Source organism: Amphiura filiformis, chromosome 2, assembly GCF_039555335.1.
Source record: "Amphiura filiformis chromosome 2, Afil_fr2py, whole genome shotgun sequence".
Classification (NCBI taxonomy): Eukaryota; Metazoa; Echinodermata; class Ophiuroidea; order Amphilepidida; family Amphiuridae; genus Amphiura; species Amphiura filiformis.
Window position 1 is genome coordinate 25,990,650 of NC_092629.1, and position 72,089 is coordinate 26,062,738.

At 36.1% G+C, this 72,089-nt stretch overlaps 1 protein-coding gene across 1 annotated transcript; it reads left to right on the plus strand.

Moving 5' to 3' along the window:
• Positions 1-10,125: 10,125 nt before the first annotated feature.
• On the plus strand, positions 10,126-24,154 carry LOC140146033 (uncharacterized). Its single transcript, XM_072167774.1, has 6 exons — positions 10,126-10,282; positions 15,602-15,670; positions 17,159-17,209; positions 18,555-18,624; positions 20,232-20,308; positions 21,820-24,154. Exons 2-6 carry the CDS (start codon positions 15,607-15,609, stop codon positions 21,957-21,959), a joined length of 402 nt encoding a protein of 133 aa, XP_072023875.1. The 5' UTR covers positions 10,126-10,282; positions 15,602-15,606; the 3' UTR covers positions 21,960-24,154.
• Positions 24,155-72,089: the final 47,935 nt, after the last annotated feature.

Here is a 72,089-nt window from a genome sequence, read left to right on the forward strand (position 1 = left end):
TTTTGCCATTTTTTTGCATTTTGAAACCAAAGACCAATTTTTTCTTCATTTTTTAAAGTCCCCAATTAATCTCGATGCAATTACCTATCATGTGAGACATGTTAATGGCTTGGCTTCGATTTAGTTTTCTTCTTCTGACAATTTTAACTTTACGACCACCATCTTGGATTTTGAGCTGAATTTTCATAAATTTTCAAGTTTTACCGGATTTTTTAAGCCGAAGGCGATTTTTTCTTCAAATTTGGCAGTCGCCAAGTAATCCTTGTACAATTATCGTCCATATAGTACATGCAAATTGGTTGGCTTCGACTTAGGGACGCACCATTTGATACTCAGGGGGGGGGGGGTAGGAAGTTGGGGTCGGGGAAAGAATTTTTTTTTTTTGCTCATGTAGTGGGTGAAGTTTTTTTTTTTAAACTTCCTACCCCCACCCTGAGAATCTAATGGTGCGTCATATCTTTTTTGAACTTTTTTGAACAAGTGATCGAGCGGTCTATGTACATCAACCCCTGTGATCCTACAAACAATTTTAATTTTTTTACACTTGCGCTGGGATCACTGAATGGGTCTTTAATATGCAATCATTATGAAAGTTCCCAATACATTTGGAAGCGAAAAACATTGGAAATTTGCACACAAAAAAACAGCATCATAAACTTCACCTCTATCACTCGAAATATCACGCCATCAGGCATGGTATGCCGATGAGTGTGTATCCCATACACAATCCTATTCATTCATTCATTCATTCATATTTATTCGGCAAAATCGACAAGAACAATAAATATAATCAATCACAAATTATCACAAATTAGCATAGGCCTATATGAAATACATGGATACAAGCAAAGACACCAAAAAGCCGAAATGCTAGGATAACCCATAAAGTCTAGCTGCAAATGGGGGGACAATCCATTGGAATTAAATCACTATAGGCCTACCACAAAAAATTTATTCGCTACCTGAAGTTGCTAATAGAGAATGACAGATTAGAATATTTGCTTATATTTGTTTTCAATTTTCAAATATTTTTGTTTTCAATACGTTTCATAATAGTACATTTTATTTTTGCTATCTGTCAAAAGTAGCCGATACCAATTACGATACCACTGGTATCGTAATTGTAGCAAGTGCCGCCCAACACCGCAATGCAAAATTCAGTTAAAATGGCGACGCTTATTTATGGAAATATCATACACTGGCAGCGGTTGTTTCAAGTGAGAATGGACTGGATTGAGGTGTCCGATGTAAGTACAAATGGTGGCATATTAATTATACTCCAACATACACTAGTTATGTTCCCATTTTAGTTGATTTTGTGCAATAAGTTGCGAGAAATTAACTAATTGTCCCAAACACATACTTGCCGTACATCGTTTCACGTTATATTCAATGTTCGTGTTTTACTTAGTCTGACGGCCCTAAAATCATTTAATACTTAAAACCAAGACATTGACTGTTCTTTAATTTCAACCTTATCAAACCTGACACAAATATGCTGCCTTGCGAACACAAATTTTGCATATCATTGTCAACTGGAAGGGGAAAAAATAAGTTTAATTTCATTGATAACATGAAATTGATGCATACTAATGTTTTCAAAGCTGTGCATAATTAATTAATTTCCCCCAAAAAATAACTTTTATAGTTTTAACGTCTGTCATAAATGCTTAACATGTGTGTGTAATTGGATTTACGATAGCAATTCTGAAATTCTCAAGAAACTCGATTTCATGAATGCATGCCTATGTACCTCTTCCGGGCTTCTACCTTTAAAAGCATGTAAGCTACATTGATACCGATGTCACCAATAGAATAAGAAGATTTGCCCCTTCATTTTGCATACCACTTTGACCAATTTTTTTTCTGATTTCTTCACAAAATGCAAAAAAACCGCAAAAAATCCAATGGGTGTAGTACCCCCTTAAAGGGCAGGTCTATAGCAAAAACAACATCATATCATCAGTCCAAGAGAACGCCAAATATGGATCAGGAGTATTACATAATAATACCCTGCTATGACAATAAGCTGCACTAGGTTAATCGTATAATCTCCTTATGTGGTTAGCATGGCTGGGCCAGGAAATCCACAAGGTCAGCCAATGTATGTACGTACATGTATCCGGGACATGTATTCGGTACATGTGCCATATCTTTACAATGGGTGATAAATTTCTGGTTTGTTTTATTTCAAAACGCAACAGTCGATATTCTAAAGCTTGGTCCAAATCCAAGAGAAGAACCAACTCTAGTAATTTATGTGGTTTCAAATTATATCGGCCGTTGCCTTTTTGATAGAAATGGTGTTTGTTGATGTGCACAGTTTCCCATTAGATCATAACATGCTGTTGTACATCCAAGGTCAAAGGTCTTTTAATCCATATTTGGCGTTGTTCTGGGACTGATCATTGGCAAGCTAATATTATGAGGACAATGAAAATGACTCCTTTTTTGTTAAAATAAGACGTTTAAAATTGATATTCCGCAAAAACCAACTTAAGCGGTGAGTTCCTTCGAACGAGACAGATTTGGCCTAGAAAACCGGTGACGTCATGAAATGAGATGTGCCCGCTGTGAGAAAAGGGGCTATAAACGCTCTCAATGGACAGAACGTATACTGTTGCTGTTCACAGAAAAAATTCAAATTAAGTATTACAAATTTCATGGTTTTTAAACATATGGATAAAATCAGCCGCTTCTTTTTGATATATTAGACAATCGTGATATTACAATTCATATGTATATCAATATCATGAGAAATATTAGGCCTAAAAAATAAATACATAATTTGAGCTTAGAATTTCATCTGAGACTACATGTAGCATATAAACCGTGTTAGTCCACAAACTCATGTATCTGAATTCCCTGTATATTGCAATGCTATATATAGTTTCAGTTGGATGAAATATAACAAAGCAAACGCATAGCAACAATTACTGTGTGGGCTTTGTTCCCAAAAAGAACAATAGCGTGCATATTGTTATGCAGCATTGTTATGGTAAGTGCTAGTACAACTCATTGTTGCTAAATGTCAAACTTGTCAAAGTGATTGTGATTGTATGATGAGAGCACGATAAAGTGTCCGCTTCATTTACCTACGTCATCAGTCAAACGGGGAGAACACGTACGCTTCAAACGGGGGAAGAACACGTACGAGGCGGAACTTTACCCACACAATTTCTCCTTTTTCAGGAGAAATACGCACACTAAAAATTGCAACAAGTGTCAACTTGTAATGTAATAATTATTCTCTTCGAATAGAGATAAATTTGTTTTTGCTATAGACCTGCCCTTTAATTTCGGCTGCGGTGCATGTAAAGCTGAATTTATACTCAATCGCCGAGCGATTGTGATTAACGTTTTTGAAAACGATGGGCAATCGCCGAATTTTGCGATGCATCGCCCGTCGCTTTTGCATTTATTTTTATCACGGCGATAGCGATTGCGGACGACAATTAAAATATCCTAAATGCCAAAAAATACATTTTTAAAACATCAGTTGCTGTCAATAATTATTGCTTTGAATTAATTCATCACCAAAAGTTAATAATCGAGAAAGATAAATTAATTAGCAAAATAATAGATCCAGTTGGTTGCATAGGCCTATGATTGATTGATGCATTCACGTGTCAAGCGATATCGCAAGTTGAGATTTCTTCAACTTGCAAAAGCGACGTCGTTTTTGCCTCCGACGTCCGCGATTTGAATCGATTGATCGGCTTGAAGCTCTGGAAATGTAATATAAGTAAACATTGAGCATGCGTGAAAATCGCTTTTCTGCAAAAGCGATCGAGTATAAATTCAGCTTAATGCACAGATTAAAGGCACAAACCGTTCAAACCCAAGGGAACGCCCTTTATTATTATAATACTAGTTCTTTGTTAAGCGCGCTTCAGACTCCGTATTGTACGTACAATATTGTATGTACAATATTTTTCGTGACGTCAAAAAGTATTGCACGTCCAATAAATATAGGCCTACGTGCCACGACGAGTTGAATCAGATTAAATAACGCGCTATAACCCTGACGGTTCATTGTTTGCTAAATCCAAGCGAGGTCACCCGAAAATCTATGCAAGAGAAATTTCTACTGCTGCTGATGAAAAATCCTAGAGTGCGTTTGGAGGTTTTCCTGCACTTTACCAGTAGGCCTAATAAATTCATTAAAAATAAAAATAAAATAAACATTTAGAGGGAATGTTTTTACTCACCGCTCATCTGATCCACTTTCCCAGGAAACTAAATACCGATACTCCTTAGTTTTTTCCCTGACTTTCCAGACATAATTATGAGTAAACATCAAATTTAATGTTTACAAAACAATCAAATATATATACATTCGTTTGCATTTTGTACATTAATATTAATATTAATAATGTACAAACATTAAAAAAGGGGCCTAAGAGTATGTCTATTTTTAATCATATACTAATTCCGCCATGCCCAAACATATTTTATATATGAAATCGTGTAAAAACAGACCACTTGTAAATCTATGGAACCCCAAATTCCAATCCAAAATAAAAACAACTTTGTTATCAAATACACTAGGCCTATACATTGTATTACAGGAATTTAATAGATGGTGCATTTTAATAAATAAATAGATTAACACGGGTAACGGACGAGAAATATTTGGCAATACCGGATTTACCACAGAGCCAGTGGATAAAGAAATTAATTAAAATTAAAACAAATTTGGTGAAGTATTGTTTTAGAATGCGAAGGAGTCCTAAATGTTATCCTGGCCCAGGACACTGATTAATGTAAATTCGACCCATAGTTATTTTGTCTACTTTTGCCAGCATTCAACCTGTTCAATGTAATGTATGCCTATTTTTAATAAAATTCCGAAATCTGACGTACGGTAGGCCTATCAACGTTGTATCGTGCACAAATTATGACACGGTTGTATGGATTTCAAAAGATATCGAATAGAGAATTACAGCAGGAGGCTTTGAGGATGCCGTAATCCTCTTGACAATCAACCAATCAGAGAGACATATTTCAGAAATATGTTCGTATAGTTGAAACTCTTTCAACTCTGAAATATATATTTCAAGTAATCTCGTTTCACATTTAGCAGCACTTTGGCTTGCAATAAAGCCACGAAGGGACGGTAATGCTAATATACGATTTCAGTCAAATATTGGTGCAAATATACGATTTCGGTCAACTATTTGGCTATTCTTTGCCCAAAATTATGAAATGTTTATTAGTAACAACTCTTAGGAGGGTTTTCGAGTAATTTTAACGAAATAATGAGGTAAAATAAAAGAAAGCCCACTTACAATTTTGGACGCTTAAGGGGGTACTATACCCCTAGCCAATTTGTTGCTTATTTTTGGGTTTTTCTCAAACATTATAGCGCATTGGTGACAAGTAAGATATGTATATTATAGGGGCAAGGACTACAACTACTGCACTGAAAATTCAGCAACTCAAGGCAAGTAGTTTTTTGATTTATTGATCAAATATTGGTTTTCCCTCATTTTTTACTGTAACTCCACAACTGTTGTCTGTACTGAAATAAAATTTCCAGTGTAGCAGTTGTAGTCATTGCCCCTATAATATACATATCTTACTTGTCACCAATACTCTATAATTTTTGAGAAAAAAAAAAAAAAATAGGCACAAAATTGGCCAGGGGTGTAGTAACCCCTTAACTGTGGTGTTCTAGGGGAATTAAAATATCACAATTAACATGTTTAATTCAAAATCGTTGTCCTACAAGCACGATTCACATTAGGTATAAGTTGGGACATTGTCAGATTGTGTGAACATTACAAATACAAACAATAAGGTTGAAAAAAAAAGCGATTTAAAAATGATTTTAAAAGATCGTCTATTTTGTAGCTTACACTGATTAGACCAAATATCTGCCTCTGACGAAAAAAAATGTTTTCCATGCTGATTTGATTTTGTAACGAGTATATCATTTCAAAAAGAAAGAAATAAAGACGGATAATTACTTTTAAAAATCTCAACGCATTACTATTAATAGGTCTATAATTAATGAAAAAAGTATAGAAGGCGTTGCATCCGGGTCTGATGAGGGGGAGGGGCACAAGCCGTTTTTGGCAGTTTTCCTATGGATTTTCTAAAATTCAGATCAATTGGGGGGGGTGCTCCCGGGCCCCTATAAAGCTACGGTTACTGCATTAACACGTTTATGGATGTATTGTGATGATCATAGGTAGGCCTATAACATTCACCATCATAACATGCCTCACCGATATCAACATGTAAAAAGGTGTTGCAAATTCATAACACAACGTGTTATAATGTAACACATGCTATGCCAAAACTTAAAAAAATAACAAAAATATCAATATCAATAAAATCAAAACCAGAATAAATACATACCGGTAGGCCTACAAATAATACTTAAGAAACTGACTAAATCAATATATGACTAAATATAAATGAATCTCTAAATCATTTAATCAATCAGTAATCAATCAATCAATCAATCAATCAATCAATCAATCAATCAATCAATAAATAAATAAATAAATAAATAAATTAACAAATAGGCCTAAATAAATAAATCTATAAATAAATAAATAAATAAATAAGAACTGAATGTGCCATTTATATTATTATTACAATTTTAATATTTTTTTATATTAATATCAATATTAATATTATTAACTTGAAAGGTGCCCATTGATTATATAATAATTCAAGTACAGTTGAATACAAGAAGACATAAAAAGATGTTCATCATTCCGTGCACGAACACTGCACTAAATTTACCACTCTTAGAAATTTGGCACCTCCGTATCAATTAAGCAACCAATGATTGTGGCAAAATATAAATTTTTCCGGTACATACTTTTTATTGTACGTGCAATACTTCCTGACGTCACAAAAATATTGTACATACAATATTGTACGTACAATACGGAGTCTGAAGCGCGCTTTATTATATACCTAATCCTTTTACGCCGTCTCGGTAATGCCTGGATATCTCTGGAGTGATGGGTTCTGATCGATTGGCTGTTTAGTTATTTTATAATTTCCAGTGGAGAAATAAGTTTGATATGCCTAGGCCTAAATGAATGAGATGAATATTTCTATAATGTATTATTATTATCATGTATTATTATTATTATTTATATTATTATTATTAATTTAGTTCATTGATTGAGGTCAGTGACCATTGCCCGGGGACCATTGCATTGAAAATACATATAGAATTTCGCGCCTAGTTTTTTTCCTGGCAGTGCGTTGTTGTGTAGCCATCTATCTAAATAACAATGGGGCCTTTGTAGTACACAAGGACAGGGTGATGAATGCATTTTGCTGACAGGAAACCATTCAATCGAGACCGGTCTTGAGACCAGCTAAGCCTGGTCTTGATCTCGGCCTGCTGGTCGGTCTTGGTCTCAGTCTCGCCCCCAGGTCTCGGTCCTGGTCTGGAGGTCTCAGTGAGACCGGATTCAAGACCAATGAGTAAAAAAGCACCATTCTGGTCAGTTTGGCAGGTTTTCTGCTCAAACAGTTTTCATAAATTGAATCATTAAAGATTAAATAAATCTCCAATTAACATCCTCATTCTTACCTCAAGACCTACTCAATTATTTATAATTTTATTTTATCATTTATTAATTGTTCAAAATATTGTATAAATTCATCATAAATTCTATATATCTCAATGTCCAGAATCCTTTGCATTTGCCCGGTATATATCATTCAAAAAGTAGCAACATTACAGTTAATATCCCTGCAAACATAGAAACCCTCCTTGGTTTTCTTCATAGCATTTTAAAAGACTTGCAAAGGTTACCAGATAATGTTCTATATGGTAGGAAAGGTTAATATGAAACATTTTCTTATTTTTTGACAAAAAGGTTTCAGAATTTGTTGTACATATAGGCCTAATGTTATTATAATTAAATAAGTTGGCAAAACATTTATTTAATAACAATTATCAGAAAACATTTAACAAACATATAACATTTTTGATAAAAGTTATTTTAAATTCCTAAAGTCCACATTGTAGACCTTAACTACTATCAATGAATTGTGATGTAGTGTCAATTTTAAGATGCTCATAAATGGAATGAAAACCTGTCATAAATGGCTATAATTACAAAATTGGGATGGCACATTCGAGATTTTGAGGTTTATTTGGACGCTTCCTTGAAAAAGCAGCGTTAATTTAAGTATCACAGGTTAAATACCTATCTTTCCTGACTTCGTTAAAGAAAACAAAATTGAAAAATCTATCATTGAATAATTATAATAAATTAACCAAATATACTATTTTAGCAATTTCGGCCAATCTGCAGACAAATTAAAGCTAAAAAATGACTAAGTTCAGCTAATTAATATGCAAAATTGATGTCATTAGAAAACCGTACATGATATCAGGGTGCGGTTTGTTTTTGCACACATGTATACAAAGTTTTTCCAATTGATACAAAAAATACACAAAAAGTGCAAATTAGCTAATTACATCTAATTATGTATTCATGATATTATTATGTAAATAGGCATGAGTATATAGGGTCAGGTCATAAATTTGTCAAGTATGAGCCTGTTATGATGTTGAATAAAGAAACTGCGGTTAATTACTTAAATATAATACAATAACATACGAATTTGGACATTTCGACGGTGTCTGGAATAGAATTTTCATTTTTCTGTAAACATGGTATGAGTATGTGACACCATCCGAAAAGTAAAAATAAAAATTAATTTGTAATGAGACTTTAAATTAACATTTTGTTATCTGGATTAACATGAGAGGACAAATGGTTAAAGGAACCGGCATTCCACTGTACCGAGTATATAAAATACCGGTAGTGTGGCCTTGGACACACACAATGGCTTCGAGCTATTGTGGTTTGAAAAACTACTCCCTACAAAATCTCTTTGATACTGTTATGTTTCAACTAGTTTATCTCAAGTGTGCCATTCGTTGTCGAAGGAAACAATTTACATGATAAGAAATACTAGAATTTCTGCTGAATGGTGGAAGGTCGACTTTCTCAACAGGCAGTCCTCTACAATCCGGTAAACAGGCAGTAATTCTTGAACAAAGCTCTATTGAATTTTGTCGGACTCGATGGTAGCCTCGGAAAAACACCATTATAATTATTAAAACTGTTAAAAAATCTTAATAAAATTGGACCACTAGAATACGCTGGCGAAGTTACGTAATAATCGGATTAACTACCATAGCAATAGGTGAAAACAATTTTTTTGAATATACCGCGCTGCACTGATATGTTCACGCAATACCTCTTCATTGAACCATATCATGCTGATTACTTGCACCTGTAAGATTAGTATCTTTGAAAAGACCAGTATTGTATTCAATCTATGATTGCAGACATACACAGGTGATGAGTGTAACCTGCTTGTAGTGCAGCGCGATATGTTCAAAATTGTTTTCACCTATTGCTATGGTAATTAATCCGATTAATTACGCAACTTCGCCAGCGTATAGTTATAACAATTTTTTGTTTATCTTTAAAAAAATAATTGCAAATCTCATTAACCTCCCAAGTGCTTAGAAGAAAATAATAAATATTTTTGTTCCAAAAGGAGCTAAATCCAATGGCAGTCAGTTTAAAACTTTGCCTATTTAGGGGACAAAATGATGTTGAAAATAGTTAGAAAATAAGCTAGAGTTACAAACATATCTATCCCAACCGTTAAAATGTCATTTAAACTTTAAAATGTTAAAATATACCAGCAAAATGTGACACAAGGCAGCTATTGGATTTAGCGCCTTTTGGAAACAAACTCTTCTTATGGCGGACTACTCAAATGCATTCAACAAAGGCGCATGATTGCAATCTACTGCGATAGATCGTCTCACACACATAACAAATGCACTACGATCAAACAGGTTGATGACAACATTTGATTGAATGGACTGCATTGCGCCATGATTACGATGTCCTTCACCGGTTCAAATCCTTTGTTTGGAGCCAATCGATAAAAGCATGCAGGTCCTCTATTGATACATGCAGGTCATTCACATTATAACTACAATGCCATTCATGGAATTCACAAAGCCTAGAAACCGATTGCGAGGGTAAAATAGTATCCCTGAGCAAGAATAATGAGGGAGCACCTGGATTGAAATAAAGCAGGTGAAACCTATTATGGGATGGCACGCATGGACGGCTAACAGAATGGATTGTGGACAGGAACCTCTCTGGTGAAACACTTTCACACAGGACATCAAGCAAGAAGCAAGTGGACGTGTTACTCTCGTTGTGCTCATCAGATACGTAGCCTTTAGTCAGTGATAGATAGTTGGGTAAGTCTACAAACTCGTCTTGTCTAATGAACATTTTTGATTGGTTAATGTTTATTTCTTATTCACATATAATTATTATTCATTAAATGAGTATTTTGTGACTCTAGTATATCCCGGGAGTATATCATGGACTTTGATATCAAAAAAGCTTATTTCCGAAATTTCAGTTGATTCCGAGTTTGCGTTTGCGAGAAGCATGGTTAGACTTTAGTAGTCCTGCCATGCCAGCAAGAACGACAAAAAAAAAAAAAATTTTTGTACTTGCTCAAAAGGACGTTGGCTCTTATCAAAGTTCCTTGTTATGTAAATGAGACGGCCTACTTTCCGTAGCTTTTACACGCGGACTTTGTATATCATAGGGAAAGTCGAGCCGACCAGTGTTGTGCATGGATGATGGAAGGGGGGTGGGCACGGGAGATTAAAATATTGCTTTGTATCTCACAAGATGATTTGTGTATTTTGGACAAATTAATAATTCAAAGAAATCTTTGTAATAACTCAAAAATATCAGAAAGACAATTGCAATCAGTTATCTTTACGCTGCTTTATTAATGTTACCAGACCCAGATAAGCTAAGTGTAGGGCAACCCCCGGAAAGTCGCTTCGATAGCGATAGTAAAAAGTTCGTTTAAACGTATCGTCCTGCAATTTTCTGTGAATTTCTAGAACACATGTCTCGATCTAAATCTGAAATCTGGAGGTGTGCAATTAAGAAAAAGCGAGTTTCAATGTTTTTGTTTGCCACGGTTAAGGGATCTGGAATGAGCGTTTTGAGCATTTCGACAGTATTTTTTGTGGGACATGAGAGCACATCGAATTGCATTCTGAATACAAAGAATGTCTTTCTGATATCAAATAATTTTCATTTTTTGAAATTCACGATATAATACAAATTTTATGACAAATTATAAAAAAAAATCACATTTTTTATATAACAGTCCTGGGTGTAAATCTTATAAATCTAATGATATATTCTTGAAGTGTATGTAGCTGGGAGGAAAAGCCGACGATCAATTGAAAATTGTTACCTTTCATATTGAAGATATGGATTTTTTTCCCAAAAGGACCTAATTTTTTTGGTGTTTGGGGGAAAAAATTCATATCTTCAATACGAAAGGTCAAAATTTTCAATTGATCGTCGGCTTTTCATCCCACCTACATACACGCTAAGTATAAATCATCAGATTTATGCCATACAATGTGTATTACATTGCGAATTTCAAAAATCAAAATTATTTGATATCAGAAGGACATTCTTCGTATTCAGAATGCAATTCGATATGTCTGATGTGCTCTAATGTCCCACAATAAATACTGTCCAAACGTTCATACCCCAGCCCTTAACAGGTTTGTGTACAAAACGTATGCGCATGCATCTCAGTCGTTTTGTGGCCGATTGACATGATTGAGAGCTTGAAGTTCATTAAGACTGTATAAAATCTATTTAAACTCGATTTAAACTCGATTTAAACTTGATTTAAACTTGATTTAAAAGCATTCACAATTTAATACTACGGAACAGTTACACACTTAAAACGACGGGGTCAAAATATCAACCCTTTTACGGGGTCAGTTTTATTTAACCCTATTCGTGGTTGAAACCAACTACGGTCGGGGTCATTTTCTGTTTGGCATCATTTTTAATTGACAACGTCATATTTAAATGACCCCAAATATAATCATTTTTCAACCCACGTTCCGGGGTCATTTTCTAATCGGGACCCCTGAATGAAGTTATTTCAACCACGTTAGGGGTCATTTTCTAATTGTGACCCCTGAATATAGTCATCTTTTGACACTAATAGGATTATTTTCCAACTGATTATGTTAGGGGTCAAATCATTTTTAACCTTAAATATAGTCATTTTAACCACAATTTGGGTCAAATTTTTCACCAGATCACCGGAGTCAAATTTGACCCTTTTTAGTCGAAGCATAGTTGACTTGGAGAGCGGGGTCAAAAATGACCCTTTCGGGGTCAAATTTTGACCCCGTAGTTTTTTGTGTGTACGAACATCTCCTTGGCACATTATTGTCTTGCAAAATAGCGCGAACAGCGCACCTCCGATCAACCTACCTTAAGTACTAATGGAAAAATAGCATAATCCCGTGAATAGCGCCGGCTTCAGTGGTAAGGCATTTTCTGATCAGAATGGACCAAAGTTCAAAAACGCAAAATAGCGCGAATAGGGCCACCCCCGGTCTTTCATCATAAGGCCGAAAAACAGTGTTGCCCTCAAGTGTGACAAATGGGAAGGTTGGGTCGGTCGGTTTTTAAAAATCCCCACAAATATTAACCTAGAAGTATATACGGAGCCATATTTTGTAACACGGACTACGAAGGGGGTTGTGGCAACCCCCCTAATTTTCAATTATAAACATACCGTTATAATTGGTACCAGTGTATAGCTATAAGTACAAATATGCCTCACATGATGTCGCTATGATGTCATAATGCGAGTGCGCCCATGCAAATTTGGGAAATTCTGACTATGTACAACAGTATAGGCAAAATTGATTTTCAGCAAAAAACTCTACGAACATGCGATTTTCACCGACGTTTCTCGTATAAAAGGAAATGAAAGGTCAGTAGCTCTTGGGAGTAATTTTACAAGAGCGAAATGAAACACATTGATTCTACGATAGACGAATCCAAATACACGCATTCCTACACCTGACTAGCAGCCTTTAGTTGGGTCCCCGTCGGCTACAATGCATCCAAAATGTGAAATGATTCGACCTTGGCGGAAATTTTAAACTGCATTCCATCACCCGTTTTACACCTTCCGCGAAAACACAGGTAGACAAAAGAAGTTTACAACACAATACAGTTCAACAGTTGTGCAAACAAAAGCCGCCTTACACCTAGAGAAGGTCGAGGAGGGTTAATAGAATAATACAATAGAGATAATTCCGCAGGTAATCCCGTCGCATCTATTCATGGATGTACAAATGGATGAACAAAAGGACTATGTATGAATAGACATGATAGATGCGACAGGATTACCTCTATTGTATATTATTATTCTATTAACCCTCCTTGTCTTTGCATCTTTAGGTGTTAGGCGGCTTTTATTTGCACAATCGGGTGCTCAAAACCCCAGGTTGGTGCTAGCGGGAAACCAAAGATGGCCGACCAAATCCTGACCATGACTTGGCTCGTTGGATTCGTCTATAGAAAGCAATAGTGGGCCTCGCCAACAACCCCCCCGCCTTTTTTTTTTTTTTGATGGCCGGTACTACCCCCGTGTTGGTGCTGGGTTAAAAATTGTATACTAAAATGAGCGCAAAGGATGGATCTACGATTAGCTTAGAGGTCGTTTGGACGCAAACACGTGCATTTTTTATGACGCATCAAAAATCGTATATAAACTCAAAAAAGTTTGGAAACTTTCAAACACGGTTGTATATCAGAAAATTTTGAAATCTTATCTCCATATTGTTTCACACCAGCGAAAACATTGTTCTTTTCTATCAACAATGATACCTCAATTGTGACAATAGCTTATTCCACGGCTGAGTAACTTGTTTTAAAAGACGGAGGTCTCAAAGAAAATGTGCGAAACTGACCATTATCTGCGCTCATCTTATTGCTCTGAATGAATGAACGAGTGGTTTAATGCATGAATAAAAGAATGAATGAAAAGTACATCAAGTTGAATAAAAAGTGCTAGGATGGGATTAGCAGTTCTACTCGTGGATTCAAACAGATCAACGCAAGTCAACCTATCTTGCTGGTCACTTCATAGTGGTCATTTGCAAGAAATTTCTAAGCAAACATGGCTCGATTACCAGACCTGGATAACGCTCGCGCTATTGGTCAGCTTGAGGCTGCCATACCTCAGAATCACGGCAACATTTGGATTTTCCTGCAGTATGATCTCCAAGCTAAAAGTCAGACCGGAAATGTCAAAGACAGACCCAGAAGTGGCCATCCAAGAAAAACAATGGCTGCAGAAGACCGGTACGTGAGACTGACACACGATATCTTCATGGCAGAAATCGCCATGGTAGGTTGAATCCACCGCCACGCATAGCCATTTTATAGCGACCTGTTTAATAGTTTTGTGTCGCATAAGAGCCGAAGGACATCTGACTAAGGCTACTGACAATAGCCCCGATTAGACCGGCTACTGTCCTCGCTGTGTGTTAGTCAAGCATGGTACACCATAGGTCATATGGTTTCGGACTACCTTCACGATTGGCCTATACACTGCGCTATATAATTCGGCACATATAAATCAAAATTATTGTCAGTTTTTGACTAGTATCTCAAAGCGCAAGCTAACGACTATCATATGTTAAATATATATATTCAAGTGCAAGGAACCACATCTGGTTTCTTTATACAAAATCATTTACGGGAGATATTCATCATTTTCAAACCCGGTATCCAAAGATTTATCGTCTGAATATCAATCGTGCATAGCACATCCACGTGTATCGATCCCGTGTATTCATTTCAGCGTCTCTTGCTATAGTGTAATTATTAACCGGGCGATGTCGGTGTGTGACAGTACTTTGAAACCGTTTTTAATGAAACGGTATGGTATTCCTTATTCATCTTTACTGATGCAAATGGCGCAGACAATGACAGATTTGGCACATTTTGTTTGAGAGCTTGTCTTTCAAAGACAGTTACTCAACAATAAAATAAGTTATGGTCACAAATTTGGTATCATTTTTGACAGGAAAGAACAACGCTTGTATTGATATGAAATAATATGGAAATAGATTTCAAATTTTTCTGATATAAAGCCGTTTTGTTACGTTTCCAAACTTGCTTTGAGGAGTTTAGTTCTAGGGTTAAATAAAAGTTAAATTTTGATTTTGAACTGGGGGAAAATTGGCATAACTTAAGAAAAATAAAATAGTGTCAAAATACGCAGAATAAACTTCCCCATCTATTTAACATAACAATGCTGCATAACAATATGCAGACTATTGTTCTCATTTAGGAATCGAAAGGCCTTACACAGTATTGTTACTGTGCATACATCCACTGTTTTGTAATGGTGCATCCAACTGAAATTATAATACCCATAGCATACCCATTGCAATATCGGAATCAGAAACATGGGTTTGTGAAAATAATCTCTTCATATATGGCACATGTATTTGAATACATGTGCATAGCTTGACTGACCTCTTGAGCTGCCTAACACTAGGATCCACAGCATGCTCATCTACCAGGGCACAGTTCTTCAACTTCTATACATTTGTACATTCATTGAATTGGAATGTGGGTACAAAAACTCATACTCAGCAACTTGAGCTCAAATTTTGCACTGATTATTTAATTTCTAATTTCATTCTCAGAAATCATGAAGATCTTGTCGACCATCTTGATTGGAGTACTTGCCGTCTCCATGGTTACAAGTTATCCGGGTAAGTAATAATGGGCTATTCCATTTAAAATCCACACTCCCCATTATGGAAGATTTAGCTAGTGTCTTCGACAGAGGGGGTATCAGTTTTGAATGCAATTGGGTAACTTCCATTTGAAATACTCACACCAGTTGTGAAAGATATAGGTAAAATCATAATACAGAGAGTATGGGTTTCAATATGTGACTGGACGCGGCGAATCAGCCGTAAAGTCGGCCCAGTCAATTTTGTTTTATTTCGTGTTTAGAAAATATATACCATAAGCTTTAAAATGGTATATCATTTGACTTCAAACGTTTTTCAAAAGCGGAGTTATGATTTGTTGAACTCTGTTCCTTCGACAAAATTGTATTTTTTATCGGTTCTACATGTGTCTCTTTTTCTACATTTCTGGTAATAAATATCCAACAGTCATAATTGGCGGTCATTTCAAATCATCCCCAAGTCAACGAGGTTCAGAAATATCCTCTCATTGTTCATTGTTGATTATACATACCTAGACAAAATACAATGCTTTGTTATCCACCACTTGAACAGGATTTAGCCAAAGCAAACAAAGACAAGAACTATTCTATAGAAATAGGTAGAAGCTTATTATCCTCTTCAGCAGTAGTATTATTGATTGATTTAAACAGCGTTTGATATTAAGATACTTGTCGCAACGAATTGATACACCTATGAATACGACCTTCACATACATTTTACACTTTAACTCAGAATACAATTTGCCGAGTTTACGGCTGATTCGCCGCGTCCACTCACATATGGTCAATTACATTTGAAAAACATACCCCCTCAGTGGAAGATATTGCCAAAATCTTCCACAGGGGTAGGGGTAGTGTGGATTTCAACTGGAATATAGCCAAATCACCAATGAGACCTTTCTATAACCCGACATTTAATTTGCTTCAAACAAAAGGCATATTGATAAGTGTGCTTTGCTCTACTCAATTAATATTTTTAAAACATGCTTAGCACTTCCATAATGCCTCCAATACCACCTTAATGGTAATGAATTATATTTTCAAATATTCCTACTTTGCCCTGTGTGGATCTGATCGTGTCATCGTGTCATATCTTATAAAATCCAGAGGATGATTTAAAGGAAGCCCCATCATACACTGCCACTTTACTTTTCAAATCCCATTAAATTCTGTGCAAAAGATGTCGTTTTATAATTGTGTGTATCATTATTACTTGGTCGATTTCAGATTAAAAGTGATGTGTGCATAAAGGATAATTCACACCTTCTGTAGATAACATAAAATGTGAAATCGATCAGCAAATTAATAGTGTTTTTATTAATTATAACTGTTCAAATTCAAATTTAACCATACACATTATGCAGTGGTCGAGCAGTGTTCACTCACACTGCTGCTAACAAGTTAACCCAGTGGGGTGCTGGGTAGTACTTAAATCATCCTCTGCAAAAATCATAAGGATCAATATCCAATAAAATGCAAAAAAACTGTTTTATTCTATTTGTAGATACTTATCTTCGAACATTACTGGATGCATTGGATCAAATAGTAGATTCTGGTAAGTTCCTTAGCTAGGCCTTAAAAATGAGTGATTTCACAATGGTTATAAACATAAATCAATAGGAATTGTATGTTATTCCCTTCTATTTTGAAAACACACTAGAGTATCCAGGAAAAATGTTACATTTTACAAAATGAAACGCATTTTGAGATGGTGCAATAAAACGATGTATTTTTTCAGATGCTTTTATTGCTCAGATTTTGATCAAATTTAGTCTCAAATTGTTCCATTTGGAAAAACATGTGGCCGCATATTATTGTCGCCCTAAAAAATGAATGCCACCCCCCCCCCCACCACTGACTCAAGTCAACCCCAAAAATTGCATATGTTTAAAAGAAAATTTATTCCAAAACTTTAATTTTAAGGGATCTGGAATGAGCGTTTTGAGCGTTTCGACAGTATTTTTTGTGGGACATGAGAGCACATCAGACATTGAATTGCATTCTGAATACAAAGAATGTCTTTCTGATATCAAATAATTTTAACTTTTTGAAATTCACGATATAATACAAATTTTATGACATTAAAATTTGATATTTTTCACATTTTTGATATATAACAGTACTCGAAGTAAACTTTATAAATCTAATGATATATTCTTAAAGTGTATGTAGCTGGGATGAAAATCCGACGATCAATTGAAAATTTTGACCTTTCATATCATTGCATATTGAAGATATAGATTTTCTTTCCGAAAAGACCTATTTTTTTGTGTGTTTTGGAAAAAAATCCATATCTTCAATACGAAAGGTAAAAATTTTCAATTGATCGTCGGATTTTCATCCCACCTACATACACTTTAAGTATTAATCATCAGATTTATAAAGTTAACTTCAAGTACTGTTAATGCTCTGCGTGCTAGCCATGCGCTTCAATGGAAAAAGTTCAAGTTTTGAAATATTTTCTCAAAATATCAAGAGCTATCTTAAGAACTACTGGATCAATACTAGGCGTGTTTGTACTCATTTTAATGCATTTTTCATGCTGATTCCAAATATGGTCATGAAAATTTACATTTCTGAAATATTTGAATTTTTGAAATTTTTTTGAAACTTGTCGTCTGCAGTCGACACCCGCGTGAAGAGAGTTAAATATCAAAAATATCAATTTTTAATCATTTGCCATAAAATGTGTATTACATTGCGAATTTCAAAAAATCTAAATTATTTGATATCAGAAGGACATTCTTCGTATTCAGAATGCAATTCGATATGTCTGTGCTGTAATGTCCCACAATAAATACTGTCCAAACGTTCATACCCCATCCCTTAACGATTTGAAAAAAAAAAAACTGTACGCGTTTAAAAATTATTGAAACGTATTTTTTAAAATTTCTCCTTAGATGCAACATCCAAAAAGACGAATGAGAGGGCGCCCGATGCAGACGCGATGAAAAGAGGAGAATATGATTGGTAAGTAGGGCTAATAAAGCAAGGGAAATCACGTGAGATCTACCTGCCGATTGGCCAAAAAGAAGTTTGCATTGTCAATTGGCCCAATCAGCAATGTTAGATCGACAGGTAGTGCTCGGGGCGGTCCAGAATCGGCTTCAATATCATAAACTGACCTAAAAGAATAGGAAAAACTTTGGTGGCAAAATGTGATCTTGTTATAAACCATGCCAAAGTATGAACCGGATCATAATGATTCAGAAAAAATATTGCTTGACCTATCTGAGATGTATGGTTCTTGAGTCATAAGTATGTCAAAGGTCGTATTTTGTTCTCCACATGGGTCAAAACATGCTCGACTTTCATTAAAATAGTCTCTAATTGTATAGGTATTTCAGGGTTATAATCCTTAAACGCAAAAAAAAATGCACGACATTGAACAAGTTCGGAAGAATTGGCTTGCGAGGAGAAAGTAACGTGGAAAATTTTGTTAGGTGTGGTCGCGTAAAATGGCAACTTTGGGCACTTTTCCCAACCATTGCTTCCAAACAAAACCAATTATAATTTTAATGAATTTTTATGACATTAGGGTTCCCTTCTACACCTCGAAGTTTTAATAATTCTGTAAGGGTGCCCTAGGGTTTAAAAATAGCCTGACCAAAGTTACCCCGCATTTGTTGTTTTTTGTGACATTTCAGTACAAACTCAAAATGGAGAGATATATTCAATTTGATTGAAATTAATATTCTATTATTGACGCAGATTGTATTATGAATACGCTCAATTGTATTAATACACTCGCCCAAATGTATTAGGAATATACCCAAATGTATTGGGAATATACCCAAATGTATTGGGAATACACCCAAATGTATTGGGAATACACCAAATGTATTGGGAATACACCCAAATGTATTAGGAATACACCCAAATGTATTAGGAATACACCCAAATGTATTAGGAATACACCCAAATGTATTAGGTATACACCTAAATGTATTAGGAATACACCCACATGTATTGCGAATACACCCACATGTATTAGGAATACACCCAAATGTATTAGGAATACACCCAAATGTATTAGGAATTCACCCAAATGTATTAGGAATACACCCAAATGTATTAGGAATACACCCAAATGTATTAAAAACTTGTGCGATTCAATGGCACCAAATCATTTAAATCATTGATGTCTCGATTAATCATGTATCTTTTTATTCAAGTTTGGTATAACTTGCATATCGTTACAAGGGAAAACCTCAAGTACTTTTGGCCCCTGCACATGGATGAAGCAAACCATTAAATATAAAGTCTACACTTACAAGGATTTATCAATCTTTTGGGCCTTGAACATATAACTTGCATATCGTTACCATGGTTACTAAGGGAAAAACCTCATAGGCCTGTACCTTTGGCCTTTGGAATATGGATGAAGTAAACCATTCAATATAAAGGTTTTTCCAGTCGATATTTTAACCAATACCCGTCATTTTTAAATGAAAGTTCAAAAAATATTTTGACCACAAAATGACTAATTAATTTACAGCAATGAAATGAAAAAGGCTTTTCATTAAATTTTTGGTTTAGCCTTGCAATGAGTTTTTCATTCTCTTTCTATACGATAGGAGTGGTACAAAGACACTTTGCGGTGGCACGTTGCAGACATATAAAGGAAATATTTGCGGAAAGCGAGAAGCTAAAGGTAAATATACACTAATCACCAAACGTATTTAAACGCCTTTAGATAGAAGATACCAAAATATTACCCCAGGGGGTTCTTCATTTTTTTTGTATGGGATACCGACTTCCTAAAAAGCATCCAATTGTGGGCGCATTTGTCTCCACTGAAAACCCACCATCGATATACCGAGATCGCTGAAAAGGTCATGACCCCAAATCCGTGGCACATCCGTTATACATCTGCAATAGCTGCCCATGCATTATAATAGACGTTTTGACAATTTCCGCATTCTATTTTCGTGCATCAAAGTGTCATTTTGCGAGAAATTTTGTCACGAAAGATTTGCAAAATAGTCTCGTTTGCAATCGTGTTTGTATTTGAAGACCTGGTTTCGTATAGTTTGGTAATGTTTTATACATGTTCAGGGGCCAAAACAAATCTTTCATAACCTTTCATGATGTTTTCACCCTGGAACATGTATTAAACATTATAAAACCTAAGAAACTATACGTAACTTTAGTGTATACATATTGAGGGGCCAAGTGGACTTACGGTCTTCTTGCGCTCAGGTCTTCATTTGTAAACTTCCGCGCAACGCTAATTTGCAACATGTATACATTTATGAAACTTAATGCAGAAAATACAATCCTCAAAAGAATCAGTTGAATATAATCAGCATTTTTTAAAACATTAGATATGATGATAATATTATTGATAATTGTGCTTGATCTTTCATTACATAACTTGTTCCCTAAGTTTGAGTCTATACGTCACATTAGTGGGTATAAGATGCCCTCAACGTATCCCGGGGGTGGGGAAATTCATTAATGTAACAGCACAAGAGGACTCCCGTCCCCTCGCATATCTGAAGGTAGAGGTCATAATTGAGCTCCCTTAATACCGGGCCTTAATAGTGCAACGTAATGGATAAATGAATGCTCTATATGTTAATGCTTCAACATCTTAGGCCAAGTAAAATAAAAAACATGTTTCACGTCCGGGTTTTTGAATAAAAGGAGAAAGAGGGGCTTTTTATTTTATTTTTTTTTATCGCAAAATCTGTGTAAATACCCATAATTAGAGCTGTTTTAGCATATACAATAATGCCTGGAAAAAGGAGGAGGCCTCTTTTTTTATTTGTTGTTCTGAGAGATAGGCCCCTCTAACTATCACAAAATCTTATAAAAGTGTTTCTTGTATATTAGCAAGGCTATAGAAAGCATCTCTACTTCCTAGACATATTTTTTGAAAAGTTATAACTGAATTTCAAAAAATAAAAATAAAAATGAAGAAACCTCAAAAAAGGAAGCGGGAGGGGACGTGAAACATGTTTTATTTTTTATTTGGCCTTATGTTCCGGTTTGATGCCAGAATCATGACAATTGTACACATTTTTAAACCCATTGTAAAGAGCATACCACTAAATCAACGCGCCATTCGTGGTAGAGGTGTCCCAAACCACAGGCGTCCATTGGATGCATCTGTACTTTTCAAACAAATTATTCATTATTACTTTATTTTATTCATTATAGACGCTCTTGCATTCCTGGAAACGGATGATCGTCAAACGGACGCGGACCCACTAGGAATATGGGCACTTATATCTACCACGCTGAATGAGGAATGTTGTGGGGAGGCGTGCTACCGCGAAGAAATTGCCGAAACATGCTGAAAAATTCTTGAGTCACGTAGACGGTGTTATCATTTGTCATTATAATTTGTCATGCATGAATTGAATTTCTTATCAGTTAATGGTATTGTATAAAGTAGGCCCTAGGCCTACAGTTATTTTCTAACTATTGTTTCCCTTAGCCTCGATTCGAGGCTTCTGGGCTCTGGGATGGTGTTCACCCCCCCTTTTTTTTTTTTGCTTCTCGATTTATTTTGTATTCTTGTGTCTTCATATCCTGTCCACCCACCTCTGATCTGTACGTGATGATATCAGATTACTACCTCTCTTTGTTGTCATGGTTCTGAGAAAATAACTAGAGAAAATTGCTGATTACAATCAAGTTTTATGTCTTACTCACAACACTGTAATGTTCTCAGTGTATTATAGGCTCCTTCTAATTCTTTCTTGTTGCCCACCAGAAAGATCACTATACTAACGGAGCCAATTATAGATTGAGAACTTCTTGTAGTTGAGAGCAGTTTAAGTGATGAAAATTGGGATCAGCAATTTTCTCTATAATACATAGTCACCTCCCTGCCTGTTTAAATCATGGCAAGCAGGACCTCTGGAGATCAGAGGTAGGTGGACAGGACGACACTTAGAGAGATCAGAATAAAAATAAATCTAAGCAAAAAAAGACAAATGAAAGACCAAAAAAAATAAGATAAATATATCAAGAAGCAAAAAGGAAAAAAATACTATCCTAGTGCCCTAACGCCTCGAAGGGAGAGTTTCAAATGGAGGTGCCTAATGTGTTCATTCCATTTGAAATTCATACTCCCTCTGTGGAAGATATTTCCAAAATCTTCCACAGGGGAGTGTGGATTATAGTCCAATCCGGGAGTCCAATCTTTACCTACTATAATTATTTCCCATGTAATTTCTGCAAACTAAAAAAAGACTCAATTCTCTCGGATTTGTACATTTTCATGACCATGTTTAGTATCTGCATGAAAAATACAATAAAATGAGTACAAACAAACCCAGTATTGGAATCGGTGGTTCTTAAGATAGCTTTGAATATTGTGAAAAATATCTCAAAACACGGCATTAATTCAGTGCATCTCTTAAGTAGTCCAATAAATTCCTGTAACAATCGTGCAAATTATGTTAAATTTGCTGCATTTGGCAGATCAAGTACTTGCAGTGCTGATTATTATTTATAGGCTATGGATGCATTTCAACTTTACAGATGTCAAGTTCAAAATCGCTTGGATTTTGTTAAAAATACAAGCAATGTGTTCTCGGATTCAAAAAAGGAGTTTCACCGATCTGCGATGTAGGCCTACTAACAGTCGTGGAGTTGCATGTAATATCGTGACGTCTAATTTTGGCACCACCGTTAGCAAAATTTAAATAATGCTCGATTTTGTTGAAAAATTGTCCCAAAATATTGGTATTTTCATAAATCTGAAAAATAATACTTTGGGCTATGTAGGATGTTTCGGTAATTTCAGTAGGCTAACCCATAAAAATCGACAACACCCATTGAGTTCTATTCTATTGAATCAATTTGAACTTGACAAATTGTTGCGTTACCTGGATAAGAAAGCACCCAAGATAGTTTTTGCAGCACTTTCATTCTCGCCCCCTGCGGAGGCAAATTGGACCTCGCAATGTTACTCTTTTTCCACATGTCATAGACATGCCAAAGTATAGTTTTTCTTAATTCTTATTACCAGAGAATCGCGATGGTGCGAGTTTTGAAACGGTCAGTAAATTTAAACCTAACCCTCTATGCAAAGTTCAATGACCTTCTACTAAAATGACAGGGCTGTTAAAATGGATGCCTCCATAGCCTAGATTATCTGCCAAATATGACAATTTTAACTGAAATCAATTGCACTAAAGGTAACCTTGCGAGACTTTGTACGCTTTCGTGTGACTTGAATAATGGAAATCGGATCACACCTAAAAGTAATAAACCCAGCAAACACAAATGTTTAAGAAACGTCATTAATGTTTTAATGATGTCCGGTTTAATATTATCAAAATATTTTATACCCTAATATAACAATTATATAACCCAACATTTAAACTTCTGTAAAACGTTTTGTTTGCAGGGAATTCGGGAATGTATTATAATATAATATGATATTATATATAATATAACATGGTTGTAGATCATACACATAGGTCTGTGTGGTGGTGTGGTAATTCAATATAGTCATTAAATTATTCATGTAATTAACTAATGTACGTCGTCTTTAACCTTCATTTCGGTCTCTATTGTGTGCCGGTAATGTATACATAAATGGCAAAATGAGACCGTTTTTGTAGCATGAAAAACTGTCTCATTTTGTCAATATAATTATCCATGATCATTCTGCATTTATGTAGAAAGATCCATGATCATTCTGCAAAAACAGTCGCATTTTGTCAATTATGTATTCATTACACATGTTGCAAGCAGTAGGATACAGTGGCGTACCGTGGCCGCCCTTCCCCGGGGGGCTGAAGAAAATCCAATTATGCCGCCCCTTCCTCAACAGCCCGAAAAGGTTTCCCCAATTTTTTTTAAACCGCCCCAAAAGCAACACATTTTGATGTATAGTACAATTTTTGACATTTTCCGCCTTTTTTCTTTACTAATTCTTTTTGCCGCCCCTCTTTTTGCCGCCCCTTATTCTTCCCGCCGCCCCTTCGATTTTGCCGCCCCTTCGATTTTGCCGCCCCTGCTTTGACCCCGGGGGCTAGCGCCCCAAAGCCCCCCAAAAAAAAAAAAAAAATACGCGCATGGGATACCTGGAATGTTGTCGGGGTGGGGGAGAGGGGGAGGGGTGGGTGGGGCGTGTGTGCGTGTGTTACTTACGATAGCGAATCGGTACATGTAATGGGAGAATAGCATTATCCCGGGGGGGGGGCACTTCCATGACAGATATGCATCATGTGCCTCGGCTTTTTCAAACCGGCTTGTACCCAATGATCCCCTTTTTTGTGTTATGGTCCTACCTATTACCCAATGACCCCTTTAAAAAAATTCATGTACTCAATGACCCCCTTTTTCTATTTCCTGGTATACCCAATGACCCCCTTTTCCAAATTCAGGTGGTATTTGTGTTCTCCTCCAGAAATTTTTCACATTTCCAAGGTGTCCAAGTTGTTTTTATACGCAGTTTGGCACTTATTTATGTGTGTATACTATAATGATACTCTTTTGGCAATCCTGTACTCAATGACTCCCATTTTTACTTTTTGTTACCTTTTCTTACCTTTTTTCAAAGTTTCATACCGAATGACCCCATTTTTATTCAGGTTGTGCACTGAATGACCCCATATTTTTGTAATTGTACATTTGACCTGAAAGCCCCTACTTTAAACATGGCCGAGGCACATCCCTGCCATTTCAGATAGGGAGTGCCTCCCCGGGAGCATTATGTGAAGTACAAGATTTATTTTATTTTATAACATTCGGCCGAAGCCAGGCTAAACACCTACCTTGGTCTGGGGCGGACATTTTGAAACGCTATTCAAGGGATGCCTCCAGATATGACGGGACAGGGATATGGGAAGAGGTCCGATTTTAGGAGGAAACCGGAGCACCCGGAGAAAAACCTGCGAGGACGAACATGGATCGGCAACCAAACTCGCATGTGGCACCGCGGGGAATTGAACCCGGGCCACAGTGGTGAGAAGCAAGAAGGCCACTGATCGTAAACAGACCCAAGGGCGGTGCAATTAGGGGCAAGAAAGTTTTGGCGAGTCGAGGGGGGGGGGCAAGCCATTTTTGGCCATCCGAGAGGGGGCAAGCCATTTTTGGCACATATTCATGGGGCGCCTTTTAAATAAAACGCTCTGAAAAGGCTTGGGGAAAACAGTACGGAAACGCTTTAATATGCAAATTTTCCTGCTCGCTGCGCTCGCAACATATAGGCCTATGGTCGAATCCAACGAAAAGTGTTCACGGCATGTTCAGGGCCATAATTTAAAATTATACACACAATTGGCTTTCGTTTTTGTATTGGGTTTATTCGCCCTGATCATACGCTTCGCGTCATAAATAATAAGACCCCCTTCTGTGAAAAACTTAGACACAGAGACCCAAAAACATGCTTTTTTGACCCATCAGTTATGAAAAGCAGTCATTGGATTGAATCTAAATTGATTTCCTGAAAGGTGTGTATTCAAACATTACCTGTTCAATTTTTCACATATTTGTACACAAGTGAATTTTTTGAACATTTTTTGAGTGGTATTTTTTTACATTACGTAGGCCCCTAAATGACTCCAAGATGGACTTGACAAGTGTGTAATAACGGTTTTAAACGATTTGTGTTCATTCCTCATTCAACCGCTGTGAAGGGCAATTCCATGTTACTCGCGTTACATTTTTGATAAAATCAGCACATTCAATGTCATATAAATACAATTGAACAAGGAGTTGGTTTATTCATCTTCTCTCCACATGTACTTACTGACCCAATGTATCAAATCACATAAACTTTGATTTTGTAAATAACTAGATGAAACATTATTAGCAAAAAATGTGATTGTGACTCGCGTTACGAAAAATTACACCTTCAAAATTAGGCTTTTACTTGTTCAATATTTCTCCTTAAACAAACAGCTGCAGACAAAAGTTTATACCACTAAGTAATTACCTTATATCTCAGCTGTATTACAGAAACAAACACCAAGTATATTTGAGATTGGTATTTTAAAATGGCCAACTTTAGCTAAATTGGTGCGTGACTCGCGTTACGTGACTCGCGTTACGCTCACTATTTTGATTACATGGTCCCACTTTGAAAGCTTTAAACACGCTCAATTTCATTTCCATTGTGGTCAGTTTTACTTTAGCACTATAAAAATACTGTAATTCAGCATTAAAAAGGACCCTCTCCTCTGGGGTGGGTTGGTGGTGTGGTGGGTTGGTGGTAATGGGGGCTAATGATGGAAATTTAAAAAAAACCTGGCAATTTGAATAAGAATACAATTTTCATACACATTTATTATATAAAATGCATTGAAAAACTGTATGGAAACATTCATATACACCAGGCACAAAAAGAAACTTGTCAGTCATAGTCATCCTTGCTGTTCAACAACCTGATCATTTTGGTTATTCTGAAATATACATTTTGTTAATTGGACTTTGATTTCTCACTTAACACCCTGTTCGTAAAAATTGAACAAGAATTGACCACGACATGCGCCTCCAAACTCTCAAACCCCAAAATTAAAAGTTGCAATTTCAACGCTTTTCAATGGGATGCATCGTTGTGTTGTACACAAGCACCACGGGCCGATCAATAAAGCACACAGTGTAACAAGCACAATTGAATCGTTAAAATTGCAACTTTCGATTTTGGGGTTTGGAGGCACATATCTTGGTCAATTCTTGCTTGATTTCATGAACAGGATGTCAAACGAGAAAGCAAAATCCAACTAACAAAATGTATATTTCAGAATAATGCAAAATTATCAAGTTGTTGAACAGCAAGGGTGACTATAACTGACGAGTTTCTTTTTGTGCCTGGTGTATATGCAAAACTGATATAGACCAAAATGGGTTCCTACACATTTTCCATATGTGCAAAGAGGGGTAAGGATTTTTTGGCAGGCCGAGAAGAGGATCAAGCAATTTATGGCAGGCTGAGAGGGGAGGTCTGCTTATTGCAGAGCCCCTAGTAGCAAATATAAAGGCTGCCACTGATCAATGTGGAACACATTCCTCAGACTTGATTTATTCATCTTCTCTTTACATGTATCAAATCACGTAAACTTGTAATTTGTGAATAACTCTATGTAACGATGTAACAATTATTGGCAAAAATGTGGTTTTGACTTTTTTTACTAAAATTACCCCTTCCAAATTGAGCTTTTACTTTTTCAATATTTCTCCTCAAACAAGAAGCTGCACACAAAATTTGATACCACTAAGTAATTACCTTTTACTGCAGCTATACTACAGAAGCAAACATTAAGTACATTTGAGTTTGGTATTTTTAAAATGGCCAACTTAGTGCGTGACTCGCGTTACGTTACATGACTGTTACACTCACTATTTGATAACACAGCCCAATTTGAAAGCTCTAAACATGCTCTATTTAATTTATATTGTGGAATTCAACTTTAAACATGACCTTCTGTTCTGGGGTTAGGTGGAGAAACTGGGGTGGAATGGTGGTAGTGGGTGGAATGGTGGTAGTGGGTGTTTATAATGGGTGTTTATAATGGAAAGTCAAATTGTGAATTTGAATTCACAGATGGGGACAAAAAACGGTTTCCAGTCCTGCAATTTGTTCAGTGATGTACAATAATTATGAGTCCTGGGGAGGGTAAAATTGGGAGGGAGAAGTTTTAGTGATTATTTATGGATTATTTTCTAGCCCTACTGTATAGAGAGCTGTATAATATGTGTGACTCGCGTTACAATATCGTGACTCGCGTTACATTGTGACTCGCGTTACCATTTTGAATAGTCTGTCTCTGGTGGTAAAATTGTAGCAAACCAAAAACCTCATGAAATAATTATGAGTTATGACCCAAACCAGGAGGAAAATGAAAGGGAACATTTATAACCCTTTAGATTTTTTACTGCATTAAAAAGTTGTTCTTTTTGTGACTCACGTTACATGCTTAACATTATACAACTTGCCGTGCCATCCTGACCATTACCAACACAGCTTCCTAATTTTTTATTTTCTATTTTGACAAATTATGTATCAAACAACACTATCACAAAAAAGAATTGTTTTTGTTCCATATATTAATGAGAAAAAAAATTAATTACTTTTGACTAGATCTGCTATTAACAAAATGTAGGAAAATACATTAAATCCTTCAAATCAATGAAAAAAAAATACTGCAGCTGAAATTCATTTGAAAATTTCTTTTTTGTTAACTTTAAAGGGTGTATAATCAAAATATATCATCAATCATTGCCAATTGCAAAGTTCATATTTTTGAAAAAATGTCATTTTAACATGGAATTGCCCTGAACCAACATTATCAATATCAATAATGATAGGGTCTCTAGTATCAATAAACGCACATAAAGAAAATAATACATTCAAAGTGCTTTATAAAATGAAGATTTGATTGCGATATCCACCAAAAGTCTAATTCTTTAGCTAATACTGAAATGTTACGAATACAGCATAATACATCACATGTGTAATTAAGTGTCCCTACCAATGGACATTAATTGTCAAAAACTTTAAGCGGTACCCCTGGACAATATTATTACCCATATACGGATTCTTTCAACAATTATTTATTATGTAAATTTGCTGTTTAACTACTTGTATATCAAAATGAAGTGGTCAAAATCTTGCTAAAACCATCAAAATTTTTTGATCTAAGGTAATAACATTTATTCTTTTGGACGTATCATCTGAAACGGATCTAAAAACTACCATTTTATTCATTCATTAAGGGAAGGGGTATGAACGTTTGGACAGTCTTTATTGTGGGGCATTAGAGCACATCAGACATATCGAATTGCATTCTGAATACAAAGAATGTCCTGATATCAAATAATCTTGATTTTTTGGAATTCGCAATGTAATACACATTTATGGCAAATCATTAAAAATTGATATTTTTGATATTTAACAGTACTTGAAGTAAACTTTTATAAATCTGATGATTTATACTTAAAGTGTATGTAGGTGGAATGAAAAAGCCGACCATCAATTGAAAATTTTGACCTTTTGTATTGAAAATATGGATTTTTAAAAAAAAAAACCAAAAAAAATAGGTCTTTTGGGGAAAAAAATCCATATCTTCAATATAAAAGGTCAAAATTTTCAATTGATCGTCGGCTTTTCCTCCCAGCTACATACACTTTAAGAATATATCATTAGATTTATCAAATTTATTTCGAGGACTGTTATATATCAAAAATTTGAAAAATATCCAATTTTAATAATTTGTCATAAAATTTGTATTATATCGTGAATTTCAAAAATGAAAATTATTTGATATCAGAAAGACATGCTTCGTATTCAGAATGCAATTCGATACGTCTGAGGTGCTCTCATGTCCCACAAAAAATACTGTCGAAACGCCATAAACGCTCATTCTAGATCCCTTAACATAATAGCAAAATCTTAACCTCTAAACTCAATATAGATATTGTTAAATCGATCATGTTACCTACGAATATCCGGGTTTCTTCACCTATCATTTTATAAAGCGTTAGGTGTATGCGTACCGGTTATAGTTCCTAATATTCCTAAAACAGATATCCCACTCTTTCTTATACAATATGTAAATTGATTCATACTCATTTGATAAATAAAGTACAGAAACTAACCTAAACTAGCATAAATTGAATGCGATCATATTGATCGCGTTATAAAAATTAAAACAAATATTTTCTGGTTGAGCTAGCATTTTCCTGACACCCTGTGGTCTACTTTAGCCTACATGAAAAAAACATTAATGGGAATATTCCATTTGTTTTTGGTTGATCGTTTTGCGATAGTGAAAGCATCCTAGTGGTATTCGTAGGTAACATTGGGTTATGATGTCACATTTACTATCACACGTCCTGGATTTATTTTTCAAGATGAGTAATGGCACTTTTTCATGCTTTTGTACGGAAGTAACTAAGGGCCATGTGGGTTCGCTTTGTAACGCAAGAAGTCAGGATCTTGTGATCACAAATCCCGACTTCTTGTGTTCCTGACTTAGCCAGTTTGAAATAAAGACAAAGTAAAGATATCAAAATAAAGAAATAGTTAAGACAACTCAGGATCTCAAGAACTCATGAAATCTGTTCAATTTTTACGGCGTTGGTATTTTAATTGTAAGCACATCCACGTTAGTTATCTCGAGATCCTATTTTCTTGACTTAAAGTCAGGAACTCATGAACTCAAGCCACGCTTGAGTTCCTGACTCTTGACTTCAAGTCAGGAACACAGGATCACGAGATCCTGACTTCATGACTTTAAAGTCAGGAACTCGTAAACTCAAGCCGCGCTTGAGTTCTTGAGTTCCTGACTTCATGATTTTAAAGTCAGGAACTCGTGAACACAAGCCGCGCTTGAGTTCACGACTTCCTGACTTTGAACTCAGGAACACAAGAACTCAAGCGCCGCTTGTGTTCACGACTTCCTGACTTTGAACTCAGGAACACAAGAACACAAGAACTCAAGCGCCGCTTGTGTTCACGACTTCCTGACTTTGAACTCAGGAACACAAGAACTCAAGCGCCGCTTGTGTTCACGACTTCCTGACTTTGAACTCAGGAAGTCACGAACACAAGAACTCGTGAGTTTGTGACTTTAGCACGTGTGTTGCTAGCGCCATCATTTGATATTATATGGATGCATTTAGGCTCTCTCAGCTGGTAGGTGACACCGAACTAAACTCGTCATATACTCGGATATCACTTATTAATTATTTATTTAATCTATTTTTTTTTCATTTTAGCTTAATCATTGTTAATTTAGCAGTTGTGTTTGTAATTGCAATTAGAAACGTAATAAAACATGATTTTAAATATTTATAAATTAATTTTCTCTGAGGACTGGTGGTGTGTTTAATAATCAGGTAATGATGGTCGACGACGACGACGACGATAATGAGGATGATGATGATAATCAATACACAAATGATAAAGAGAAATAAACATGCCTGGCATATAAACTACGTGTATATTTATATTCTATTTTTAAGATGGACAAATTTGACCTCTTGGCTCCTTGCTTTTATGCATGGTAAAAGTCGGGTTGGCCTTGAAGAAAATATATATATTACATGCTGTTCGAATTAAGAAGACATAGTCGGGTTGACCTTACAATGTTTGTGCACTCATAAATTGACCTGTGAACGCATTGGATATAACACATCATACTCCACAACGTCAGGTTAACTTTCTTGTTGAATGGAGGCCTCGAGGTCACTGAACTGTGTCTTTGGAAATTATGTCTTTTTTGGCTCGTAGCAAATGATAGTATAATGTGTATGCGAAATCATAGGTGAGCAGGGTAGATGACATGACACGTGCTCTTTGTTCAAATACCGTAAAACCCCGTCTACAAGGATATACCTAAGAAACGCCCTCAATAAAATTGGTTGCTTGTTGTATTTGGAGTTTGAGCAAATATATACTGGCACTGGGTGGCTATGCATTCCATCTAAGTATGTTGTAACACCAATCAATTGTATTGACATAATAAGGACTGTTTCGTATATCAGGATCGTATAGCTCAATTGATAGAGCGTCAGACTTTGGAACTGAAGACATGCTGAAGAGAGCATGGTCCGGGCACCGGTTCCGTTTTTTCCTTCTCGTTTAATTTTATCTTTTTGACTTGTTCTTTTTATCTTTCTTCAAATCTACCTTTCTACTTTTAATTTTAGGTGTGTTTTTTTGTGTGTTTTTTTGTTTTTTAGTTTTTTATAGTTTTTTTAGTAATTTTGTGGTTTTATAGAAACTAGTAAAAGCATTTATTCTAAATAATAGCGAAACCCACGGTTAGACAGATGTGTTGTAACTACTTGTCTGTCCTCGTCTTTGCAATAAAAACCTATGTTGCACCTTCGTGCCATCCCAATTCTTGAGGAATGGTAGGTAGGGTGCGTTTTTGGCTTAAGCACGATTTTGTTTCTACTTGAAATGAAATCAAAATAAATATTGTTCTGTTGCCACAATTGCAGTTTTTCAATAAAAAAAAAATAGATGAGGAATAATAATTATTCCATATTTGAATCTATTGTCCCATCAAGAATAGAGTGTCTTCAAAAACTTCAATCAATTCATCTGACAAAGGAAACTATTCTGGTCATTCAATTTTGTTTCGCTTGCACCTGTTATATCACAGGCGTTGGTAGAGAAGGCACACTTCTCTTGTCTTCACCGAAGTAGTGATGTAAACACTAACATGATTAATTACCATAGCTAGCAATGGACATACACTATTTTTTGTTCCACTTGAACCCATACTATAGGCTATTCGCTGTCGATGTGACGTAATTAATCGGATTAACTACCATAGCAATTGATGAATACAATTTCGAATATATAGCCCTGCACTTCATCGTTCACGTGGCACCTATGCATTAAACCATAGTTGTCAAAGAAATGCTAATCACTCGCCATGTAAGATTAGTATTTATGAAAAGAGTGGTATTCAATCTATGTTTGGTGACATACGCGGGTGATTAGTGCAATCTGCTTGATGGTAGTTATTGCGATTATTACGTCACTTCGACAGCGAATTGTAGTATAGACGAATCCAACAAGCCAAGTGATGGTCAGAATTTATTCGGGGAGTCGTACGCTGGTGAAGTTGCGTAATTAATCGGATTAATTACCATAGCAATAGGTGAAAACAATTTTGAACATATCGCGCTGCGCTACAAGCAGGTTACACTCTTCACATGTACTGTGTATGTCTGCAATCATAGATTGAATACAATACTGGTCTTTTCAAAGATCTTACAGGTGCAGCATGATATGGTTCAATGAAGAGGTACCGCCTGAACGTATCAGTGTATAACGCGGTATATTCAAAACTTGTTTTCACCTATTGCTATGGTAGTTAATCCGATTATTACGTAACTTCGCCAGCGTATTTGAATAAAACAGGAGGATGTGAGTTCATAAGGGCAATGTCGGGGATTATAGGTCACAATCGATGTGGAGAGATGAGAGGTCCGACCAACAGCCATAGCGAATGGTTCATGTTCAACTAATTCCAGCGGACGGTCTGTGGCTAGTAAGGAATCGTCTTTGACCACATGCGCAGATCTGTCTCGTCAGGAAGATATTTAATATCCCGAATTTATAATAGGCCTATGCCTACCAGTTCCATCGTATAACCGATCTGCTAGAGAATATTTGTTACCATGTTTAATAAATTCGTATTTATCGTATAATAAAATGTAGCCAAATGTATATTATGTGTCACACGGTTTTCTGCTGAACCACTAGCAGGCTATGTTACCACATCTATGACAATGACAAAGGTGAATTTTGATGATTTTTACGATCGTCCGGATGAGCAAATCACTGAATGGGTCTTTAGTTCCCTCCTCTCCTTATCCTGCCAATATTATATGAATCAAAGAAAAATAAAGAAAAAATAAAATTAAACAAGAAAAAAGACAAAGAAAAGAAACAATAAAAGAAAAACAATAGAATAAATTAAACTAAATATGAAAAAAAAATGATCACGAAAGGAGTCTTTAGAAAATGCAAGAAAATATAAATGAAAAGATTGAACAATATTTTGTTTATAAAAGTTTGTGTGACCGTGATGAGGCTCGAACTCACCATCTTCCGATCTAAAGAACCAAAGTCTTATGCCTTGCCAAGTGAGCTATGCTCGTGAGATGCGAAATAAAGATAAAATAATACATTGTATACCTGCTTGTGTCGGTAAATGATTTGCTCAAATTCCATAATGATATAATATTGTGGAGGGCGCTAGCGTGAAATATGCTATCATCACAGTCGCTTCTATTCCTTATAGACGGGTTTCTACGGTATTACAAGTATTAAACATGATTGGCAAACATTAGCGTTTCATATTGCTTGCAACCACCCGGTCAACCCCCTCCCCCCCAATTATTGTTAGAGCCAACACTATTATTGTCCGTCCCTGTCTCAGTATCAAAACAACATTGACTGGACTGTGAGGAGGGGGAGTGAAGATTGCATAGTTAAATTTACTGGAATCCCTCATCACTGCCATCATCATCTTTTTTCATCACCACCATCATCTGACATCATCAGTATTATCCATTATCATCATCATCATCATCATCATCATCATCATCATCATCATCATCATCATCATCATCATCACTGTGATCATTAACATCATCATCATCATCATCATCATCATTACCTGATAATACTAGACACATCATCACAGCAACGAATTTGGGCGATATTCGATACTGCAAACGATCATTTCTGGATCACTTTCGTTCATTTTTCGTTCATTCTTTAAATCAAAATACCGGGCAAGTATGTCGGTAAATGTGTCTATTTTATGTATTTTTTGTGCTAATTTTATTACAAAATATTTGATATCAATCCTAGTTGCACTCCCATTCGAGTATATGACCGGGTATATGACAAGTTTAGTTCGGTGTCACCTACCAGCTGAGAGAGCCTAAATGCATCCATATAATATCAAATGATGGCGCTAGCAACACACGTGCTAAAGTCACAAACTCACGAACTCAAGCCGTGCTTGAGTTCTGTGTTCGTGACTTCCTGAGTTCAAAGTCAGGAAGTCGTGAACACAAGCGGCGCTTGAGTTCTTGTGTTCCTGAGTTCAAAGTCAGGAAGTCGTGAACACAAGCGGCGCTTGAGTTCTTGTGTTCCTGAGTTCAAAGTCAGGAAGTCGTGAACTCAAGCGGCGCTTGAGTTCTTGTGTTCCTGAGTTCAAAGTCAGGAAGTCGTGAACTCAAGCGCGGCTTGTGTTCACGAGTTCCTGACTTTAAATCATGAAGTCAGGAACTCAAGAACTCAAGCGCGGCTTGAGTTCACGAGTTCCTGACTTTAAAGTCATGAAGTCAGGATCTCGTGATCCTGTGTTCCTGACTTGAAGTCAGGAAGTCAGGAACTCAAGCGTGGCTTGAGTTCATGAGTTCCTGACTTTAAGTCAAGAAAATAGGATCTCGAGATAACTAACGTGGATGTGCTTACAATTAAAATACCAACGGCGTAAAAATTGAACAGATTTCATGAGTTCTTGAGATCCTGAGTTGTCTTAACTATTTCTTTATTTTGATATCTTTACTTTGTCTTTATTTCAAACTGGCTAAGTCAGGAACACAAGAAGTCGGGATTTGTGATCACAAGATACTGACTTCTTGCGCTACAAAGCAACCCGCATGGCCCTTAGTTACTTCCGTACTTTTGGTTCCTATAAGAGCGTGTTTATAGTGAGCCAGATTATCGGTATTTAGCTGGACTGCCACGCAGTCTATATTTGTTTATGTTTTACTAACCATTGCAAATCTAGACTACGCGGTATATAGATGAGGTGACATGTGTTTACATTTGATACGCCCTCTGTTGGTCTGTGATCAAAACTGTCGGGCAAAAAACACGTTTACATGGAAGAAGTTAATTTTTATTCATTAACTTTGGTTTCAAAGCAAATAATACAAAAAATGGTATCAATCTTGTTTATAAATGCATCAATCTATATACATAATATCACACAAAACTTCAATTATTCGCTAAATGCGCTGCGCTTAAACGCGAATAAAACATTTTCATACGCGCTGCCGCTGTTTCCCTAAACATAATAAATACACACAAAAACAACATTCACATGGGATATGACGCCTTGTCGCAGCAGCTCCTCCCGTAAAGACCAAAGAACGGGCTTATCGAGAAAAGGGCTCAATTAACTATAAATATGCATAGGCCCTACATTGAACCGTGAAACCGTTTAAACAATTCTCTAAATGTTAAAGCAAATAGTGAAATCGCAACTGCTCTCATTCTAAAGAGAAAACTTCTACATGATCTGATACAAGACATTAATCCATGTAGGCCTAATCACGTATACGAGCTTGAAGAATATCTTCAACACAACCGAATCTTTGGCATATTGTGAACGCAAACACTTTGCTACTTCACGACCTGACTGAGCCGCCGCATAATCATATTCCTCCAGATCTTGAGCTATTACTATAGGAAAAAATCCTTCAAAATTCCAGCATGCAGCACGCAATAATGTATATATATAACAACTAGCCTATAGCTTTCTAAATAGGCCTACACGTGTGTTCCTTTATATAACATTACTACCTCAGAAATATATTTATGAATGAGAACCCGCAAAACCTTAATTGATGTGAAGAATTAAATCCTTGCCTACTTAAAACCTTATTTGTTACTCTCTGCAATTGTGAAGAGCATCATTAAAAATCTGAATACCGCATCTCTTCAAAGCTTAAATTCCGCTGAAGAAACCTGCTAAAAGCAAAACGTCCTAAGGCATTATACGTATGCTATTCATCTCCATGAAATTTTTTGCCGGATGCTCTTTAGCAAACCAATTTCCAAGCCAAAAACACTGCTTGAAATCTCCATGGCTTATTAAAGCTTAGTATTAAAGATATCAACATCATAATGCCAATTGCCATATTTTAATGCGTAGAACACTGATGATTAGGCCTATGTTATCGAAGTGTTATTAGTATGACTCGGATGGCCGGAACGGTAACGACAAAAAAAGGAAAGACACGATCAGTCTACTCAAGAGAATAATACAATTTTTTCGAAATTCGCACAGGTGAAGTCATTGCGAATAGCTGCAACAGAATACGAAACCAAAATGGGGAACAGCTTAGTAGCGGATTTGTTGACTAGTTGAAATCACAGCGTGCATATTGATGCCTGAATGCCAGTATATTCGTCTTTAAATATCTATTGATCTCTGAATCGTTAGATTTCTGGCCGACAATCTTAAACCTCATGCTGCTATATCAATTTTGGATTGCGCCTTGACTTGCTAATAATGTATAGGCCTATATATATATAATATGAACGGCCTTCAGCTGATATTAGGCCTATTTATGATTATCTTCTCAACACTAGGCATCTTTGTGCGCTTACAAAACGATTTTTTATATCTTGTTTCTTTTTAAAGAAACATATCTACTCAGATCTACTCTCACTCGGAGTATAAATTTCATTATTCCTTATATATCGATTACGATAAGTATACATGCTCTGTAGACGTCTCTTAGAAAACATCCCGAACAATAACTATTTCCATTTTGTAACGAATTTATAAAGACCGTTACACCGTGGTTCCTCTTGGGAACTCGTTCATGACCTTCGTAGCCAATAGACATAATTGCGCTTACCAATCAGTAACTCACGATTAAGCTTTGGTTCATCTCATGAACACATTCATGCCATTCGTAGCCAATAAACTTAATTATGCTGTCTGATCAGAAATCATTACTCATGATTAAGCTCTGGTTCCTCTTAGGAACTCATTCATTCATACTTCAGCAATGGAAATTCCTCTTTCCATTTAAGTACTCATTGCGCTCCGGTTCCTCTTAGGAACACACGTATTCGGGGCATTCTCAGCCAGTGGATGAAACTACCGTGTTCAGTCAGAATCTCATATTTACGCTCTATTTCCTCTTAGGCACTACTACGTAGCGTTCAGTGCCAGTTTTTACAAGTCCAATGTACTTTCCATAACTCATAATTACGCTCTGGTTCCTCTTAGGAACGCAATCATGGTGTGTACAACCAATGGACTATTAATCCCGCTGTCCATTCAGGCTCTCATAATAACCTCTGGTTCCTTTTGGGCCGCACTCATGGCATTTACAGCCAATATTCTGCCAATGAACTTTTAAATCCGCTTTCGAATCATGTTTTACCCTCTGTTTTAGCTTCATAGCATTTAAAGGCCCTTTCAGTGATTTCACAGGAACATTTAAAAAATGGAAATTTGTCAGAGTTGCTTAGAAATAAAGAATAAGTCTACAGAATTTCATTAAACCACTTTTCCCTGAATACATCGACAAATTAGTCAAAAAACAGAAGTTTTAGAAAGGTTTTCTACTTCAACTCAGATCGACTCGAGAAAATCGAGATTTTCGTACAGTGCGCCACCAATCGACTGGAAAAACTTCCTAGTCCAGTGTTTCTAACACGGGGAAGTAGAGTCTAAATTGATTTAAAACAGACGCTTAATTTTTGTAGTAGAAAACAAAATAAGCAATTAAACGTCACCGAGGCAAACTAACGGTCAATTCAAATATGAAAAACAGTTAAAATTGTGTATTTTGTTTAAAATAGTAGCTACTGATGTAATAAGTAGTAGAAACAATACGCAACGCGTGTTGGTACGTGGAGAGTGAGCTTCTTTCGATCTTGAGTCGGACTTTTGTACTGTCAGTATCAAAAGTCCAGAATCATGCAAATGCTTTATTTTGTCTAAAATACACGGCTTTCGACCGAACCACTAGCAGGCTATGTTAGCACATCTATGCCAATTACAAAGGTACCAAAATCTGAATTTTGATGATTTTTACGATCATCCGGATGAGCAAATCACTGAATGGGCCTTTAAATTCAAATTTAAATTCAGTGGACATAATTACTCTGTCCGCTAATCTCCCTGTTTCGTTGACAATTAACATTACCCTTGCATATAATCAAGTATGCCCGACCCATTTCTCTGGCTCCTCTTAAGACCTCAACTTGGTTACCATTATCAACGCTTCTCGTTCCATAATAACTAATTACCGAATTTTCCTTTAAAAAAATCATTATTTTACGCCAACTCCTTTCTGGAACTCAACTAACTTCAGAAAACCCGATGTTTCATTCATATTATATTAATATAGGCAGTCTCAAAAAGAGAACCATTACCGAATATACCTGGAAAGGCATACATGAACACCTTTTCAATAATTCTGATTTTGCGCTCATGTTTCCTCTTAGAAACACATTCGTGATATTTATATCCAGTGAAAACAGCATCACTGTCCGTTCTGTCTTAATCCGAACTACTATATTATGTGCTATACTATAATACTAAACGGAAACGGGCCACCGCGTAACTGCGCTTGAAAGAAAAAACTACCATTTCTCCCTTAACCAAGATTGCCCTTAACTTATGTATGACATTAATGACGGGACCGCACTTAGCCCAAAGCACAGATATTAGGCCTATGCTATGCGAACTAGACTGAAAAGCCTAATTGTAACAGATTACCAGATAGCTATGCAGGCATCGCCTACCCTCACCAGCTCTGGAAACCAGGGAATGCACCTGAAGGAATGTAACTCAGCCTTACTCCCTCTTGACATAAAAGAATACGACAAGCAGAATTCTCATCTTCATAGAAGAAAATTGAATCTACTCTACCCTGTGAAAACCAAAATCAGAATCCTTACGCGAAAGAAAACTCACCACAAGCTGTTCAATACTCAATTACCTAAATCCTACATCTCGTTTATATCCATCTGCAATCTCTTCGCGGGGAATTTAGAAAAACAAAGAAACATAATCTTAACGAGATCTGATTACGTTCGCCTGCGACCGCGAGGATGCACAGCCAGCAGTGACAAATGAATCTGTGAGAACCGGAAGTGATCCCTTAATTACCTTTGACCCCGCAAAAATATTACATAGTGCTTAGGATATCATAAGGAATATTCCTGGTGAATTTCAGCTTAATCTGAACTTATACATGGATTTTAATTTTTTTTAATTTATGATTGACCTTTTGACCCCCTTAATGACCTTTGACCTCAATGAAAAAAAACCCTTATGTACACCGACTAAATGCATTTTTCCAATTTTAATTAAAAAATTCTATTATGTTTAGTTGTCGAGATAAAAATTCTTGAAGTTATTTAGCTAAAAACAGAAAGTGACCCCTTAATGACCTTTGACCCCCAAAATAAAAATACAATGCATACATCAGGTAACACTGATTCATGTATGATGATTATATTACTCTGGTCTGTTTACATTTTGAGATAAATTTTTTTAAAATTTTTTTGATAATTTTGATTTTTGACCGGAAGTAACCCCTTAATGACCTTTGACCCCAAAACTGTAGGCATCCTAAAGACCCTGGCTAGTAGCAATGCATGTATGCTAATGGCGACTCTCTGCTATGTAATTTGTAAAGACAGTGATTTTTTGATTTTTTTTTACAAATTTTTCAGACTTTTACCGGAAGTGACCCCTTAATGACCTTTGATCCCAATTCTGTGAGGAACTTTTAGACATTGGCTATAGATGATGCAGGTGTGTAGGTGACGTCACGGTGCTATGTAATATGTGGGAGGAGTAGCATTTTTAGTGAAAATCCAAGTTTTGGCCATTGACCGGAAGTGGATGACATTTGACCGGAAGTTGATCATGTGACATCTGTGGCACCACCAAACGGTTCTACTGACCAAGTATGGTCAACATGCCTGAAAGCATGTGGCTACGATTGCTGATTATGATGTTGACAGAAGAAGAACAAGATATACGATCGGTTGCGGTCACCTGCGACCGCGAGCACAGCCACCAGGCGGTTTTGTTGATAACCGGAAGTGATCCCTTAATAACCTTTGACCCCGCAAAATATTACATACTGCTCAGGATGTCATAAGGAATATTCCTGGTGAATTCCAGCTTAATCGGAATTTATAAATGGATTTTGATTTTTTTAAATTTATGATTGACCTTTTGACCTCTTTAATGACCTTTGACCTCAATGAAAAAAAAAACTTATGTACAACGACAAAATGCATTGTTCTGATTTTAATTAAAAATTCTACTATGTTTAGTTGTTGAGATAAAATTCTCAAAATTATTTAACTAAAAACAGGAAGTGAACCCTTAATGACCTTTGACCCCCAAAATAAAAATACCGTGCATACATCAGGTAATACCAATTCATGTATGATGGTTATATTGCTCTGGTCTGTTTACATTTTGAGATAATTTTTTTTTTAAATATTTGATAATTTTGGTTTTTGACCGGAAGTAACCCCTTAATGACCTTTGACCCCAAAACTGTAGGCATCCTAAAGACCCTGGATAGTAGCAATGCATGTATGCTAATGGCGACTCTCTGCTATGTAATTTGTAAAGACAGTGATTTTTTGAATATTTTTTACAAATTTTTGGGTTTTTGACCGGAAGTGACCCCTTAATGACCTTTGATCCCAATTCTGTGGTATAACTTTTGGACACTGGCTATAGGTGATAAATGTGTGCAAGTGACGTCATGATGCTATGTTATATGTGGGAGAAGTAGCATTTTTAGTGAAAATCCAAGTTTTGGCCATTGACCGGAAGTAGATGACATTTGACCGGAAGTTGATCATGTGACATCTGTGGCACCACCAAACGGTTCTACTGACCAAGTATGGTCATCATGCCTGAAAGCATGTGGCTACGATGGCTGATTATGATGTTGACAGAAGAAAGAACTAGATATGGTTGCGGCCGCCTGCGACCGCGAGCATGCACAACCGCCAGGTATTTTAGGGGGGCTGATGCAAAATAAAAATGACCCTTAATCTGTGAGAACCGGAAGTGATCCTTTAATTACCTTTGACCCCGCAAAAATATAACATAGTGCTTAGGATGTCATAAGGAATATTCCTGGTGAATTTCAGCTTAATCGGAACTTATACGTGGATTTTGATTTTTTTAAATTTATGATTGACCTTTTGACCCCTTAATGACTTTTGACTTCAATGAAAAAAAAAAACCTTATGTACACCGACAAAATGCATTGTTCCAATTTTAATTAAAAATTCTACTATGTTTAGTTGTCGAGATAAAAATTCTTAAAGTTATTTAGCTAAAAACAGGAAGTGACCCCTTAATGACCTTTGACCCCCAAAATAAAAATACCATGCATACATCAAGTAACACTGATTCATGTATGATGATTATATTACTCTGGTCTGTTTACATTTTGAGATAAAATTTTTTTAAACATTTTTGATAATTTTGGTTTTTGACCGGAAGTAACCCCTTAATGACCTTTGACCCCAAAACTGTAGACATCCTAAGGACCCTGGCTAGTAGCGATGCATGTGTGCTAATGGCGACTCTCTGCTATGTAATTTGTAAAGACAGTGATTTTTTGAATATTTTTACAAATTTTTCAGACTTTTACCGGAAGTGACCCCTTAATGACCTTTGATTCCAATTTTGTGGTATAACTTTTAGACAGTGGCTATAGATGATGCATGTGTGTAAGTGACGTCACGGTGCTATGTAATATGTGGGAGGAGTAGCATTTTTAGTGAAAATCCAAGTTTTGGCCATTGACCGGAAGTGGATGACATTTGACCGGAAGTTGATCATGTGACATCTGTGGCACCACCAAACGGTTCTACTGACCAAATATGGTCAACATGCCTGAAAGCATGTGGCTACGATGGCTGATTATGATGTTGACAGAAGAAAGAAAGAAAGAAGAAGAACTAGATCTGGTTACAGATCTGGACCTAGCTGGGGCCGGAAATGCCAGTCTTAACTTAAAGTTTGACCTTTGACCGGCTATTATGGACATCTCACACCATTAATGGTGCATCACTGTAGCATGTAGGGGCTTTATCCGTCTTCCATAGGCTGAGATACAGCTACTTTTCCCTAACTTTAAACATTCAGTTGCAAATTTGACGTTTTGACCTCCTTAATGACCTTTGACCCCAAAAAAAAAAAAAAACCTCGTATACACCGAGAAAATGCATTGTTACAGTTTAAATTTAAAAAATCTACTATGCTTAGTTATGGAGATAAAAATTCTTGAAGTTATTTAGCTTAAAACCGGAAATGACGTCTAAATGACCTTTGACCAAAAAATAAAAATACCGTGCATACATCGGGTATCACTAATACATATATGAAATTTATATCACTCTGGTCTGGTTACGTTTTGAGATATAAAAAAATTAACATATTTGATGATTTTTGGTTTTTGCCCGGTAGAGACCCCTTAATGACCTTTGACCCCAAAACTGTAGACACCCCAAAGACCATGGTTGGTAGCAATGCATGTGTGCTTATGACAACACTCTGCTATGTAATTTGTAAAGACAGTGATTTTTGAATATTTTTAGCTTTCAGACCGGAAATGACCCCTTAATGACCTTTGACCCAAATTCTGTGAATAATTTATAGGCACTGGATATAGCCGATGCATATGTGCAAGTGACGTCATTATATGATGTAACATGTAGGAGAAGAAGCATTTTGAAGATATTTGGTTTTATACCGGAAATGACCCTTAATGACCTTTTGACCCCAAATTTGTGAATATCCTATAGACACTGGATATAGCCGATGCATATGTGCAAGTGACGTCATTGTAGGATGTAACATGTAAGAGAAGAAGCATTTTGAAATTTGTTGCCAGAAGAAAGAAGCAGAAGAAGAAAGAAGAAAGATCCGATAGCATCACAAGACCTAGCCGGTGTCCCGGCTAGGTAAGAAGAAGAAGAACGCGGTAAAAAGAATGCACATCGCCGATGGCGGATGTGCAAAGAAGAACTAGATATGGTTGCGGTCGCCTGCGACCGCGAGCATGCACAACCGCCAGGTATTTTAGGGGGGGCTAAAAAAAAAAAAAAAATGACCCCTTAATCTGTGAGAACCGGAAGTGATCCTTTAATTACCTTTGACCCCGCAAAAATATAACATAGTGCTTAGGATGTCATAAGGAATATTCCTGGTGAATTTCAGCTTAATCGGAACTTATACGTGGATTTTGATTTAAAAAATTTATGATTGACCTTTTGACCCCTTAATGACTTTTGACTTCAATGAAAAAAAAAAACCTTATGTACACCGACAAAATGCATTGTTCCAATTTTAATTAAAAAATTCTACTATGTTTAGTTGTCGAGATAAAAATTCTTAAAGTTATTTAGCTAAAAACAGGAAGTGACCCCTTAATGACCTTTGACCCCCAAAATAAAAATACCATGCATACATCAAGTAACACTGATTCATGTATGATGATTATATTACTCTGGTCTGTTTACATTTTGAGATAAAAATTTTTAAACATTTTTGATAATTTTGGTTTTTGACCGGAAGTAACCCCTTAATGACCTTTGACCCCAAAACTGTAGACATCCTAAAGACCCTGGCTAGTAGCGATGCATGTGTGCTAATGGCGACTCTCTGCTATGTAATTTGTAAAGACAGTGATTTTTTGAATATTTTTACAAATTTTTCAGACTTTTACCGGAAGTGACCCCTTAATGACCTTTGATTCCAATTTTGTGGTATAACTTTTAGACAGTGGCTGTAGATGATGCATGTGTGTAAGTGACGTCACGGTGCTATGTAATATGTGGGAGGAGTAGCATTTTAGTGAAAATCCAAGTTTTGGCCATTGACCGGAAGTGGATGACATTTGACCGGAAGTTGATCATGTGACATCTGTGGCACCACCAAACGGTTATACTGACCAAGTATGGTCAACATGCCTGAAAGCATGTGGCTACGATGGCTGATCATAGTGTTGACAGAAGAAAGAAAGAAGAACGCGGTAAAAACAATGCACATCGCCGATGGCGGATGTGCAAGAACGCGGTAAAAACAATGCACAGCGCCGATGGCGGATGCACATGCGATGGCGGATGTGCAAGAACGCGGTAAAAAGAATGCACATCGCCGATGGCGGATGTGCAAAGAAAGAACGAGATCTGATTGGTTGCGGTCACCTGCGACCGCGAGCACAGCCACCAGGCGGTTTTGTTGATAACCGGAAGTGATCCCTTAATAACCTTTGACCCCGCAAAATATTACATACTGCTCAGGATGTCATAAGGAATATTCCTGGTGAATTCCAGCTTAATCGGAATTTATAAATGGATTTTGATTTTTTTAAATTTATGATTGACCTTTTGACCCCCTTAATGACGTTTGACCTCAATGAAAAAAAACCTTATGTACACCGACAAAATGCATTGTTCCAATTTTAATTAAAAATTCTACTTTGTTTAGTTGTCGAGATAAAAATTCTTAAAGTTATTTAGCTAAAAACAGGAAGTGACCCCTTAATGACCTTTGACCCCCAAAATAAAAATACCATGCATACACCAGGTAACACTAATTCATGTATGATGATTATATTACTCTGGTCTGTTTACATTTTGAGATAAAAAATTTTAAAACATTTTTGATAATTTTGATTTTTGACCGGAAGTAACCCCTTAATGACCTTTGACCCCAAAACTGTAGGCATCCTAAAGACCCTAGCTAGTAGCGATGCATGTGTGCTAATGGCGACTCTCTGCTATGTAATATGTAAAGACAGTGATTTTTTGAATATTTTTTACAAATTTTTCAGACTTTTACCGGAAGTGACCCCTTAATGACCTTTGATCCCAATTCTGTGAAGGACTTTTAGACACTGGCTATAGGTGATGTATGTGTGCAAGTGACGTCACGATGCTATGTAATATGTGGAAGAAGAAGCATTTTAGTAAAAATCACGTTTTGATCATTGACCGGAAGTGGATGATCTTTGACCGGAAATTGATCATGTGACATTTGTAGCAAGTGCCAGTGATGAGTGTGTCTAAGTTTGGTTGAAATCCATGAAAGTATGTCGGAGCTAGAGCAATTTGTAAATTTCAAGAGGGGGGGTCTGCAAAATGTTGACAGAAAGAAGAAGAACGCGGTAAAAACAATGCACAGCGCCGATGGCGGCTGTGCAACGAGATCTGATTGCGTTCGCCTACGACCGCGAGGATGCACAGCCAGCAGTGACAAATGAATCTGAGAACCGGAAGTGATCCCTTAATTACCTTTGACCCCGCAAAAATATTACATAGTGCTTAGGATGTCATATGGAATATTCCTGGTGAATTTCAGCTTAATCGGAACTTATACATGGATTTTAATTTTTTTTAAATTTATGATTGACCTTTTGACCCCCTTAGTGACCTTTGACCTCAATGAAAAAAAACCCTTATGTACACCGACAAAATGTATTGTTGCAATTTTAATTAAAAAATTCTACTATGTTTAGTTGTTGAGATAAAAATTCTTGAAGTTATTTAGCTAAAAACAGGAAGTGACCCCTTAATGACCTTTGACCCCAAAATAAAAATACCATGCATACATCAGGTAACACTAATTCATGTATAATGATTATATTACTCTGGTCTGTTTACATTTTGAGATAAAAATTTTTTAAATTTTTGATAATTTTGGTTTTTGCCCATAAGTAATCTCTTAATGTCCTTTGACCCTAAAACTGTAGGCATCCTAAATACCCTAGCTAGTAGCAATGCATGTGTGCTAATGGCGACACTCTGCTATGTAATTTGTAAAGACAGTGATTTTTTGAATATTTTTTACAAATTTTTCAGACTTTTACCGGAAGTGACCCCTTAATGACCTTTGATCCCAATTCTGTGAACAACTTTTAGACACTGGGTCTACAGGTATACGCAATATAGGACAGGCACGGCCCCTTTGACTCTCATCTTGAAAATGTAAATATCAGTAACAATAACAATGGCAGCAATGCATTAAATGACTCCAATGATATAAACAACTGCAAAACTGGAATTAACTTGAATAATCATATATAACTACTGTATTTCACCTAAAGCCTCGTTACCAGGATTTAACATTGCAACAATTAATGTGTGCGGACTAAGAAGTAAACTGCAACTTGGTATTCTGGAAGAAACTGTGAAAGATTTTGATTGTATTTGTGTAACAGAAACTAAAATAAGTGCATCAAATTATGATGATATCAATATTGCAGGTTATAAGTTTATTCCGATGAAAAGCAAAGATTCACTCAAATATGGAGGAACACATGGTATTGGCATATTTGTAAAATCTAGCATTTTTCATCTTGTCAATGTATTTGATAAAACTACAAACTCTGACTCAATTATGTGGTTTAAAATTGAAAAGGAATTACTCGGTTTTGAATGCTTGATTGGTGCAGCTTATATTCCACATGAGGGTTCTATTCATTAAGCGTAATTTACATGGGGACTTTACCCTTGCCTACATAATAACCATAAATTTTATTTTGATGGATTACTTGCCCTGGCATGCAATTTACATGGGGACATAGAGTCCAGCAATTATGACCTCAATCAACTATATCTGGGGCAGCTATGTGACCTATAAAACCATAAACCAGGTAAATGTGCTGAAAAGGCCAAGGAAATGGACTTGAACTTTGAGGAGGACAACAAAAGTGTGCATATGTCATCAACATACCAGAGAAAACTCTCTGGAGAGTGTATACTGTCCTGAAAAAATAGCCCCGGTTCTATTTTGAGGAAACTATGAAAGGTCAGAGGTCCAGGAGCATTGCCTGGCAAAATTACCAATATACACGGGGACTTTCCCTTGCTGGAAATAAATTTCCAGCAATAGAGTCTCCATGTAAATTACGCTTTATGACTGTGATATTTTCGAAAATGTTCAGCTGGATTTAATTGACCTTAACAGCAATTATGATTTACCAATAATTCTACTTGGTGACTTTAACGCAAGAACAGGATCACTTGAGGACTTTATTAATGTTGAGGATCATGTTAACGACATTGATTTATCTTTTGTTAACCGTAAAAATCTTGATACTTTAGAGAATCTAGAAACTCTTGGTTTAAATTGTACACGTAAGAACTGTGATGTTAAGGTAAATAACAATGGTTATAAACTAGTAGACATGTGTAAGAATTTTGATCTAAGATTTCTTAATGGTAGAATGGGAGATGACGCAGTTAATGGTGAGTTCACATGTGTCAGTACGAATGGTAGCAGCACAATTGATTATATTATTGTCTCTCCATGTTTACTTCCCTTGTTAAACAATTTGTGATTCATGATTTAGACACATGTATTTCAGATAAACATAAGCTTATTCATGTACTGTTTAAACCTAGTAATATTAATATTAAAGTTATAAACACTAATAAAGGAAATAAAATTAATACTGGTAAGGTAATACTGGACGATGAGAAACAAAATAATGAAAAATTAATTACAAAATGGTGTTCAAGTTCACATAGTCAATACAAAGATAATTTTGACATCCATAAAATTAATGAATTTCACAAGAAGTTGAATGACATTTGCTTTGAGGATACAACTCAACTTGATATTGATAAATTATCTGATGAATTTTGTGAATTACTTATCGCACCTGCTGTTAAAACAGGTATTTAAAAAAAAAAAAAAAAAGAGTAGGCAAACTAAAACTAACAGAATTGAAAGGTCCAGTTCAAATAATAAACCTTGGTTTGATTTGAAGTGTAGACAAAAACGTGCTGATTTTATGAAACTTAAAAATAAATTGTCAAAAACCAAAACAAATGAATCCAAACTAAAGCTGAAGATTGAAACTAAAAAGTATAAAAATTTCATCAAAAGAGCAAAAAAGATTTTCTAAATAAATTTTCATCTAAACTTAGAAATTTGAATACTAATAACCCAAAGGAATTTTGGAATTTAATTAACAAAGCTGACTGCAAGACAAAGAAATGTGATATTAATATTGATATTAATGAATTACATGAATACTTTAGTAATCTTGGTAATGATGTAAATGTAAATAAAAGTAATTTTGATCCTAGAACTATTAATCACTCTATTAATGATTTTATCAACAGCCCAATATTGCCTGATGAAGTCCATAATGCAAAAAAATAAACTGAAAAACAACAAATCTTGTGGACCTGATCTCATTATCAACGAATTTATTAAGTACTGTCCGGACTCTGTAATTTCTCTAATTACAAAATTGTTCAATGTTGTGCTGGATACAGGGTTAATTCCAGAGTCCTGGTGTTTAGGATATATAATTCCAATTTATAAAAATAAAGGTGCTACAAATGACCCAAACAACTATCGGGGCATCACACTTCTTAGCTGTATTGGTAATGCACATATCAAATGCATCCCCGGCCCCTGGGGACCCGGGGATGGCCGGGTCGTGGGCCGTGGATTTTGGGTTTAAAAGTTCAAGTCCCGGGTAAACACCTGGCCAGTCCGGGACCCACCCGGGCAAAACTCTCAGCCACTCCCCGGCCCCCCGGGGCGAATATCCGATGCAAACCGATGCAAATCCCGGGTATTCCTCGGCCCAAGTTCCCGGCCCTGAGCATCGGATGTAGGCCTGGATCTACATATGGTTTTAATATCGCGGGCTCAAAATTCGGTATTCAGGTATGTCTACACTAAATGGACTGCCGATTGCCGAGCTCTGGACATGCTGGGAGGATTCAAACGCTTCAAATATAGGCCAACATGTGTGTTCCATTGCAAATAAGGCAGTTACTCACCTTGTTGCGGAACATCTAAAAACGCTTTCGGACCAACGTCTATTATGTCTAATGACCCTTTTTCTGACGAGCACACCGTCGAAGGAATTTTACGTTACATATATCGATCAATGTCGGACCCCAGTCACCCGACTCTCCCACTATAGTCATTTGGTGTATTTTTCATGCTTTACAGTGGCAGGGGAACGGGACAAGAGGGGGATCCCTGTGCCATCAAGTGCTATATTTAATATGCATGCTTGTTTTAAATATATTACGAGGCATGAATGGCGGGTCGGAAAATGCCGGGAATAAACCAGGAATATCGTATTGACCGACATGTAGGTAGGCCTATAATGATTAAAACATCAAAGATATGAAAGAAACAGATCACTGCATTTACATCTGTCCACGATTATACGGGAGTGGCGAATGCTCGATCTTTGCATGAACATTTTAAGCACATAATATTATATATGATTTTTCTTATGTCAATCCAAAATGCAACTTCAATAATTATAATGAGGCTATTCTGTAAAGGTCCAATACCCCATCCAAATAAGCCTACCTTGTATCTTGTTTAAAATCAAATGACCATCTATATGTCAAATTTTGGCGCACTAGTTATTAATATTTTGTTTCACGAGGTTGTCATTTTGGGTAATATTGAAAACATCCTTTCAACGATTTGTGATATTGTTAAACGCTTCAACATGAAAATATAACATAGTTTTGATATCTGTATATTAACACAAGACATTGAATTCGATCGCAGATGTCACAAAGGTATCATGGATTTTTTTATTATCACGGTCAGTTTTGTCTTTGAGTGTAGGCCTAATAATGTAAAACTTTACTCTCGGCGGGTGGTTTTACTTTAAAAACAAACAAACAGTACATTTGGCATAAATAAGCGTATAGTAAGCTCTCGTTTGCACGTGCATGTCAAGAAGCCAGTGTGGTCTGGTTGTCAAGAAGCCAGTGTGGTCTGGTTAAACATGTTAACTATAGAGCCCCGCTAAATAGCAGATACAAGTACTATGGCAAAATTTGGAAACAACAGCCAAGATTTTGTTTTTGGAATGGATTCATATGAACAGTAATATTAATGTGGCGACTCAGTGAATTATTAATATACATCCAGGGCTCAAGTACGGCCAAGTGATAGGATTCCCTGACCCATAAATGTGGACATCCTTACTAGTAAAACCACGGCCCATTTTACTGGTTGGAAAACCCCGGGTAAGTTATGATATAATCCCGGCCCGGCTTGGGTAAAGTCCCGGCCCACTTTCCCGGGGTTTTTACCGACGTCAAGTCTTATACAAGTCCCGGCCAACACCCGGCTCCCCCCGGGATACATTTTGAGTCAAATCCCGGGTCACATGATGTCAAGTCCCGGACCATCCCCGGGTCCCCAGGGGCCGGGGTTGCATTTGATATGTGCATAAGATGTTCACCTCTGTGCTAAATTCTCGCATTTCTAGCTACATTGAAGGTGTCGGTGTCCTTGGCGAAGAACAAGCCGGGTTTCGAGAAGGTTATTCTACACTTGACCATGTTTTCACACTTCATGCTATTATTGATATGTATTTAAAGCAAAAGAAAAAACTCTTTTGTGCTTTCGTTGACTATAAAAAGGCTTTCGACATGGTAAATAGATCCGCATTATGGTCGAAGTTAATTTCTAATGGTGTTAATGGTAAAGTAATAACTGTTATCTATAATATGTATGCTCAGGCCAAGTCATGTATCAAGTTAAACGACTCTTTATCTAATGTATTCAGTAGTAAAGTTGGTGTTCGCCAGGGCGAAAACTTGTCTCCATTATTATTCTCTATTTTTCTCAATGACCTAGAAACCTCTATCAGAAGAGATGGAGTTCAAGGATTAATTAACCTTAACAAAATGGTATTAAATAATTTAAGCAACGATGATGTTGAAATATGGCTTAAATTATATGTCTTATTATATGCTGATGACACAATTATTTTATCTGATAATGAACAAGATCTTCAAAATGCTCTCAATTCTCTGTATAGTTATTGTCAAACATGGAATCTTGCTGTTAACTCAAGCAAAACAAAAGTTGTAATATTTTCTCGTGGGAAAATCAGAAGAAAACCATTATTCCACTATGGTAATGAGAAGCTAATTGTTTGTGATGATTATAATTATCTTGGGATAGTTTTTAATTATAACGGAAAGTTTAAAAAAAGTATTAATAAACAAGTCAGCCAGGCAAGGCATGCTATGTTTGCTTTATTGACCAAGTCAATCAGACTTCATTTACCAATTGATATCACTTGCAAACTCTTTGACTCACTGGTCTTGCCAATATTACTTTATGGAAGCGAAATTTGGGGTGTAGAAAATATTAACCAAATTGAGATATTTTATCGAAACTTTCTCAGAAGGCTTCTCAAAGTAAATAAGAAAACTGTTAATTGTATGTTATATGGAGAAACCGGTAAATATAAACTGCAAAGCATAATTGATAAAAAAATGATCAACTTCTGGAGTAGACTTGTAACTGGTAAAAAGAGTAAATATTCTTTAACATTGTATTGTCTTATCAAAACTATACATGAAAAGAATGATAATACACATCAATTTGGATGGATTAACAAAATCAAACTCATTCTGAATCAAAATGGTTTTGGATACATTTGGTTGAATCAAGGTAATCATAATTCAACTTGGCTTAAAGGTGCTCTTGATCAGCGTATCAGTGATATTGATGAACAAAATTGGCTCAATGATGTAAATAGTAACAGAATCTGCCTCAATTACAGGATATTCAAAGAAAACAAATCATTTGAATATTACCTTGTTAACTTAGATTATAGTAATAGATTAGCATTGTGTAAGTTTAGATGTAGTAATATTAGAATACCTGTAAATCTAAAAAGATTTAACAATGAAGTTAACGACATTTGTAACCTTTGCTCAAAAGACTTAGTGGGTGATGAAATGCATTATCTCTTTACCTGTAGTTTCTTTAAAAGTGATAGAGAAAAGTATATCAGTAAACAATACTACAAAAACCCAAATACTCTGAAAATGCACAAACTTTTAAATTCTACAAACAATACTGAGCTCAAAAATTTATGCAAATTCATCAAAATTATCATTAAAAAATTTTCATGATTCAACTCACTTATCTTTCATCCTTTTGTGAATATTGTTGTATGGTTTAAAAATTGGTATTATTACTTGTGTGCTTAAATATTTTATTTTTATCTTCACCCTGTACATAAAATGTTATTTATATTTGTTCAGAAATTTATTTATTTTCTTTTATAGCAAACAACCTTAATTAGTAGTATTAGTTTTTTAACAAGTAAAATCTGTATTACATAATACATTGTAGCTCTAAGAAATTACATGTACATGTATGTATCTTTTTTGACTGCACTATTTGGCGCCATTGCGCCCTCTGTTGTCTTTGTAATGTTTATGCATCTTTCATACCCCGGAAGGGGTCGACAAGGATTAATAAAAGTTCGTCATTTGACGGACACCATACCATACCATACCTTATAGATGATGCATGTGTGTAAGTGACGTCATGGTGCTATGTAATATGTGGAAGGAGAAGCATTTTAGTGAAAATCCTAGTTTTAGCCATTGACCGGAAGTGGATGACATTTGACCGGAAGTTGATCATGTGACATCTGTGGCACCACCAAACGGTTCTACTGACCAAGTATGGTCAACATGCCTGAAAGCATGTGGCTACGATGGCTGATTATGATGTTGACAGAAGAAGAAGAAGAACGAGATCTGATTGCGTTCGCCTGCGACCGCGAGGATGCACAGCCAGCAGTGACAAATGAATCTGTGAGAACCGGAAGTGATCCCTTAATTACCTTTGACCCCGCAAAAATATTACATAGTGCTTAGGATGCCATAAGGAATATTCCTGGTGATATTTCAGCTTAATCGGAACTTAAACATGGATTTTGATTTTTTTTAAATTTATGATTGACCTTTTGACATCCTTAATGACCTTTGACCTCAATGAAAAAAACCCACATGTACACCGACAAAATGCATTGTTCCAATTTTAATTAAAAAATTCTACTTTGTTTAGTTGTTGAGATAAAAATTCTTAAAGGTATTTAGCTAAAAACAGGAAGTGACCCCTTAATGACCTTTGACCCCCCAAAATAAAAATACCATGCATACATCAGGTAAAACTGATTCATGTATGATGATTATATTACTCTGGTCTGTTTACATTTTGAGATAAAAAATTTTAAAATTTTTTTGATAATTTTGGTTTTTGACCGGAAGTAACCCCTTAATTACCTTTGACCCCAAAACTGTAGGCATCCTAAAGACCCTAGATAGTAGCGATGCATGTGTGCTAATGGCGACTCTCTGCTATGTAATTTGTAAAGACAGTGATTTTTTGAATATTTTTTACAAATTTTTCAGACTTCTCCGGAAGTGATCTTTTAATGACCTTTGATTCCAATTTTGTGGTATAACTTTTAGACACTGGCTATAGATGATGCATGTGTGTAAGTGACGTCACGGTGCTATGTAATATATGGGATGAGTAGCATGTTTAGTGAAAATCCAAGTTTTCGCCATTGACCGGAAGTGGATGACATTTGACCGGAAGTTGATCATGTGACATCTGTGGCACCACCAAACGGTTCTACTGACCAAATATGGTTAACATGCCTGAAAGCATGTGGCTACGATGGCTGATTATGATGTTGACAGAAGAAAGAAAGAAAGAAGAAAGAAAGAAGAAGAACGCGGAAAAAACAATGCACAGCGCCGATAGCGGCTGTGCAACGAGATCTGATTGCGTTCGCCTGCGACCGCGAGGATGCACAGCCAGCAGTGACAAATGAATCTGTGAGAACCGGAAGTGATCCCTTAATTACCTTTGACCCAGCAAAAATATTACATAGTGCTTAGGATGTCATAAGGAATATTCCTGGTGAATTTCAGCTTAATCGGAACTTATACATGGATTTTGATTTTTTTTTAAATTTATGATTGACCTTTTGACCCCCTTAATGACCTTTGACCTCAATGAAAAAAAACCTTATGTACACCGACAAAATGCATTGTTCCAATTTTAATTAAAAAATTCTACCATGTTTAGTTGTTGAGATAAAAATTCTTGAAGTTATTTAGCTACAAACAGGAAGTGACCCTTAATGACCTTTGACCCCCAAAATAAAAAATATCATGCATACATCAGGTAACACTGATTCATGTATGATGATTATATTACTCTGGTCTGTTTACATTTTGAGATACAAATTTTTAAAACATTTTTGATAATTTTGGTTTTTGACCGGAAGTGATCCCTTAATTACCTTTGACCCAACAAAAATATTACATAGTGCTTAGGATGTCATAAGGAATATTCCTGGTGAATTTCAGCTTAATCGGAACTTATACATGGATTTTGATTTTTTAAAATTTATGATTGACCTTTTGACCCCTTTAATGACCTTTGACCTCAATGAATAAAAAACCTTATGTACACCGACAAAATGCATTGTTCCAATTTTAATTTTAAAATTCTAACATGTTTAATTGTTGAGATAAAAATTCTTATAGTTATTTAGCTACAAACAGGAAGTGACCCCTTAATGACCTTTGACCCCCAAAATAAAAATATCATGCATACATCAGGTAACACTGATTCATGTATGATGATTATATTACTCTGGTCTGTTTACATTTTGAGATACAAATTTTTAAAACATTTTTGATAATTTTGGTTTTTGACCGGAAGTAACCCTTTAATGACCTTTGACCCCAAAAATGTAGGCATCCTAAAGACGCTAGATAGTAGCGATGCATGTGTGCTAATGGCGACTCTTTGCTATGTAATTTGTAAAGACAGTGATTTTTTGAATATTTTTTACAAATTTTTCAGACTTTTACCGGAAGTGACCCCTTAATGACCTTTGATTCCAATGTTGTGGTATAACTTTTAGACACTGGCTATAGATGATGCATGTGTGTAAGTGACGTCACGGTGCTATGTAATATGTGGGAGGAGTAGCATTTTTAGTGAAAATCCAAGTTTTGGCCATTGACCGGAAGTGGATGACATTTGACCGGAAGTTGATCATGTGACATCTGTGGCACCACCAAACGGTTCTACTGACCAACTATGGTCAACATGCCTGAAAGCATGTGGCTGCGATGGCTGATTATGATGTTGACAGAAGAAGAACGAGATCTGATTGCGTTCGCCTGCGACCGCGAGGATGCACAGCCAGCAGTGACAAATGAGTTATGACCCCGAATCTGTGAGAACCGGAAGTGATCCCTTAATTACCTTTGACCCTGCAAAAATATTATATAGTGCTTAGGATGTCATAAGGAATATTCCTGGTGAATTTCAGCTCAATTGGAACTTATACATGGATTTTGATTTTTTTAAATTTATGATTGACCTTTTGACCCCTAATGACCTTTGACCTCAATGAAAAAAAACCTTATATACAACGACAAAATGCATTGTTCCAGTTTTAATTAAAAAATTCTACTATGTTTAGTTGTTGAGATAAAAATTCTTGAAGTTATTTAGCTAAAAACAAGAAGTGACCCCTTAATGACCTTTGACCCCCCAAATAAAAATACCATGCATACATCAGGTAACACTGATTCATGTATGATGATTATATAACTCTGGTCTGTTTACATTTTGAGATAAATTTTTTAAAACATTTTTGATAATTTTGGTTTTTGACCGGAAGTAACCCCTTAATGACATTTGACCTCAAAGCTGTAGATATCCTAAAGACCCTGGCTAGTAGCGATGCATGTGTGCTAATGGAGACTCTCTGCTATGTAATTTGTAAAGACAGTGATTTTTTGAATATTTTGTGGTATAACTTTTAGACACTGGCTATAGATGATGCATGTGTGTAAGTGACGTCACGGTGCTATGTAATATGTGGGAGGAGTAGCATTTTTAGTGAAAATCCAAGTTTTGGCCATTGACCGGAAGTGGATGACATTTGACCGGAAGTTGATAATGTGACATCTGTGGCACCACCAAACGGTTCTACTGACCAAGTATGGTCAACATGCCTGAAAGCATGTGGCTACGATGGCTGATTATGATGTTGACAGAAGGAGAAGAAGAAGAAGAAGAAAGAAGAAAGAACGCGGTAAAAACAATGCACAGCGCCGATGGCGGCTGTGCAAAGATATACGATCGGTTGCGGTCACCTGCGACCGCGAGCACAGCCACCAGGCGGTTTTGTTGATAACCGGAAGTGATCCCTTAATAACCTTTGACCCCGCAAAATATTACATACTGCTCAGGATGTCATAAGGAATATTCCTGGTGAATTCCAGCTTAATCGGAATTTATAAATGGATTTTGATTTTTTTTAAATTTATGATTGACCTTTTGACCCCTTTAATGACATTTGACCTCAATGAAAAAAAAACCTTATGTACAACGACAAAATGCATTGTTTTGATTTTAATTTAAAAATTCTACTATGTTTAGTTGTTGAGATAAAAATTCTCAAAATTATTTAACTAAAAACAGGAAGTGAACCCTTAATGACCTTTGACCCCCAAAATAAAAATACCGTGCATACATCAGGTAATACCAATTCATGTATGATGGTTATATTGCTCTGGTCTGTTTACATTTTGAGATAAAAATTTTTTTTAATTTTTGACCGCCGATTTTGGTTTTTGACCGGAAGTAACCCCTTAATGATCTCCGCCGTAGTCTATAGCGGCATCCTAAAGACCCTAGGTAATAGCGATGCATGTGTGCTAATGGCGACTCTCTGCTATGTAATTTGTAAAGACAGTGATTTTGAATATTTTTACAAATTTTTCAGACTTTTACCGGAAGTGACCCCTTAATGACCTTTGATCCCAATTCTGTGGTATAACTTTTGGACACTGGATATAGATGATGCATGTGTGTAAGTGACGTCACGGTGCTATGTAATATGTGGGAGGAGTAGCATTTTAGTGAAAATCCAAGTTTTGGCCATTGACCGGAAGTGGATGACATTTGACCGGAAGTTGATCATGTGACATCTGTGGCACCACCAAACGGTTCTACTGACCAACTATGATCAACATGGCTGAAAGCATGTGGCTACGATGGCTGATTTAATGATGTTGACATGATGTTGACAGAAGAAGAAAGAAAGAAGAAGAACGCGGTAAAAACAATGCACAGCGCCGATGGCGGCTGTGCAAAGAACGCGGTAAAAACAATGCACAGCGCCGATGGCGGCTGTGCAAGAAAGAAAGAAGAACGCGGTAAAAACAAAGCACAGCGCCGATGGCGGCTGTGCAAGAAGAAAGAAAGAAAGAACAAGATATACGATCGGTTGCGGTCACCTGCGACCGCGAGCACAGCCACCAGGCGGTTTTGTTGATAACCGGAAGTGATCCCTTAATAACCTTTGACCCCGCTAAATATTACATACTGCTCAGGATGTCATAAGGAATATTCCTGGTGAATTCCAGCTTAATCGGAATTTATAAATGGATTTTGATTTTTTTTAAATTTATGATTGACCTTTTGACCCTTTTAATGACCTTTGACCTCAAATAAAAAAAAAACCTTATGTACAACGACAAAATGTATTGTTCTGATTTTAATTAAAAAATTCTACTATGTTTAGTTGTTGAGATAAAAATTCTCAAAATTATTTAACTAAAAACAGGAAGAACGCGGTAAAAACAAAGCACAGCGCCGATGGCGGCTGTGCAAGAAGAAAGAAAGAAAGAACAAGATATACGATCGGTTGCGGTCACCTGCGACCGCGAGCACAGCCACCAGGCGGTTTTGTTGATAACCGGAAGTGATCCCTTAATAACCTTTGACCCCGCTAAATATTACATACTGCTCAGGATGTCATAAGGAATATTCCTGGTGAATTCCAGCTTAATCGGAATTTATAAATGGATTTTGATTTTTTTAAATTTATGATTGACCTTTTGACCCTTTTAATGACCTTTGACCTCAATGAAAAAAAAACCTTATGTACAACGACAAAACGTATTGTTCTGATTTTAATTAAAAATTCTACTATGTTTAGTTGTTGAGATAAAAATTCTCAAAATTATTTAACTAAAAACAGGAAGTGAACCCTTAATGACCTTTGACCCCCAAAATAAAAATACCGTGCATACACCAGGTAATACCAATTCATGTATGATGGTTATATTGCTCTGGTCTGTTTACATTTTGAGATAAAATTTTTTTTAATTTTTGATAATTTTGGTTTTGACCGGAAGTAACCCCTTAATGACCTTTGACCCCAAAACTGTAGGCATCCTAAAGACCCTGGATAGTAGCAATGCATGTGTGCTAATGGCGACTCTCTGCTATGTAATTTGTAAAGACAGTGATTTTTGAATATTTTTACAAATTTTTGGGTTTTTGACCGGAAGTGACCCCTTAATGACCTTTGATCCCAATTCTGTGGTATAACTTTTGGACACTGGCTATAGGTGATAAATGTGTGCAAGTGACGTCATGATGCTATGTTATATGTGGGAGAAGTAGCATTTTTAGTGAAAATCCAAGTTTTGGCCATTGACCGGAAGTGGATGACATTTGACCGGAAGTTGATCATGTGACATCTGTGGCACCACCAAACGGTTCTACTGACCAAGTATGGTCATCATGCCTGAAAGCATGTGGCTACGATGGCTGATTATGATGTTGACAGAAGAAAGAAAGAAAGAAAGAAGAAGAACGCGGTAAAAACAATGCACAGCGCCGATGGCGGCTGTGCAAGAACTCGGTAAAAAGAAAGCACAGCGCCGATGGCGGCTGTGCAACGATCTCAACATTTTGAACTCTTCCCAGTGGAGAAGTAATCTATCCGGGGCTCCACCAAACTCGAGGAGCAATCCTTAAATTCTCCGGAACTTAACCAATGATGATAACTTTGATAAACGTAATTTATGCAGATATGAGATCCCAAACAAAAACCGTTAACATAAAGAAGCCTGATATTATATTCGCAACATAACTTATTGAGCTTAAAGATTCTCATTAAAACTCGAAATAACTGTTAATATTGAGACTTTATGCCAATGTGACGGAATTCTGATTACCAGACAAAACAAATTGCATATTTTGGAAGCTTATTCTAAAAAATGACTACAACCTATTTCCAGTAACTGTAACTCAGTAATCTTTATTTATCTTTATGACATTATCTGATCGGGTCCGTAGATATCATTATGTTTATGATAAAGCCTGAAGTCTTGCTGGCAAGACTAGACGACAACCCTGCTTGTAATCAATACTAATACATTGACCACTTTAAGCTCGAGAAAATGAATTGAATCAAGTAAACGATCTTAAAAGATTTGGCATTTCACGCACTTGCGCTTATTTTTTCTTTATACATTTTGAACCGACATCTGAATACTTAGCGAAAGCTAAAATCTTGCTCTTTAGCTCGATCTCTGAAACATTAGAAATAAAACAAAACATTTTGGAATATAAAGGCAATCATAGCCAGATGACATTATTCCCCTATCCAATCGGAAACTCATGATTGAGTTCCTCAATATGAAACAAAGAATATCAAAATTAATGACCTCTTAATGTTGGCACAATTCCTCTTTTAAACCTGTTTTTACCAATCCTTCTGCTAACCAAAATCAGTTTGCTTAGATGTATCTTCTTAAAAACTGCATCTGCATGTAATTGCGGAATTATTGCTCTTAAACATGTTTTACTCAAACTCTGACACCACGTTATTGGAGTCAAAATCTTTAGGCAAAATCTGAATATTAACAACTCATCTCAACCACCCTTTTATTATCGGGGTTGATTATAACTGCGCTCAAACTGCACAAACCAAATATTTCTACCTAGTAACAACGAAAACCCCGGGACTTCCGACTGCTCCAGGTTGAGGTATTCTGTGATAAAAATCTGATGGTTGAAATTACGCTATTTCCAAATTATTATTAATGTTATTATCAGTGATAACAAATCTAGAATCTACAAAAAACTGCAAAAAACGCTAATGTATATTTTGACTTCTACTTTGAAATGAATATCCTGTAATCATATTAATAATGTACAACACGGAATGCTGACAACAATGATGCCATATTTTGGCTTCAGGCAGCTATTGATACGCTCCTTCATTTCACCCGACATATACAGATATCGGTGCAATGTTTGACTTCAGGCAGCTACTAATACGCTCCTGTAATGAACTCTCCATTCGGTTATCGGTGTATAAATGACATCCACGTCTTTGAATTATTAATCAAAATTCCGAATACCGACGGAATTATTTTAAGCTATGCATGTATAAAATTTACTAACCTGGCTAGTTCCTCGTACAAAAAACTGTCCAACATGGAGAAAGAAAAACCGGAGAAAGGATAGAACTTGCCTCCCTGCTTACCATCGCCATTGCGTAGACGTATCATTGGTGAGCTTACCACAATTAATGGTCATCCCACCATTTACCTGCGAAACCGCTTCAAAAACACGTGTCTGTCTGTCAGCGCCACTTGCGTTACTCTTCTCTTGAGCAATGCCAATGTGCTGTAATTTCCAGCCAGCTAGAAGAATTCTGTTGATATAAACTCATCCAAAAGCGTGGAAACTGCTACCATAGTGAGTTAGATTATGAAGTGGGCACATGCTATATAGAATACAACGGGCATTGAACTATTTTTTTTTTTTTAAACTAAGAAATCCGCGAAATCTAGATGCAAATCTAGATAAAAGCACAACAGGTCTGTCCAGGGCGACCGCCAAGCGTAAATGTGACAGGGTGATGTATGCATTTTGCTGACAGGAAACCATTCAATCGAGACCGGTCTTGAGACCAGCTAAGCCTGGTCTTGATCTCGGCTTTTTTTCCGTTTTTTCCGTTTTTTGCCAAATTTGTCATTTCAAAAATACCAAAAGACAATTTGAATGCCTTCGTATATCCGCCATTTTGGATTTTTGCCATTTTTTTGCATTTTGAAACCAAAGACCAATTTTTTCTTCATTTTTTAAAGTCCCCAATTAATCTCGATGCAATTACCTATCATGTGAGACATGTTAATGGCTTGGCTTCGATTTAGTTTTCTTCTTCTGACAATTTTAACTTTACGACCACCATCTTGGATTTTGAGCTGAATTTTCATAAATTTTCAAGTTTTACCGGATTTTTAAGCCGAAGGCGATTTTTTTTTCAAATTTGGCAGTCGCCAAGTAATCCTTGTACAATTATCGTCCATATAGTACATGCAAATTGGTTGGCTTCGACTTAGGGACGCACCATTTGATACTCAGGGGTGTTAGGAAGTTGGGGTCGGGGAAAGATTTTTTTTTTTTTTTGCTCATGTAGTGGGTGAAGTTTTGTTTTTTTTTTAAACTTCCTACCCCCACCCTGAGAATCTAATGGTGCGTCATATCTTTTTTGAACTTTTTTGAACAAGTGATCGAGCGGTCTATGTACATCAACCCCTGTGATCCTACAAACAATTTTAATTTTTTTATACTTTCTCTGGGATCACTGAATGGGTCTTTAATATGCAATCATTATGAAAGTTCCCAATACATTTGGAAGCGAAAAACATTGGAAATTTGCACACAAAAAAACAGCATCATAAACTTCACCTCTATCACTCGAAATATCACGCCATCAGGCATGGTATGCCGATGAGTGTGTATCCCATACACAATCCTATTCATTCATTCATTCATTCATATTTATTCGGCAAAATCGACAAGAACAATAAATATAATCAATCACAAATTATCACAAATTAGCATAGGCCTATATGAAATACATGGATACAAGCAAAGACACCAAAAAGCCGAAATGCTAGGATAACCCATAAAGTCTAGCTGCAAATGGGGGGACAATCCATTGGAATTAAATCACTATAGGCCTACCACAAAAAATTTATTCGCTACCTGAAGTTGCTAATAGAGAATGACAGATTAGAATATTTGCTTATATTTGTTTTCAATTTTCAAATATTTTTGTTTTCAATACGTTTCATAATAGTACATTTTATTTTTGCTATCTGTCAAAAGTAGCCGATACCAATTACGATACCACTGGTATCGTAATTGTAGCAAGTACCGCCCAACACCGAAATGCAAAATTCAGTTAAAATGGCGACGCTTATTTATGGAAATATCATACACTGGCAGCGGTTGTTTCAAGTGAGAATGGACTGGATTGAGGTGTCCGATGTAAGTACAAATGGTGGCATATTAATTATACTCCAACATACACTAGTTATGTTCCCATTTTAGTTGATTTTGTGCAATAAGTTGCGAGAAATTAACTAATTGTCCCAAACACATACTTGCCGTACATCGTTTCACGTTATATTCAATGTTCGTGTTTTACTTAGTCTGACGGCCCTAAAAATCATTTAATACTTAAAACCAAGACATTGACTGTTCTTTAATTTCAACCTTATCAAACCTGACACAAATATGCTGCCTTGCGAACACAAATTTTGCATATCATTGTCAACTGGAAGGGGAAAAAATAAGTTTAATTTCATTGATAACATGAAATTGATGCATACTAATGTTTTCAAAGCTGTGCATAATTAATTCATTTCCCCCAAAAAATAACTTTTATAGTTTTAACGTCTGTCATAAATGCTTAACATGTGTGTGTAATTGGATTTACGATAGCAATTCTGAAATTCTCAAGAAACTCGATTTCATGAATGCATGCCTATGTACCTCTTCCGGGCTTCTACCTTTAAAAGCATGTAAGCTACATTGATACCGATGTCACCAATAGAATAAGAAGATTTGCCCCTTCATTTTGCATACCACTTTGACCAATTTTTTTTCTGATTTCTTCACAAAATGCAAAAAACCCGCAAAAAATCCAATGGGTGTAGTACCCCCTTAAAGGGCAGGTCTATAGCAAAAAACAACATCATATCATCAGTCCAAGAGAACGCCAAATATGGATCAGGAGTATTACATAATAATACCCTGCTATGACAATAGCTGCACTAGGTTAATCGTATAATCTCCTTATGTGGTTAGCATGGCTGGGCCAGGAAATCCACAAGGTCAGCCAATGTATGTACGTACATGTATCCGGGACATGTATTCGGTACATGTGCCATACCTTTACAATGGGTGATAAATTTCTGGTTTGTTTTATTTCAAAACGCAACAGTCGATATTCTAAAGCTTGGTCCAAATCCAAGAGAAGAACCAACTCTAGTAATTTATGTGGTTTCAAATTATATCGGCCGTTGCCTTTTTGATAGAAATGGTGTTTGTTGATGTGCACAGTTTCCCATTAGATCATAACATGCTGTTGTACATCCAAGGTCAAAGGTCTTTTAATCCATATTTGGCGTTGTTCTGGGACTGATCATTGGCAAGCTAATATTATGAGGACAATGAAAATGACTCCTTTTTTGAGAAAATAAGACGTTTAAAATTGATATTCCGCAAAAACCAACTTAAGCGGTGAGTTCCTTCGAACGAGACAGATTTGGCCTAGAAAACCGGTGACGTCATGAAATGAGATGTGCCCGCTGTGAGAAAAGGGGCTATAAACGCTCTCAATGGACAGAACGTATACTGTTGCTGTTCACAGAAAAAAATTCCAAATTAAGTATTACAAATTTCATGGTTTTTAAACATATGGATAAAATCAGCCGCTTCTTTTTGATATATTAGACAATCGTGATATTACAATTCATATGTATATCAATATCATGAGAAATATTAGGCCTAAAAAATAAATACATAATTTGAGCTTAGAATTTCATCTGAGACTACTTCGGCCTGCCACAAGGCTCTGTAATCGGCCCACAGTCATTCTCGTTCTACACTCATCCCATTGCCAACATCATCAGCGTTCATAAGGATGTAAAATACCACTTCTATGCCGACGACATACAACTGTACATTCCATTCAGTCCACGCAATAAATCTGAACTGGACAATGCACTGAGCACTCTCACTAATTGCATCATGGATATCAAACTTTGGATGGACCGCAACATGCTTCAATTAAATGAAACAAAAACTGAGTTCTTTGTCATATCCAGCCCACGATTCGAGCACTCTATATCAGAGATGAGGCTGAATATTGGACCTGATGTTATTGTTCCATCTACTACCATAAAGAACCTTGGTGTTGTGTTTGACAAAACGTTATCAATGTCAAACCAGGTCTCTTCGATATGCAGTTCAATAAGCTTCCACCTTCGCAACTTAGCGCGTATCCGAATGTTTCTAGACCAAGCTGCCTGTCAAGATGCAGTTCGAGCCATTATAACATCTAGGCTTGATTATGCCAACTCCCTGCTTTATGGTATTACATCGAAAGACTCAAACAGACTCCAACGTCTACAGAACCGTGCTGCCAAGCTCATCTTCAAGGCAAAAAAGTATGATCATGCCACACCTCTCCTTCGCGAACTCCACTGGTTACCAATACCTAGTCGCATCCATTTTAAACTGTTAACCATTGTCTACAAATGTTTCATGGACTCAACAACATCTCCATCATACATCACTGAACTAATTCAGCTTTACATTCCCAGTAGAAGTGGTTTACGCTCTGCGCAGGACACCAGGCTTCTCATTGTTCCACATACACGCACTCTAACTGGCGATAAAGCCTTCTTTGTTGCAGGACCTTTTCTTTGGAACAAACTCCCTCGCCATATCCGCCACTCTCCAACGCTGGCAAGCTTCCGGTCTAATCTAAAGACTCATTTATTTGATATTTGATTTGTTGTTTGTTCTTGTATGTTTTTTCTTCTTTATTTTCTCTTGTAAAGCGCTGTGATACATGGTTTTCTTTGTAAGAGCGCTATATAAATGCTTGCATAGTATAGTATAGTATAGTATAAACCGTGTTAGTCCACAAACTCATGTATCTGAATTCCCTGTATATTGCAATGCTATATATAGTTTCAGTTGGATGAAATATAACAAAGCAAACGCATAGCAACAATTACTGTGTGGGCTTTGTTCCCAAAAGAGAACAATAGCGTGCATATTGTTATGCAGCATTGTTATGGTAAGTGCTAGTACAACTCATTGTTGCTAAATGTCAAACTTGTCAAAGTGATTGTGATTGTATGATGAGAGCACGATAAAGTGTCCGCTTCATTTACCTACGTCATCAGTCAAACGGGGGAGAACACGTACGCTTCAAACGGGGGAAGAACACGTACGAGGCTGAACTTTACCCACACAATTTCTCCTTTTTCAGGAGAAATACGCACACAAAAATTGCAACAAGTGTCAACTTGTAATGTAATAATTATTCTCTTCGAATAGAGATAAATTTGTTTTTGCTATAGACCTGCCCTTTAATTTCGGCTGCGGTGCATGTAAAGCTGAATTTATACTCAATCGCCGAGCGATTGTGATTAACGTTTTTGAAAACGATGGGCAATCGCCGAATTTTGCGATGCATCGCCCGTCGCTTTTGCATTTATTTTTATCACGGCGATAGCGATTGCGGACGACAATTAAAATATCCTAAATGCCAAAAAATACATTTTTAAAACATCAGTTGCTGTCAATAATTATTGCTTTGAATTAATTCATCACCAAAAGTTAATAATCGAGAAAGATAAATTAATTAGCAAAATAATAGATCCAGTTGGTTGCATAGGCCTATGATTGATTGATGCATTCACGTGTCAAGCGATATCGCAAGTTGAGATTTCTTCAACTTGCAAAAGCGACGTCGTTTTTGCCTCCTACGTCCGCGATTTGAATCGATTGATCGGCTTGAAGCTCTGGAAATGTAATATAAGTAAACATTGAGCATGCGTGAAAATCGCCTTTCTGCAAAAGCGATCGAGTATAAATTCAGCTTAATGCACAGATTAAAGGCACAAACCGTTCAAACCCAAGGGAACGCCCTTTATTATTATAATACTAGTTCTTTGTTAAGCGCGCTTCAGACTCCGTATTGTACGTACAATATTGTATGTACAATATTTTTCGTGACGTCAAAAAGTATTGCACGTCCAATAAATATAGGCCTACGTGCCACGACGAGTTGAATCAGATTAAATAACGCGCTATAACCCTGACGGTTCATTGTTTGCTAAATCCAAGCGAGGTCACCCGAAAATCTATGCAAGAGAAATTTCTACTGCTGCTGATGAAAAATCCTAGAGTGCGTTTGGAGGTTTTCCTGCACTTTACCAGTAGGCCTAATAAATTCATTAAAAAATAAAAATAAAATGAACATTTAGAGGGAATGTTTTTACTCACCGCTCATCTGATCCACTTTCCCAGGAAACTAAATACCGATACTCCTTAGTTTTTCCCTGACTTTCCAGACATAATTATGAGTAAACATCAAATTTAATGTTTACAAAACAATCAAATATATATACATTCGTGTGCATTTTGTACATTAATATTAATATTAATAATGTACAAACATTAAAAAAGGGCCTAAGAGTATGTCTATTTTTAATCATATACTAATTCCGCCATGCCCAAACATATTTTATATATGAAATCGTGTAAAAACAGACCACTTGTAAATCTATGGAACCCCAAATTCCAATCCAAAATAAAAACAACTTTGTTATCAAATACACTAGGCCTATACATTGTATTACAGGAATTTAATAGATGGTGCATTTTAATAAATAAATAGATTAACACGGGTAACGGACGAGAAATATTTGGCAATACCGGATTTACCACAGAGCCAGTGGATAAAGAAATTAATTAAAATTAAAACAAATTTGGTGAAGTATTGTTTTAGAATGCGAAGGAGTCCTAAATGTTATGCACATATCAAATGCATCCCCGGCCCCTGGGGACCCGGGGATGGCCGGGTCGTGGGCCGTGGATTTCGGGTTTAAAAGTTCAAGTCCCGGGTAAACACATGGCCAGTCCCGGACCCACACGGGCAAAACTCTCAGCCACTCCCCGGCCCCCCGGGGCGAATATCCGATGCAAATCGATGCAAACCCCGGGTATTCCTCGGCCCAAGTTCCCGGCCCTGAGCATCGGATATAGGCCTGGATCTACATATGGTTTTAATATCGCGGGCTCAAAATTCGGTATTCAGGTATGTTTTCACTAAATGGACAGGCGAGCTCTGGACATGCTGGGAGGATTGAAACGCTTCAAATATAGGCCAACATGTGTGTTCCATTGCAAATATGTACTCACCTTGTTGCGGAACATCTAAAAACGATAACGAAATTAGGCTACCTAGATTCTTGTCGCTAGTGCAGAGCAACGTAATTCTCAGATATTGGCCTACTGTTTCCACTTTTGGACTAACGTCTATTATGTCTAATGACCCTTTTTCGGACGAGCACACCGTCGAAGGAATTTTACGTTACATCAATGTCGGACCCCAGTCACCGACTTTCCCACTTAGTCATTTCGTGTATTGTTCATGCTTTACAATGGCAGGGGAACGGGACAAGAGGGGGATCCATGTGTGCCATCAAGTGCTATATTTAATATGCATGCTTGTTTTAAATATATTTATACGAGGCATGAATAAACCGGGGGCATAAATCAGGAATTTATCGTATTGATATAGGCCCGGGATATAGGGCCTACATGTAGGTCTATATATATGATTAAAACATCAAAGATATGAAAGAAAAAGATCACTGCATTTACATCTGTCCACGATTTATATACGGGAGTGGCGAATGTTCGATCTTTGCATGAACATTTCAAGCACATAATATTTTAGGCCTTTATATGATTTTTTGTATGTCAATCCAAAATGCAACTTCAATAATTATAATGAGGCTATTCTGTAAAGGCCCATACCCCATCCAAATAGGCCTACCTTGTATCTTGTTTAAAATCAAATGACCATCTATCAAATTTTTGGCGTACTAGTTATTAATATTTTGTTTCACAAGGTTGTCATTTTGGGTACGGTAATATTGAAAACATCCATTTAACGATTTGTGATTAATGATATTGTTAAATGCTCCAACATGAAAATATAATATAGTTTTGATATCTGTATATTAACACAAGACATTGAATTCAATTTTTATATCATACACCTATAATTATTTTTTTAAAGAAGAAAAATACCGCTGGAGAGTTTATAAGAACATGTACACTACATATAGTATCCAGTCTTCTATTAAGTATTATGGCCATGTAGCAGTCGATCGCAGATGTCACAAAAGTATCATGGATTCTTTTATTATCACGGTCAGTTTTGTTTTGGGGCGAAAAATGCGAAGCATTTTTCGTCCTTATTGCGATGGGTTTTGGCTTACTTATTTCCTCACAGCGTTGCAGAATAAAAATAAAATAATCGTGCTGTCTATGTAATCAGGAAACTACAGAGGCGATAGTGTACATTTAAATTTGTCATTACTACTTCATGTTGATATTCAAACAGCGCTATAAAGTTGTCTTACCAAGGAATGTGTTTGTATTAAAAGAAATAATTGTTTTACAACTTGGATGAACTAGAATTACTTTTATGCAAATCCGAAAATTGCAACAGATATTTTTCATTTCTTTAAGATTTAGTGGTATTGCCAGATTGTACGTACAGTTGGGCTACATTAATAGCCTCATTATAGTTTTATTGATACTGGTTTTATTGATACTATAAACACACAGTCAATTAATTTATGTCAACATTAGGCGAGGCTGTCGGATTGCTCAGACCAAGAATGTTTGCTTATTGACCATTTTACCAGGAGAAAAGTCAATAACTGGTTGCCCTTTATCTGCTAACTTGGTTGAACATGGTGTGGTGGTATACAGCTGTACACCTTGAAGTCAATGTTCAATAAATGGCAAATGTTGCTAGCAGTAGAATAGTTAAATAGGCCTACAGCATGCAATGACAATAAAAAAGTTTACGATGTCGTCATGCGTAGATCTTAAGGTGGTATTTGAGGCATATTCTAGAAATTAATAAATGGCTGAGACAAAACCGTTTGTGACTTTTTGGTAACGAACCGGAGCGATATTGACATGTAAAACAGATGAAAAAACTGGAAACATCAACCTTCTTTTGTGATGACTTTTAGCACCTTCTTTTGGAATGGAATGGGGGCATCTTTTGTGATGACATTCGGAACCGTTCTGGGCCATTATTGGCATAACCACAACCGTATTAATCAACCTTCTTTTGATCTTCTTCTGTTGTGACTTTCGGAACATCATGAAAAATGTTTTGAACTTTTGAATTCATAGTATGGCCGTCACATCTCTAATAAGATTGTTTGTTTTGGTTTTTTTTTCATTTCTTCGATAATTTTTTTCATTTCTTCATTCATCGATAAAGAAGAAATATTTTTATCCAGGCCTAGGTGCAATTATTTTCGTTTAAACGAATAACCGCGGAACGACATTGACATGTAAAACAGACGTAGGCCTATCATGTAAACATTAATCATGATGATGGGGGCATAATTATGCGCATTATTATAGCATATAACTATATAAATATAAATAAATTGTAATTATTATTTAGCTGTCTCCTCATGTACACGTCAACATCATGCTTGCTTCTGCCATGTTGCGCATTTGCGGCTTCTTGCATTTATTTTGTTCTTTTGATCTAGGCCTAAAAGCATGATGGGCGTTTGATGAGGTTTCAGCTAACATTGTCTTGTGTTTATTTTTTTTAAATGTATATGCATGTTATTGTTTTTTAAAAAACCTTGACTATATTTACATGTATTATTATGTGCTATTTATATGTATTATTTATGTGCTATATTTTTATATTGTATATTATTGTTTTGTCACTCATAAGCCAGAATTGGCTGGTCTCTATGTGAGAGTGTGACGTTAATAAAGATTAAACTAAACTAAACTAAACTATAACATTCAGCGGAAACTAATGAAATGTTCTCAATAAGTGCAAATCCTACCCTGTCAGCTTTTAAATAGAAAAATTAATTATGCAAAGTAGAGCAGCTAACTAATTAATTATCTGGAAGTCATTAGGAACACTTTAGTATTCTATTAAATAAACATGTTATTGAATATTAATGAGCACTTTCGAGTCAGTCATACATGTTTTTATCTAGGCCTAGGTGCAATTATTTTCGTTTTAACGAATAACCGCGGAACGACATTGACATGTAAAACAGACGCAGGCCTATCATGTAAACATTAATCATGATGAGAGATAAAATAGCATTGAAATAGAATTATATCTATCAAGGACGTTTATGAACATTAATAAGTAGATAATCGAGGATGTTACGTTTATGAGCATTAAGACATAGATGTATCAAATTGTTATACGTTTATGAACATTAATAAATATTTGTATAGAGGATGTTACGCTTATGAACATGATTTTCAACATTGTTAACAATATTGCTAGTATGTCAACAAATGAAAGTTCTGTAATTTGTTGAAATCCTTCAATACTAAATTATTTTGAAGGTCATCAAATTGTAAATCTCTAGTCACATTTTCGAAGTATTAACAACTAGCTATATGTAGCAAAGACGTTAACTTCATGTACAAAACATTAACGCTCTTATTTTGTAAACATTGTATACCCGTAGCTACTTTAATCAACAATAAATGTTCTGTAATTGTTCATTATCCTTCATTTCTATTAGACTTTCAGTGTATTAGCAAGTAGATGCATATGGTCGAATCCAACCAAAAGTGTCCAGAGGCCCAAAATAAAAGTCCGAAATAAAAATGTCTCCACAATTTTTTCCTTTTGCCCATTGATTGATGACATATTGGCCTTATAGGAACCAAAAGTGCCATTACTAATCTTGAAAAATAAATCCAGGACGTGTGATAGTAAATGTGATATCAAAACCCAATGTTACCTACGAATACCACTAGGATGCTTTCACTATCGCAATACTAATCAACCTAAAACAAATGGAATATTCCCATTAACGCTTTTTTCGTGTAATGTAGACCACAGGAGTCAGGAAAATGCTAACTCAACCAGAAAATATTTGTTTTATTTTTATAACGCGATCAATATGATCTTAGTCAATTTATGCTAGTTTATTTTTGAAAATGAAGTTTAGGTCAGTTTCTGTATTTTATTTATCAAATGAGTATGAATCAATTTACACATTGTATAAGAACGAGTATGATATATGTTTTCAAGAATATTAGGAATTATACGCATACACCTAACGCTTTATACAAAGAAAAGGTGAAGAAACCCGGGTATTCGTAGGTAACATGAGCGATTTAACAATATCTATATTGAGTTTATAGGTTAAAATTTTGCTATTATGGTAATGAATTAATAAAATGGTAGTTTTAGATCTCTTTCAGATGGTACGTCCAAATGAATAAATGCTATTACCTTAGATTAAAATTTTTTTGATGCTTTTAGCAAGATTTTGACCACTTCATTTTGATATACAAGTAGTTAATCAGCAATTTTACATAATAAATAATTGTTGA

Coding starts and splice junctions, on each gene's coding strand:
- LOC140146033 (XM_072167774.1), top strand. CDS start 15,607: ATGAAGATCTTGTCGACCATCTTGATTGGAGTACTTGCCGTCTCCATG. Junction 15,671..17,158: donor CATGGTTACAAGTTATCCGG/GTAAGTAATAAT, acceptor TTCTATTTGTAG/ATACTTATCTTCGAACATTA. Junction 17,210..18,554: donor GGATCAAATAGTAGATTCTG/GTAAGTTCCTTA, acceptor ATTTCTCCTTAG/ATGCAACATCCAAAAAGACG.